The following is a 72,089-nucleotide window of genomic DNA, read 5'->3' as shown; positions in this document are numbered from 1 at the left end:
TTTAACCATGCACACACACATCACAGCAAATAAAGCAATAAATATAGAAAAATAATTTTTTAACTATTATGGTCTTTTCCATCACTGTCCTCCGTATTTTAACCATGCACACACACATCAATAGCTACTGCCATCTTTAGCCACCGCAATCGGGTCTAGTCGCCGCATCTATCTTGCTTCTTTTTCCGCTATGCCTCTGGTCCACAAATAGTACCACGCCTCGCAAGGACACGATCCGTGACAAAAATAGAATTTTACATATATCGATCCTATATTCCACAAAGGAATGTACATGTAATCTAGATCGAAACAAAAATGTAAAATCCTAAAACTAATACAGCTCCTATTGTATTTAATACATACAATCATGCATACAAATAAAATACCCTTGACATGTCCAAGGGTCCAATCACACACAATCTTTATAAGTCATGATAGTTGGAGCCTGCAACCACAGAGTTAGCATATCCTACTATTATCCTACCTAAATTATGTATGACATGTGCATAATTAAACTGAAAACCAAACACACAGAGGCAAACCCTAGCTCTGATACCAATTGTTGGTTGTTACTGGGAATATCGTACCGATTCCCCTGTGCAAAATTTTGTACAAGTCCTGAACCATTCCTAACAACCTATTGTGTTCTTTAAAAATTAAATTCGGAATCACAAATAGAACTTAACATTATTGATTCCAAATTCAACTTATCTATTCTTAGTGGTTTAGATTTGGATCGCAAACGATGCTTAACATTATTGATCCAAATCCACCCATGTTACAAATTCAATTAAATATTAATTTCAGAGATTGGCTTCCAGGTTAAAAATGGCGAGGCACTAGGCCTTCTTGGGTATGGGAGCATCCACCACTTCCTAGACAAAGCCTTTCAACGAAATTTAATATTTAATTTCCTTATAGTAACCCTAGGTTTAACCAAAAAAGAACAATCGAATCACAAATTCGAAAAATAAAAGAAACACAAAATTGAAAACATAAATTCAATAACCTAGATTCATTAGCCTCTTGTGTTTGGTATTTCAAGGTCTAAATAAAAGGATGAACTAATTATGATACGGAAACTAATAACTAGTTATACCTTTTATAGCTTATAGACCTCACGATCTTTTGTCGTATTCCTCTTCTTATCTCGGACATTGTGTGGGCGACGATCTACTGAGATGAGAATCCACCCAAGCTTCATTCTTCTCCAAGCAAGTTTCGGCCACCACAAGAACTCCAGGAGAAGATGAGGTTTGGCCACCACCACTAAGCTCCAAGGGATGCTAGAAATAAAGCCTCCTTTCTCTACTTCTTCTCCAATCAAAATCCGGCCACCAAGGACTCCCCAAGAGTTGATGCCGCCAGCCACCAAAGAAGAAGAAAAGGAGATGAAGAAGGATGAGGGCCGGCCACCACCAAGGAGGAGAGGAATAATAGAAGTCTTGTGTGTGGTGAGGCATTTTTACCCTTTCTTTTATATTCCTTGGTCTTGGCAAATAAGGAAAGTTTTAATAAAAACTTCCCTATTTTCCTTACCATTGAAAAGGAAAATTTAACTAATTAAAAATCTTTTTCTCTATTAAAGTGGTCGGCCATATCTAATCCTCCAAGGTAGGAAAGTTTTAAACACAAAATTAAAATTTTCTAATTTGTTTCCAGAAATTTTTAAATAAAAATTCCTCTTTTAAAAATTCTCTTCATGGTTGGTTATAAAAGGAAACTTTTATAAATTAAAATCTCTCTATTAAAACATGTGAATTATTTCAAAAAGGAAAGTTTTCTCAAAATTAAAATCTTCCTTTCAATCTACAAATAAGGAAAGATATCAAATCTTTTCTCTTAATCTTTTGTAGAAACTATAAAAGGAAATATTTGATTTTAAAACTCTCTTTTTTAAAAACATGAGGATGGTTACAAAAAAGGAAAGTTTTATCAAAAATTAAAATCTTCCTTTTAACTACAAATAAGGAAAGATATCAAACCTTTCTCTTAATCTTTTGTAGAAAACTATAAAAGGAAAGATTTAAATTTTAAACTCGCTTTTAAAACCATGGCTTCCGCATAAGAAAAGATTTAAAAATATATATAAAATCCTTTTATTTTAATGTGGACGGCCACACCAAGCTTGGGTTCAAGCTAGGGTCGGCCACCTCTTTAAACCATTTCACCTTGGTTTGGCCGGCCCTAGCTTGGGCTCCAAGCTAAGCTTGGTCGGCCACCTTAAGGTGGGTAAGAAGGTGGGTATGGGTGGGTATAATACTTTATAAATAAGAGGCTACGACAAGGACCGAGAGGAGGAATTGGTTTTGGTCTCCCGATGAACTTGAGCTTCCCATGTTCGCCCCGAACACCCAACTCGAGTTCATCAATAATATCGCATTCCACTAAAGAGTTATTATTGAACTACCGCACCAATCTCATATTACTATATGGGCTCCTCTTTATCATGAGTGTGTTAATCTCCCTATGTTAAGATATCGAATGTCCACTAATTAAATGAATTACTAACAACTCACTTAATTAATATCTAGCTCCAAGAGTAGTACTACTCAACCTTATCGTCATGTCTGACTAAGTCCACCTGCAAGGTTTACATGACATTCCTTATGAGCTCCTCTTGGGGACATTATCAACCTAAATTACTAGGACACAGTTTTCTTCTATAATCAACAACACACAATATAAATAATATCATTTCCCAACTTATCGGGCCTCTTGATTTATCGAACTAAATCTCACCCATTGATAAGTCAAAGAAATAAATACTAGATATATGTGTTTGTTATTATATCAGGATTAAGAGCACACACTTCCATAATAACAAAGGTCTTGTTCTTTTATTCAGTCAGTATAAAAAGAACTTATCTTAAATGGTCCTGCTCAATACACTCAGAGTATACTAGTGTAATTTTATTGTTAAGATAAACTAATACCAAATTACACTACGACTATTCCAATGGTTTGTTCCTTTCCATTTTAGTCGTGAGCTACTGTTTATAATTTATAAAGAATTGATAACATGATCTTCTGTGTGTGACACCACACACCATGTTATCTACAATATAAATTAATTGAACAACTACACTTAGCATACAAATGTAGACATTTGACCATTGTGATTCTTTATTTTAAAATAAATATTTATAAAAAGCTAGGCTTTTAGTATACACTCTAACACTTTCATCCTGATTCCCTCTTCATTGAAGCAGGCCACGGTCGCCAACATGGTGTTAATCTCACTGTTGCGTCAGATCACCCGCTAAACAGCTAGTAAGGTGAGCATCTCCATCTCCAGTCCTGTCTCCGTGTGATTGCCGACCATGGAACTCATATGAATTTCATTTGGTTTTGGATCTAATCAGGTTACAGATTGTGGTTTCCCTCAGTTTCGGCCACTCCATTGCTAATCGGATCTGTTGCCATCACAGTCGACTGAAGAAAAAGAAGAGGTAAGGGAATTAGTGGTATACAAGTGTTTGGAATTTTCTATGATAGTTAATGGAAAGGATTAGGGTTAATAGAGCTAGCCCTAGTTGACTGAGGGATTGAGAATTTAGGAAAGAAATTTTGGTCTTGTTACTGAATCAATTAAAGGTTGTTATACTGGGGTCCTTTTAATCGAATTTAGAATTAGGTTTCATTATCCTATCTACGATCGATTAGAGTTTTCCCTAGTTAGATTTGGGTGTTTTAATTAGCTATTTAATTCATTTTAAGTTAGATAAATAATATATATATATATATATATTGATCGACGTAAGACTTTGATATGAGACGAGCATCTTGACGTAGGATTTCTGGTCACGATCAACTGATAAAGGCGGGTACTTCTGACTTATCTCCTTGATATAGTCATTTTAGATATGCATAATAATATATAGCTAGTAGCAATGATTATGACTGCATTTGCTTTGGTATGTCACTATTTGGTTCTTATAGTCTGCCTATATTCCTATCTGTTATGCATTCGTACTTATATTCCCTTGTTTGTTACCATGTTTACTCCTGTTCTTAGAAATAGGGGCATACATTGACCTATGGTGTAGTGGACTTGGTATTTGTCATATCTGATTTGTGTACTTAGATCCATGATTCCTAGATCATAATAGGATTTATTTCCTTTTTGGTGCATTTTATATGGAGGTTATACTGTCAGTATCTACATGTTAGTGTCATGCACCATCTTGCATGATTGCATGTTGTGCGATTGTCGACTCCATTATTGTTGAGTGCATCGCCAGTTACATGATCTGCACACACAACCACTCATGGGTTAGTTGTACATCAGGCAGGGTGTGTGCAGTTTGCTCTGTCAAGGATCCGCTGGTCCGCTGGTCCACTCCTGGGTAGCGATGACTGCAGCGTGTAGTGAGCAGGGATCCCTCCCCTTGACTATGATACAGGGAGATGAGAGCATTGAGCTCCCCCACTCTGTTTGGGGTAGGAGGATAGGTGTACTCCGATAGCATCATGTCCACTCGATCACTCAGAAGAAATGATGGCAGAGTACACAGTTATCATAGCCCTACCCACTCGGTCTCACCATCGCTTGTGAGATGGCTGACTGGAGTCAGGGGTGACACATGTCATTTTTGCATCATATGCATAGATTGCATTTATTATTTGTGATTGCTGCATTTTGGATGTTTCATTTGTTTGGGGTGCATATGTTTGACATGCATATAAGTGACATTTTGTATCTGGTCTGACGACCCTTACATTCAGATAAGAGGTCCTAGTGAGTACAATTTTCTTCAATCCTTTTCAGTTTGCATTTCCTTTTATTGTTCAGAAAACTATACCGCATGATTATTACTATTAGTTTATATCTTATTATGCATGTCTATCTGGTATCTGTTGAGTTCTTGAACTCACTCCATTGCTGTATATTTTTATTTTAGGTTGATGTCGTCAGGAGGTTCCAGTTGCTAGTCCCCTTGTCGCAAGAACTTTCGATTTGGTCTTTTGGTTTCTAGTTATTTGCTTAGAGCCATATTTCAGACTTGTATTGGTTTTACACTCTGACTTTTATGTGGTTTGTCTTTAAGTATTGTACTGGTTGAGTTTTTGCTTGATTGGTGGATTTGTATTTGTTATGTTTTGCTACGCACCTGCCGATCGATAGAAGAGGTACGTTTAGATGTTGTTTTTACTTGTCTTTTGTATTGTGGTAACAGCCGGAGGCTGTTTTGATATAGACTATGTGGTTTGTTTAGTATTTTTATTGCTATTGTTCCAGCCATGTTGGCCGAGGTTAGTGTGGCCCGGAGGGCTTGTAGTAAGTCTCAATTTGTCACCAGTACTGGGGAGATCTGCCGAAATTTCTTCTAGTAGGGACTACTTGGGGCATGACACTGTATCTTAGGGATAGAGATAGGTCAAGATGGTTGCTTAGTCTTTCACAGTCTACATAGGTAGATAAAGTATTAAAATAGATTAGCGTGGATAAATTCAAGAAAGGTTTTCTTCCCATGAGGCATCGGATTTATCTTTCAAAGTCTATATGCCTGAGCACACAAGACGAGAGGATTCATATAAATCATATCCCATATACGTCGGCTATAGGATTAATTATGTATGTTATGTTATTATGTACTAAGCATGATCTATCACATGCTCTGAATGTCATGAGTAAATATCAGTCGAATTCAAGGATGGATCATTAGATAGTTGTCAAGAAAATCCTTAAGTACTTAAGAAGAATTAAGGACTTGTATTTTGTATATGGAGGAGGTGATATAGTTATATGCAAGTATACTGATATTAGCTTCTAGATGGACAAGGATGATTTCAAATCTCAATCTGGATATATATTTACCTTAAATGGAGACTCAATAAATTGGAAAAGTTTCAAACAAAAAATCATTGTTGATTCTATCACTGAGGTAGAATATATTGTGACTTTTGAAGAGGTCAAGAAAGTAGTTTAGATCAAAAAGTTCATCATTGAACTTAGAGGGGTTATGAGCATTATCAAAACATTACCATTTTTCTATGACAACAATGGGGCCATTGCATAAGTCAAGGAACTCAGGTCTCATCAACGAAACTAAACATGTGTTTTATCACTATCATTTGATCAAGGAGATCACAAGTAGGAAAGAAATATAAAATAAGAAAATTCTCACCAAAAGGAATCTAGCAAATCCTTTGACAAAACCTCTACTACAAAATAAGTTTGAGAGGCATATAGAGGTCTACGGTATTAGATACCAAGGTGATTGGCTTTAGGCCATTTGGCAGTATATAGTATTTAAGAGGTGTCTTAAAGGCAATCGTTTTAAACATTGTCTCAGTTATTTGATAAATAAAATTTACTATTTGGGTGTACATTCTATATGTATATGATTTGATCTTAAACTTAATTAATAAAGTCCAAAATACAAAACATACCATGAGAGAAATTATGATTGAATTACAATTCATGAGTATCTCATCATGTATAATTATGTACATATTAAAATCTTCCCTACTCAATGAATTGATGAAATTGAACATCGTTAATTTTGTAAGACTAATAGGTGTTATACTTCTTGGTTTATCCAAGCAACCGATCCTCACTGGCTGGAAATATAGGGATGTTGAGAGTTAACATATAGATGCTAGTAGGGTAACTAATTCATCGGATGTGACATGTTATGAGATTCATGTGGTTATTTACATGTTAATGAAAATCTCATTGCAGTTTGAGTGTAAGTTTCCTTAAACTTGAGATATTCAAGTCATCTTGGTCGTGGAGGCTTATACTTTGACATCTTAACTAAACATCTCTTAAGAGGTGTATTTCTAGGATAATTAGGTACAAGTTAATATGTCCAAAGGTGTTTGAATAGCCCATAGAAAATTCACCACTCCTTTTATAAGGAGACACATACTCTATGATCTCTTGTCAAGATTATTACTCATAAGCCTTTGGTCGAAGCAAACATGTCAAGATGATGATCTTTCTTTGACATGTGTTTTTCTTTTTGAGTAGTTTAGATCCGCAAGACAAAGAACTACAACTTGAGTTAGGTGTAACGTAGTCAGCTTAGTAGGGATTGACACATAGATAATATCATGAATCAAGTGGGTATAAGATACGTGAAAGGAATAGAAGCACTAATAATGGTAGCTATTGAATAGTTCAGAATATATTCTGAAGTTAACTTTGATTTTTCGATCAATTGAAGGTCATGATATACTACTAGGTATCACTTATGATTTATTCATAATTAATGGTTAATTATGAATGGTCAACATAACCGAAAACATATTGGGTCACACACACTGCGAATATTTTTTAATAACATAAAATAAGTTAGAGAATAAAATTCTAAAAGAGAGAGATTAAGTCTTGTTGGAAAGTATTTGTTATACCAGAAGTGTTTTTGGCCATGCCTCTTGCAGGCAAGTCGGATGTACTCATGCAACATCGGCTTGGGCTTTTAACCATGCCTCTTGCAGACGAGTCAGGCCTACACATGTGGTATGGGCTTGGGTTTATCCCTCAAGCCTTAATGAAGAAGTATAAAAGACCTCTCCATAAAATAAAATAAAGCGAGTTTTTTTTTCCTCTTGGAGTGCCACCGAACCATATTGTCGCCACCCCTTGTTTTCTTCCCTCTCTCGGATGGTCCACAAAGGGAAGATCTCTTGGTGTCGTTGGCCTCTATCTCCAATTGTGTCATCTCCTTCATTTGGTTAGTACCTAACAAAGATGTGACTTGTACCTTACAAAGTCGTCTTGAAGATATTTCAGCGTAGATACTAATAGAGGCAAGTCTTGTGAGATTTATTAGATGATTTTTTTTCATTTAAATATCATCGGAAAGATATAACTTTTAAACAAACCTTTGATCTATGTTTATGTCTTGAACATGTATGATCTTATTTATTTGGGATGTGTGAAAATATTTTTTAAATCATTTCACTTTCCCTATATGTTTTTGTCGAAACACATGTATTTTATCCCAAAAAACCCTACCACTTCCTATCCATGCGTAGTTTGTTTTCAAAAATTCATGTAGGTGATGATGATTTGATGAAATCAACACCAAGGTAAGGTGATTATGCTTTTAAGAAATCAATACCAAGGTGGTAATGTTTCGACAAAATCAGCACAAATGTGGTGTGTTTAAACAAAATCAGCATCAATATGGTGATGCCCTTAGACACCTCTAATGTAACCCAATCCAAGTCCTGTAGATTTCTTGTAAAATATGGCAACAAAATAATAATTAAAAATAGAGTTATTTGACAAATAATTTTATTGGAATTTTTAGAAATTTTTCTGGAATTAATCGGAGCACGTACAACGTATTTTAAGATGATGCATTTATGGGATCGAGAAAAAGTCTGTTTAGAGATCCCTAAAATAGGAGTTGATTGAGGAATAAACTTAGGTTTTAATTTACCTAACCCTAAGTTCAAAATTATATATATATATACCTAGTACTATTACCGTGCCCTAACCATATGAAAAATCTCGATTCCCTTCCTCCCTCTTCCTCTTTGTCGCTGAGACCTCACCGTCGCCCCTCCCTCTCCCAACTTCTCTTCATGCTACTGACCCCTCCTCACGGCCGCACCAGAGATGCCACGACGAGCACGACTGACGATCTCTCCCTCTCCGAGCCGTGCCCTAACTGATCCAGTAAGTAGTTCCTTGTATGTAGGTTTTATTTGGTAGGATAGTAGAGGATGGTCCGGATTTTGTGTCATTGCTCAACTTACTGCCCTGTTTAGAGAAGTTTAATCGGGTTTTCTTTGTGGATTGCATGGTTTCATTGTGATGTTGATTGGTTGAACGTGAGGTGTTTTGTTCATAATGGATGTGATTCGACTGTTTCCTTTTGGATGTTCTTGAGGGATTGTGGGTTTCCTCTCAGTTTCATCACGGAATTAGGACATTCATGGGATCAGGTTTGGCTTGGTTTTCGGTTGACTCCAAGAAGATTTGTTCTGCTATCTGCTTATGCTTCGTTTGGAAGGATTTGGAATTGATTTATTGGATTGAGAGGATTTCCGATTTTGATCTATGTTGCTCTAATCTTCAATTTGGTTGTGGATTGTCGGTTTTGGTATTGCTCTATTTTCTCGGATTGGATTGGGTTTTAGACAATAAGTTTAGTATACTAGCTTAAGTTGTTGATGGTTAGCCTTTGGTTTGTTCACTGTTGAGAGTTTTGGATCGGGTTCTTAGATGTGGATAGAATGAGGTTTGATCGAAATGTTGCTCTGTTCGTCATTAGGAATCAAGTTTTTTGGACGGAATCTCTTAACAGTACTGTTCTTTTCTGCTTATTGAATTTCAAAATTTTGGTCCAAGTTCTTAGTAGATACGGCTAGTTTAGATGATATCTTTCTTCTTCCTCCTGTTTTTGAAGGTTTGAACAGAGCGATGGGGTTTTAAGCTTTAACAAAGATGCTTTACTCTGTTGTCGTTATGTAATGGCTGAATTGAATTGATTAGTTGTGATTCCTCTTACTAGAAGTCTAGTTTCTCCATGATGATTTAGATTCAGATGGATGGATTCAGTATTGGTTTTCTAGGACACTGCTACGAGCCAAGTGTTCCGAAGTGGAGACAGTCTAGCACGATCGACAAGTAAAGGCAGGTACTTCTTGCTTTGTTTTCTTTTAGTACTTTGACCTTAGTGCATGAATTATTTTGGATAAGGACTGTTTTTACCTTGACTCCACTCTTATTTTCCTGCGCTTGATACTTCCACGCAATCTTTGAGAAATTCGTTTCCAGATCTATACAGTCTCTTTTGTTGTCCATGATCGTTAGCAGATACTCGATACCATGTTTGTATGCTTTGACTGTTGCTTATTTATGTACGATATTGAGCATGCTGACTTCATGTAGCATACCTGTTTCTGCTTATATATATATATATGATGACTGTTGCATTGTTCGCATCATGTCATTGCATGCATGCCGCATCCTCGGCCACTCGTGAGAGTGGTAGCTGGAGTTGATGCCGCTTGTCCTGTCATACCGCACTCGGCCACTCGTGTGAGTGGTAGCTGGAGTTACGAGCAGCAGGGACCCCATCGTAGATGTAGCTAGTTAGCTACTATGCAACTGTCCCCTCGACCACTCGTGTGAGTGGTAACTGGAGTGGTGTACAGTCTGTCACTGACCGGGCCTCTCGACCATACGGGGGTCAGGTGCAGAGTGGTGGGCGGGAGTGACCATCCGTGCATACGCTGTTGTTATTATATTTGTTTTGGCTGCTGCTGTCTATATATGCTGTTATTGCTTACTTACTGTTGTTGTTCCCATATGCTGATATGTTTATTTATGTTGAGATACATTCTCATTGTAGAGGTTTAGATACTGGTTTATTCATTAGAATGTGGTATATACCTTGCTTTAGCAGGTTAGTATCAGTTTGACCTATTATACCTAGCCTAGGATATGGTTTCAGGTATGAGCATTTATTTTGGTTTTATTGTAGTATCTGCTATTTCTCATATGAGACTGTATATTGTTGACACTCTCTACTTATATGTCATGTTCATGCACTATCTCTTTCCTTACCCGCTGAGTTCCAATACTCACCACCCCATAAAATGATTTTCTTTCGCCAGGTAACAGATAAATGAGTCGTGGATGCTTGGAGAGATGCTGGCTGCCAGTCCTGGGTCCTACGTCACACTCGAGGATAATTTTCGTTCTGGTTTTGTTATCGTTTGGGGTGATATATTGATTTTGTGTATTTTGTTTTCAATAAGTCGATGTGAATTTTGGGTCAAGTCTGTGATGACAAGTATTTTTTGTTAAGTGTCGTTGTTGGTTTTACGTTCGTATCATTTTATGCCTTCCGCTGCCATGTGTTTATTTTATTCCAGCCGAGTGGGCTGTTATTAACTGCGTGGTTGTGCTTATATCCAGCCGTGTGGGCTGTTATATTATATTATATGTTTTATTCATTTATGTCCAGTCGGGTAGGCTGTGTATATTAATTGCGTGGTTATATTATTTCTATTGTGTATATATTCCAGCCGAGTGTGGCTGATGTATATTTTATATGTAGTAATGTTTCATATTGTCACCCGTATAAGGGAGATGCTGCCGAAATTTCTTCGGAGAATGACTCCTTTGGGACGTGACATTTCTACATAGCTCCTCAGTCTCATCGAGCTCTAAAACCTCAAATTCAAGGGCTCCTAGTCATGCACAGTTTGTTTTCAAAAATTAATGTTGGTGATGATGATTTGATGAAATCATTGTAACAAAAAGTGATTACGCTCATCCCAAGTGCCCCTCACAACCCGTCTCCAAGTTATGTAAAGGGAAATAAATCAAAGGGTCAACTTATAGCAAACCATCAAGTAACTAAGGGGTCGAAAGAGTTCTTTCCCAAAGGACATGTATGTACCCGTCGGTAATTAATCCACGCCCTATTGTAACAAATATATCATCATTTAGCCAACTAAGTACCCCCATTGTAGGTGTTGTTTTAATGAAATAGGCACCAAGCTAAGGTGATGATTCTTTCAATAAATCAACATTCATGTGGTGATGTTTCGATGAAATCAACACTAATGTAAAGTTTTAACAAAATCAATACCAAGGTGGTGAGGCTTTAACCAAAAACAATACTAAAGTAATTTTTATTTTTAGTTATTTAATTTTTTATTTTTAGTTTGGTTTAATTTATTTCTTTTAAAAAAATTATTAACGTTCTTTTAATTTTAATTATTTTTATTTATACTTTAATATTTTAAATTTTTATTAAAATTATAAAACTTTTAAAAAATAGATAAATTTAGGAGATCATCATAAATAGGGTACAAACGAATCGAGATAACTTTTTCGAGCCGGTTTAAAAAATATTCGATTCGTATTTAAAATTATCGAATTTGAACCGAATTTGAACATGTTCAAATATTTTTTCAAGGAGACTCCGAACCTATACTATTTATTCGATAGTTCACAAGTTACTCGCGAGCCATACACGAATCGAATTCTAATTATTTTAATATAATTTAAATTTAAATATATTCAAATTAAGGTTCGAATAATTCAAACCGAATTCGAATTTAAGTTATTTTGAATTATAGTTCGAAAATGCTCGAATCAAGGTTTGAACAATTCGAATCGAACTTGAGCTCGAATTTTATTTTGAATTGAGTTCAAGCCAAAACTATTTATATTTTTTATATTCAAATCAAGTTTCAAATATCATATATATTTTTCAAGCTCAAACTCAAGTATTAATATCTTTATATTATTTAGCTCTATTCTATTCACACCCCTAGTCATAGTCATAGTCATAAGTTTAATGATATAATTTTAAAACAAAAACATAAGCTTTTAGACTCATCAATCATATTTTTTATGAAACTCTTTAATGAAATAATTAATTTTTTATTTTTATTTGGTTCAATTCTATTCAATTTGGCTCATAAAAACAAATAATTTAGGACCGAAAGGCAACAATTTTATCAAAAATAAGTGCGCCTTTGAGAAATTAAATTATGCTTTACACTTTTAGAATTACACAATTTTGAGGGTGTCCTTTGATAAATTCTCGTATAATATTAAAAATATATATAGTAATTTATAATCTTTTATAATCTTAAATTATTTCTAATAAATTTTATGTATTAAATCAACATTTAAACTAATTTATAAGAAGAAATGGTTAGATAAGCTCGATAAAAAGTTTGTGCTCAATACAATTTTTAAAAATAAAATAAGCTTGATAAGTAAATAAATAAGTAGAAATGCCAGCCCATGGACTGGCCGATCCATAAAAAACGAGCGGAGCGAGCCATCCCACCCTCCTGATTGCGAAATCGCTGATCCAATTCAATCCAAAACGGATTTGGCAGCCCAACCCACAAATCCAGCAAATATAATTTCAAGTTTAGCTTGGCGATGCGCAACGCATGTGAACACCTCTTTACATAGAGCCCGGATCCTCTAGACCACATTTTATAGTCCAGGAGATGACCCCTAAATATATATTAGTGGGGATGAATGGTCCCCACCTATTTTATAAGTGGAGACCATGTATTCCACTAATATATATTTATAGATCATCTTCTAGACCGTAAAAAGTGATCCAGAGAATCTATCCTCCTCTACCTAGGAGGTGCCTCAAACCCATATATATATATATATATATATATGGGATATTTCAAGTTTAGCTAGTAGATTAGGCAAGTTAACCACTAATTGATTAAATTTTCTATTTTAGTTTTGAGTGTTAGAATTTTTGTTTTCTTTTCGATCCAGGGGCGAGTTTGGCCATCCAATCTACAAAAATATATATATATATATATGGGAGGCAACTCAAACCCCTATATATATATATATATCTATATATATATATATATCTATATATATATATATATATATATATATATATATATATATATATATATATATATATATTTTTGTGGGAGGCCACTCAAACTCGAATATATATCTATATATATTAAAGATTAAAAATTTCAAGTTTAGCTTGGTGACATGCATGCGCAATGCATGTGGACGCCTCTCTATATGGGAGGCACCTCAAACACGTGTGTGTATGTATATATATATTTTCAAATTTAGCTGGTAGATTAGGCGAGGTAGACCATAAATTCAATGAATTTTCTACTTTAATTTTGAGTGTCTGAATTTTTTTTCTTCTCGATCAACGAATCAACTCGCTTGGACATGCAACTCACACAGGCTAACCCTTTTAAGTCTAATTTTATATGAGTTGATAAAATTTCAACATAATCTTTTTAAATTATTTAATCGAAGAGGTCAATCCAATGAACTCAATCTAAATTGACGACTTTATAAATAAATTTGAACACAGCTAAACTTGGCTCGATTCATTTACACTCCTATCAATAATTACCATTAAATTTTGCCCTCACGGATTTAGTAAAGTGGAAATACACTCACAACAAATATCTAATAGGACCATAACTCAAATTCCAAAGGGACGATATTTAGAAGTCGGCATTACACTAGTTGCTCTGATTTTACCCACTCGGCGAACTTGAAGGAAAAAAGCCATTTACCTAATATCAAAAAAAAAGTTTCTGGGGTTTACTTTCAATAGATCCATCATCATTACTGAAGCAGTTAACCTTCAAAAGTCTATCTCATTGGATGTGCTTACAAGAACTGGATTCAAATGGCTGGACATGCAAAGATGGATTATTGCAAAAGCAAATTCTTTCTAACGCTTGATGTTGCATTGGAGATGGACCCATCAATTTTTTAATTGTAGTGTTGTTCTGACGGGTTGGAATTACATCAGAAGCAAACTTAATCCTGCATACGATCCCTTCTCTATGGCAGCTTGTAGAAATTGGTGTCAGATAGCTTCACCACAAGCATCTAGGTGTGGAAATACCATGTTTTGAGCGTGGCTCTTTATTATCTGAAGAGCAAGATGTGGTAAAATTTTCACAGACGAAAGCTGGGATTCAGAAAAGCTCCTCACAGCCTCGAAGGGAACATTCTATTCCTTGAGTTGCAGAGCCAAACCTAATGATAAAATTCCTACCAGACATTCTCTCTTTTTGAATAATCTAGACATCTAACTCTTCGAACTAACTAATTCTGAATGTGACCGGTCTAACCCTATAAAAATTTTCCACTGGTTACCAGAATAAATCAGAAAACTCTCATGGAAGCTCATTTCGAACTGACTAATTCTGAAGATGACCGATCTAGCCCTATAAAAAATTTTCATTGATTATCAGAATAAATCAGAAAACTCTCATGAAGGCTCATTTCGAACTGACTAATTCTGAAGATGACCGGTCTAGCCCTATAAAAAATTTTCATTGATTATCAGAATAAATCAGAAAACTCTCATGAAGGCTCATTTCGAACTGACTAATTCTGAAGGTGACCGGTCTAGCCCTATAAAAAAATTTTCACCAATTATCAGAATAAATCAAAAAACCCTCGTGGAGACTCATCTAAACGGCCAACATTCTTAGGATTATCGTCCCACGGGAAGAAAATTTCTACGGTATGCCACAGCTAAGATTCGACCCTTAAATATCAGATTAACTATTGAAGAGTCTACTCGCAGCATCATTACCCTGGGTAGACATTTTCTATCTAGTTTGTAGATATATTTGTTGATAGGGCAGTACCCTATTCTTTGTAAATATTTTAATCCCTTATTTCTGATACTCTAGTCAGAGAATTTGCCTGCTGCTTTGTGGTATTCCTTTATGAATTGAGTTTGCATAAATGCACCGTGATTCACTCTATGCTTTCAATTTTCAAAAATGTATATCATGGCAATGTGTGTGATCCAAAACTGAAGAGATGGTGTGCTGGAAACAGTGATCTGGTTGTTGACTAAGAGAAGACTTTTTACTCTACAAAGAAACTTCCTTTTGATCCTGCGCACACGAAGACAAGCAAACACAACGTCAGTGCCCAGAAATCAGGAGGGAGTACCTGGCGAAGGTCCTCCAACATTCAAGTTAGTACAATTTCGGACGGGTAAATAAAGAACAATAAAGAACGTGAGCACGATAGCAAGCTTGAGATGTTCAGAGAATATACCTTGCCAACGGAGGAGACCTCCCTTGCTATACGACCTCTCATAACCTACATAATCATGAGGTGGCGAAGAATGTCAAAGATTTAGGTAAAGGAAAGTGTACAACCTGTGAAATAATTATCCAAGGAATTTTCCCTTACCCACATGTGTACCTCTTTTATTGTTTATACTTATGTCATTGATAAGGCGATTAAAGGAATATGCTGTTATAAGTAGTTGGCTATGGAGAACATGATAACCCCTTAAGAAGGTTCCAGAAGAACATTCTCTGACATGTGGTTGTTATTCTGACAGGTTGTTAGATTCTCTGCTCATTTTGTTGGCTGAGTATATTCTGATCGGCTTATAAGGTCGGCCGTCTTTATGTCTGTCCTCGCATTAAGCTACTCAGTTATGTACTGCATAGTATTAGCGATCCGTTCGGAAATAATATGATACATTGGGCATGCTGGAAATCCGTTCAAGAAGCCATATGATAAACTGTGCGTGCTAGAAATCCGTTTGGAAATTAATATGAAGTTAAGTGCTTTAGGCTCGCCCGACCTTTTGTCTGACCAAGCATACATAGAGAGATTTATGAGAATCGGGGAGACCGACTCTTATTCTGACCAGATTTATGGCTGGTCGATTGTGAGATGAGCCGGACATCCCTAAAGCTCAGTCAGCTATTGAATGACCGGGCATGCTACCTTCCTAGCTCAAGAGTAAAGCACTAAAGTCCCCATGTTCGACCGCCATAAGGGTCGATCGGCATAAGGGTCGATTGTCCCTATTCCGAACGACTTATAATCCAGTTGGGTTGGTCCTAAAAGCCTTAACGATGGACGAATATCAAAGCCAGGTGGAGGATGTTCTCTTCCATTGACTTTGATCGCCACATCAACTTGACTTTGACCGTCACGTCATCTTCTGAGTCTACTTATTACATCCCGTATCAGTGTACAATATTACTTGTTACTGAAGCATGAATACAACTGTAATCACCTTCATCAGAAAAAGAAGGTAGGAAGGCAGTCAAAAGAAACAGTTGAAAATAGAACTCCTTGAAGGCATCATTATCAAGACTGATTTGTGTATCAAATTTCAAGATGGAATTATTAAAAGAAATGATCTTGTAAGTAGAAGATAAATGTATGATCCATTAGCATTTGCAAACATGGATATCTTGCAACTCTAAGAATGGGGCTTACCTTCACCTTTGCTTCCTCTTCAGCTTCTGAAAGTTAGGTTTCAGTGGTTGACTTAAACCCGATTGAAGTGGAATCAGTGATTTTTTTATCAGCTCATTGAAGTTCTTTGTGTTGGAAGGGAAGTTTACTCTGAAAAATTGTTGCTTTGGAGCTTCCAGTCTCTCCAGGATTCTTGATGTTTTCTCATCTGAAAACTTATCCTGTGATCCTGGATTTGAGGATTTGATCTTTGGTTTGGAGCTACTAGGAGCTGAATAGCAACTGTCCAGATCATCAACAATGAGAAGTTTCTCCCATTCATCTGCTATGGTACAATTGTTCTCTGTGTTCTGGATGGCATGCATTTGTCCATCAGACATTTGGGTCAGTGGCCGCTGTTGCTGTTCATTGAGGCTATTGCGTTCAACGATGTTTGGAATAGAGTGCGAAGAAATTGACCTGGAAAACAAATTTTAATACTATCATAATATTGTGTTTGAACTGCTATTTTATTCAAGTCAAAATTTGCTTTAATTATACAAATTTGATAAATTTTATAAAATGCTTCTAGATTGACCAAATTATCAATTTGTTGCAAGACCATCAAAGCCTTCGTTTTACTTTTTCTCCTATTCCACAAGTTAATTTTTTCTATAACAACTAACACCGCATAACTACAAGGCAAGTAAATAAAGACATAAAAATTAGAAAAACGAATTTAAAAAGATTACAAAATTATAATCAAAATAAAAAGAAATATTTGTCCAACATACCATGTGAGAACCATTAGAAATGGCAACAAGGCCGCTTACAATCCGGCCGGGTTCAAGCCATGTCAGGCCTGATCTACGGGTCAAGCTAAGTGGAGGTGACTCAATCATCAATACATTTAAAATACGAGAAAAAAACTTATATATTATTTTAATGCTTCCCTTATTTTTTGATTTTTTTTATTTATTTGTTATTTTATTAAAAGAATCAAGCCTAAACTTGGGCCTACCTAGGCATGAACCAAGTGGGCCTGTGCTCAAGACACAAGTGTCATGGACCTTATCGTGCATGGCCAACGATGGTTCATGTCTATCGCGACCCAACATATGTAAACAACTTGACTAGACCTGAGTCGTGTGTGACCCAATTGTGTCATTTTGTCACCTGTAATAACCACAAGACAATCCTACTGTATTAACTATTATTGATTTTATGAAATTTGATTTGGGACCCAAAGGAATCCTCACAATTTGAAGAAAAAATTGGTGTTACTCACAGACTAAGGTTGCATTTGATAAGCATAAATAAAGTAAAATAAAATAAAAACAAAGTGAGATTAAGAATAGAATGGAATAAAAAAAGGAATAATTCATTTCAACTCTTTGTTTGGTTATAATAATAGAAATGGTACAACTAGTAAAATACTTCAATTTATGCCCAATCATTCAGTCAACGCTTTCGATCAATTAGACTTATATGGTTAATCTTGTCTATTTAGCATTGTCTAATTTACTTCATCCTTTCAACGCATCCGGTTTGGTCAATCCACACAATATGCTTCGGTTTGGTCAATCCACACAATATGCTTTGCTTGGTTGTATATTGAGACATCTAATTCATTCAATTCACCTAATCTATTTGACCCATTTAGCTTGATCTACTTGATTAGCATGTCCTATCTGTCTACTTGGCTAAGTTGGCCCCAACTAGTTCTCTTGGCCAACCCAACCTAGTGGGCTTGCCTAATCCACATAATTGGCTCAACTTGTAGGGAACTAGGGTGCTAAACACACGAAAATGCAGCGGAAAATATCTAGTTCCTCTCTAAAAGATCCATGTGAAAGGAAATCATATACTAAGTTTCTACATGAAGTAGGAAGTTATACCTTTGGTGCGTGCACACGATCTCCCGACAGCTAGGATCTCAACACGATCACACATCCCTGCCTCTAACGGTATCCACACGAACAAGCCTTCGTTTGTCTTATAAACTCACAAAGTGGAGAAGGCAACCACCTAAGGTTGTGCTAGCAACCAAGATAGGAGGTTTCGGCAAAGAGAGGGAAGAAGGTGAAAGAAGAAAACTAAAAGTTTTTCATCTAATAAAAATGTTATCCATAAATCATATTTATATCCATCTCATCTCATGAATACCAAATGATTTTACCCTTTGGTCTTCCAATCCAATAGTTCAAAATTAACCATTCAATCTAATGGTTCAAAATTGACCATTCATCTTCCTAGTTGAATTCAAGTTCATCCAATGAGTCTAACTCATTGAACCATCACCCAATGAGTCTAACTCATTGAACCATATCAATCCAAATTGGCTCCATGAATCTAATTCGAATTAGACTCAATCAAATAATTAGATCCAATTGAGTCTAACTCAATGAGTCTAATTCGGATTAGATTTAATCCAATAATCCATCATATGAACTCATCTCCAAATCAACTTGTTCTTTATGTGTGACCCAATAGGTTTTCGTAATGTTGGCAATGTATCCAAATCAACATTTAGATGCATCAGCAATGAGTGGCATCTAGCAAGGCATCATCGCTACCCAAGTGACGAGAATGTCGAGATCCGACTTAATCTTTCCGTGGCTATTATCTCGTATGACTTGGTCCTTCTATCCTTAATATCTAAATTGATCAATGAGGCATAGATTCTGTCATCCTCTTATCAATCTTTGTGTTTCTTGATCTCTAAGTAGACACACTAAAATAAATAAGCTTAATATCACATATTGACTCATTTGAGCATGGTCATGCATTTTTGTATCCTACTAATCAAGGGGCCCACAGATATCGCTTTCGTCATATGGAAGGGATAGATCTCATCTACATCACTCACATCCCTCCGCATAACTCATTGCATACCCAGTGATCAACTTTATAGTCCACCCTTTTACAGGTGATGTTTGTCGATATCAAAGTATACAACGCCTTATGTAGAGAACCGTAGTGATTTCAGGTCTAAGAACTATTCATACCAATAGTCACATGAGAATGTTTATAACACTCATATAACAATCCGTGAAACATTTTCATAGCAGGTCATTCAGTATATACTCTCTAATATGTACTCATATGTCAACCTAATATCTCATATTCATGATTTGTGAGATTAAGTCATCCGTTGACCTACATACTAGTCTCAACTCATTAATATTGTCCTTGCATATTAATGCTTGACTAGAAATAGTTAAGAGTAGTATTCTATGTATATCTATAATATCTCACTATCAATTCAACCAATTAATATGTTATAGATTAGAACCTCCTACTCTAGGACATTATTATATTTATTCTTTTGGCACTGAATTGAAGTAAATATAATAACCAATTTTGCCTTTATTAATAATGAAATATGATACAAAAGGAGTTCTTTACGATTATCTCATAATTGGTACTAGGGCTAATACTAACACAACTCACGTATCCCGATTGTCCTGTCAGATCCACTCAATTGGCCTAACTCACTTAGCTTAGTCGGCTTGCTCAATCTGCTTAGCTAGTCAAATTCATTTGATTTGCTCGACCCATATATCCTAACCAACCCGACTAGATCTTTTTGTGTTAGGTCAACTTGGCCTAATTACAATCCTACATCCTACCCTATTAACTCTTTTATTTGTCTTAATTTTAATTTCAGAATGATAATTTATCAATAATTATAATATATAATATAGAGGTGGAAATAAATCTTTCCCTTTAAAGTAGGGGGTAGATGGTGTGAAATGAGATATTCTTTGTAATGCTTAAATTGTCCTCCAAACATTAGAATGAAATTTTAGAGGGAATTGAACACATCAATTCCTCTCCACTCCATTCATTGTAAAAGGGGCATTATTTAAAAAAAAATGCCAAGACAAAGTGGAACTTCCCAATGTACGTAATATAATGGTAAATTGCCATTAGTAAAGGACTAAGGGAACAATTATATATATATGTCGAGTATATGGCAAAGTAAAACATCCCCAAGTAAATAATATCTAAAGATAAACACAATTACATCTCCTAGTGTTGGACATGTTTTGCTTGGAATCAAAAGTATGACTAGGAAATAAGGAATTTACCCAAATTGCAAGCTCTCGTTAACTAGCCAGTTAAGCTTAGCATGGAAACCTCTTTCATGTTGGAGAGGGTTGTACTCTCTTAGTTCAATCTGAAGAAGGAAACACATCCAAGATATTAACAAGAAAGAATATGATCCAAAAGAGGAAAACACATCCCTACAATTCATCATTGTCCCTCAAGATACATATATCATCTCTGTAAAGATTGTTATAGAAGAAGAAGAATGATTATCTTGGTAGAAGCAATTGTTTACCTTTTCCAAAGAGGTCCTAATAGAATTTACCAAGTCCTCTGGTATGGATACATCACTGGCTTGAGTTGTATTAGGAATGGGCAGAGCTTCCTCAGATGAAGCAAGCCTCTGTGGATTGCATGAACTTTTGACGCACTAGTATAAAAATTGTTGAGTAGTAAACATTGTAACAAGAATCACTTGATTGTTTAAGCTACTAAATCCTAGCACTATGAATTAATATTTGATTTTGTTTTTATCTGTTGTAGTGAAGAGAAAATACCAATAGTCTGCTTGCATATTATGTAGTATATATATGATTGAAGACGGTTTTAATTTCCAAGAACTTAAACATAACTTCCAAGATTATTTATTAACTCGTAATTTCTGATCACTTATATAATATTACTTTTCTTTTATAGGTATTGAAGTTAATTGGTTAATCACTCATCATGAAAGCCCAGTTTAGAAAAGAACCATTTAATATATCTATATTCATTGTCATTTTATGTGTGTGGATGGGTATATTTCTCTTGGTCAGCTCAAATCCAATTAATATATTTATATTCATTCTCCCTTTATGATTCCCCCTTTGTGTGTGGATGAGTATATTTCCCTTAGTTAGCTTAAGTTCAATATATGAATTGATAAGATAATTTCTCTTTTGACATGTGCATGATGTAAAACATGGAGCTCCTGATTTTAACATATGTTGAAGTTGATTGGCTAACTACTAAGCTCAACATGTTAAAAATTGACTAATTAATAAAATGAAATAGCATACAAGTTCATAATGAGCTTGGAGCATCCAAACTTCAACATTAGACATGTCAAGTTTTCTTACTATCTGTTGATCATCAGATAAGCCGATGAGCTAGCTAATTGCAAAAGAAAATGAGCAATTAGAGCTGAAATTTACCCTTAAAAGCATTGGACCTCCATCTGAAGGTTGAAGAATATAATAGCAAAGAAAGGTACCGTCTAGCATAGTCTCTGTATTGCAAGTTGAAGTGCAAACAAGGCCCTGGTCTAGAAGAAAAAGAGTTCTACAAAGCCCGTGGAAAACTGTAACATATACAGAGTTAAATGACAATTTGCTCACAAGCAAGAACAGTCAAAACAAGCACACTCACTCAAAGCGTTCAGATCTGCATTATCAGATTCATCTGAAGATTCAGTTTCATGACAAGATGGAGTTACGTAAAGGGAGTTACCCATCATCAGACCTGTTAAACAATAATGATAAAGATCCATCTAGGAAATTGAAGTAAGCTCAATGGAAAAATTATGGCTGACTAGAATATCTTATTCCTTATTTTTAAAAAGTTGCATATTGAAATACTTAATAAACATATAAGCAAAAGTTTCATTTCCACGTGCATTAAATAATTTAACAATTGAATCAAGAAGTGAAGTTTGACATTGTTTGAACGGGATAAGTGTATCGAAATACCATCTAGTTCATTGCATATCTTAATCGTAGATTACAACACCTTATATCCAGATTCCTAATCCTATTCATAGATCAGAAGCAAACTATTGCATTAAGCAGAGAGAAGTGAGACAGTGTTTGAATTATATAACAAATGCAATGTAAATGGACAATAGTTTGCTGCATGTTTAATCTAATTAACAATACCAATTGTCATTAGGCATGTCCAAATTTCATAGACTGGAGGGGTTACCTTCATTTAATGAGGCTAAGTTGGTGCGTTCAATAACCCTGAAAGTTAGCAGTGTAGAGACACTTTGTGGAACCGGACAGCCTTCAAAGGATGGCAGAAAAAGAACAGTTTGTTCACCAATTCTTGCAACATTGTCAATCAGATCAGACGCCCCTAACACCTGATGGTTCAGTGGACAAAAATAATTTGTCTTACTGTCAATGACAGTGTCAATAGGATAACCATGACACCTGCATGTCTGTCTCAACAAATTTGATGACAGAATGGTAAAGTTTGTAAGTGAAATATAAAATACTGAGAGTTCAGTAAAAAAATATTTTTATTTTATGGAACAAGTGGGCATATGAGCTTAAAAACAAAATATATAAAGATTCTAAATAGGATTGGAGTAACAAACAGTCAGTCAAGTGCTCTGGAGTATAAATTAACTATTTTATGGTTTTGTACTCGAGGAACCAAGTGTGTGATAAGATCATCTTCAAAGTACATATACCATTATATCGACCTAGAGTTGAGACAAAGGACTAAAAAGTAGGTTGTTGAATCAGAACAGAGTGAAAATATAAGCAATGATGAAAAACCATATCCATTTTCACAAGATAACTAAAACCAAACCCACATATCACTTAATAACTTCATTAGTATAAACACTGAATTGTAAAGAAATAGGTTATCAAACTAAGTTTGTGAAGATGTTAGTTTTTTTAGCAGAGAAATATAGTGATTATTAGTGCATATTGAATAAAATAGAAACTAACCTACATGCTTGGTAGTTGGTAGGTTCATCATCATCACAAGCCATATACGCCTAATAACTTGGGACTAACCACATGAATCTTATTGCTTCATTGAGCTCTATAAAAATCTACATGAATTAGTAATAGTCAAGTCAATTAAATTATTTTTCACTTCATTAACTATGTTTTCTTTAGTCTCCTTCTACCCCTTACACCTAGAGGAATAAATGGGTCATGCCCAAGTGAGGGAGTGGACTTGAAACAACCAGACACACACAGGTTAGTACCCCACTGACCCAGCATTGGCCTAGGTACGATCTCTATCGAGTCCATAAGCTAGTATCAAATTTAATAATAAAAAATATTTATATATAAAATAAGTACTTAATGAAAAATAAGAATATAAAAAATTAACATGGTAAAATGAATACTTACTAAATATTTTTGAAAATAAAATTGTGTTGAGAATGACCAATAGGCTAAGAAACCCATGCTTAGCAACCATAAACTTTTGGTTTAGGCCATTCATGATCAAGTCTCTAGTTAGACCTTTCCTTCTAATAAATCCAACCCTTCTAATTATAAAATCCATTTGTTGTCTTTGAGCAAGTCACCATGTCTATATATCATTTATTCAAATTGCACCTAACTATTTTGGTATAGTAGTATTTTTTTTTCATTTTTTCTTTTCTAATAGTTTCATACGTTAATGTTAGTATTTCATGTCTGTTATATAAACATTTTGCATTGCTTTATAACAATCCAACATGTAGGATCATGAATAGCCCGCCAAAGGGGATGAATAGGCGAGCAAAAGTATAAACAATAAATGCATTGCTAACAAGACTATTTTACATTGTTCTGAGATCCTCTCCTACTCTAAAGCCTATGACATATTCAGTATGTCACCAAAAAGAATTGTACTAATCCATCCCTTACCATAAGGAAATAATGTACACCTCTACAAATCATGGTTTATAACCTCTAACACCTTAGCCTAGGTGATAATTTTACAAGTGGTCCTCCAGCTTGACCCTTATTGGGATTTCTGTCAACAAATAAACCTCACCTCTCGGAGATGAGAACAAAAGCAAGAAATTCATAAATTTTCAAAAGCTTGAAATGTTAAAGCCTTCAACCTTGGTCCAAGCTTTTGGATTTCTTAGGCCATTTATTGTTTGATAAAAACAAAAAAAAATTAGATGCTATAATATGTTTTTAAAGTGTCAAAAAGCTCTCCAAGAGCCTATATATCTTTGGTAATGTTTACTTTCGATCGAAAATATTATTAGTCAATTGGCCCTACATAATTTGAGCATTGAAGATTGACAATACCATAACCAGTTGATAGAATAATGTTCACGATTAATTTAACATCATCTAGTCAATTGACAAGGTCATTCAATTAACTAACCAAGGTCGTCTAGTTGAATGCCCTTGAACAAAAATAGTTTATTCATCAAAACCCATATTTCAATTAACCAAAATTTTCTGGTCAACTAAACATAATATTGAGGCGACCAAACATATTTGTTTGGTCCACCCGGCTTTAATCTAGTTTAAGGGTAAATTGAGGTTTTATCTCAGTTTGTTTAATACTGATACCATGGTTTAAAATCTCAAGTCGTGCCGAGGTATCAGTCCGGACTAGAATGATATGGTTTCGGTATCGTATCGTGCCAACATAGTTTAGGTATTTTTTAAATATAAAATATATTAACTAAAAATAATAATCTAAATATTTAAAGATAAAATAATAATAATATAATATAATATTTTAAAAAATATATAAATATATATATTAAATTAATGGGATAATTTTATTAGGATTTAATTAAGTTTATTTAAATTATCTCAATCATAGCTAGGAGTTAATTAAAACTATTAACATAAGTCATTTAATTAAATTAAAACCTTCCCAGTCCCCACCCGGAGGAGTGCCCAATGACGTTTCTCCCACCATGATGTTCCTGCTCGTAAGGCGCATCCGAGCGCGTCGTCGGGCCCACGTGACTCCTTCGAATGCGTCACCAAGTCGAAGTGACGCCTCCTGTGTCGGTCCATGAAAGGAACAAAATTTTTCACCCGTAGGCCGTATCAGACAAAACAAAATGAAATTTTAATCCATAACTCAAACACCTAAAAACTAATGTCAATTAAGGTATACTCCTAAAAAAAAAACTAAGGTTCTCCTTAGTTATTCCACCAACAATGGTTTCAACATTTCTATCAATTAGGAAAATCTAATTTTGGATTCATAAGGTCTAAAATCCAACCTTGAATTTTAGCCTCCCTTCAATGTCTTTATTTTCTATCTTCAACACTTCTACCCTTAGTTTGCATTGACAAACTGTTAGAGTGTATACTAAAAGTCTAGCTTTTGTAAACATCTATTTTTGAAATAAAAAAATCACATTGGTCAAATGTCTATATTTATTTGTTGAATATAGTTGTTCAATTAATTTATAAAGTAGATAACATGGTATGTGGTGTCACACACAGAAGATCATGTTATCAGCTCTTTATAAATTATAAACAGTTGCTCACGACTAAGATGGAAAGGAACAAACTATTGGTATAGTCGTAATGTAATTAGGTATTAGTTTATCTTGACTAATAAATTACACTAGTACACTCTAAGTGTATTGAGTAGGATCATTTTAGGTAAGTTCTTTTTATACTGACTTAACAAAAGAACTAGACCTTAGTTATTATGGAAGTGTGTACTCTTAATCCTAATATAATAACAAGCATATATATTTAGTATCTATTTCTTTAACTTATCAAAGGGTGAGATTTATCTTGATAAATCAATAGGCCCGATAAGTTGAGAAATGATATTACTTATAGTGTGTGTTGTTGATTATAGAAGGAAACTGTGTCCTAGTTATCTAAGTTGAGAATGTCCCCAAAAGGAGCTCATAAGGATTTCCATGTTAAACCCTGCAGGTGGACTTAGTTCGACATGACAATGAAGTTTAGTGGTACTACTCTTGGAGCTAGATATTAATTAAGTGAGTTGTCAGTAACTTACTTAATTAGTGGACATTCGTTATCTTAAACACAGGGATACTAACACACTCATAATAAGAAGGAGCCCATAATGTAATTTGGGATTGGTGCAGTAGTGCGATAATAACTCTATAGTGGAATGAGTTATTATCGATGAACTTGAGTTGTGTGTTTGGGGCGAACACGGGATACTCAAGCTCATCGGAAGGTCAAAACCAATTTCTCCTATAGGTCCCTGTTGTAACCTCATTAAAGCCTTAAGTTCATCCAAAGAAAGGTCCATCTTGGTGTCCAAGAAGGGGCCGGTACATTGCTTAGTGACCAAGCAATGGCCGGCCACATCTCCTCTTAAAGGGTCAGCCCTTTGCTTGGTGCCCAAGCATGTAGGGGGCCGGCCACAATAATTCAAACAAGGAGGGGTGTTTTGAATTTTTAAAATCTTCCCTTTGTAGAAAACTACAAGTTTTAAAAGAGAGATTTTAAATTTAAAAACCTTCCTTATTTGAATTAGGCCACACGTTTTAAAAGAAAGTTTAAAAGTTTTAAAACTTTCCTTTTTTTAACCATCCTCATGGTTTAAGAAAAAAAAGGAAGAGAAGTTTTAAAATTTAAATTTTCTATCACCATGTTAAAAAAGAAAATTTTATAAGAGAAGTTTTAAATTTTAAAACATGGTTTTAATTTTTAAAACTTTCCTTTTTTAACTCCTATTTTAGGAAATTAGAAGAGAGCTTGTAAAATTTTATAAGGGTTTATAAAATTTTATAAAAAAAATATTTTTCCTTTTCCTTGATGAGGTGCCCAAGCAAGGGGCCGGCCAATCAAAATTAAAATCAATCCATGATTTGGTGATTGATTCAATCAAGAGGAAAGAAAAGGAAAAATTAAAAGGGAAAAGGAAAACCATGAGGAAGATTTTAATTTTTGTAAAAAGTTTTTCCTTATTTGCCTTTGGCAAGTAATATAAAAGAAGGGGGAGGGGAGGCCTCATGAGAGAACAATTCTTATTCTCATGCTTGGAGATCTTGGTGTGGCCGACCCCTCTCTCCCTCTCCTTTCCCTTGCTCTCTTTTCCTTGGTGGTGGTGGTGGTCGAATATTAGAGGAGGAAGAAGAAAGTTCTTTGGGTGGTGTTCATCTTGGAGGATCGTCGCCCACACGACGTCCAAGGCGAGGCGAGGAATACGGCAGAAGATCTCGAGGTCATTAACATACAAAGAGAAGGTATAACTAGTAATTTTCTTCCGCATCATACTAGTTATTTTTCTTTGTATGAATTCCAAACACAAGAGGCATTAGATCTAGTTTTTCGAATTTATTTTTCGTGTTTGTGTTTTCTTTGTTTTTCAAATTTGTGATTCGATTGTTCTTTTTGGTTAAACCTAGAGTTATTTAAGGAAATTAAATATTAGCTTTCCTTAAAAGGCTTTGTCTTGGCGGTGGTGGTTGCTCCCATATCCAAGAAGGTCATGTGCCTCGTCATGCAGTCCTGGAAGCCAATTTTGGAAATTAACATTTAATGGAATTAATAACATAGGTGGATTTGGATCAATAGTGTTAAGTTCCGCTTGCGATCCAAATCTAAACCATCAAGAACAGATAAGTTAAATTTGGAATCAATGATGTTAAATTCCGTCTGCGATTCCTAATTTAACTTCTAAAGAACACAATAGGTTGTTTAGGAAAGGTTCGACACTTAGTACAAAATTTTTGTACAGTGGAACCGGTACAATCTTCCTAGGACCAACCAACAATTGGTATCAGAGCTAGGGTTTGCCTCTATGTGTTTTGGTTTTCAAATTAATTATGCACATGTCATACATAATTTAGCGTGATAATAAGAGATGCTAACTTTGGGTCAGACTCCAACTATTATGGCATTTAGATATCAGTGTTTGATTGACCTCGATACGCCAAGGCATTATTTTCATCAGATGATAAAATATAGCAGGAGCTGTATTATTTTTAGAATTTTATTTTCGATCTAGATTACATGTACATTCCTTCGTGGAATATAGGATCGATATATGTAAAATTCTATTTTTGTCGCAGATCGGATACTTGCGAGGCGTGGTACTTTTGGAACACCAGAGGCGACGACTAGACCCGATGGCGGTGGCTAAAGATGGCAGCAGCTAGGGTTGGAACACATGGAGGACAGTGATGGAAAAAGGTCATAATAGTTGGAAAATAAATTTCCATGTTTATTGCTTTTATTTACTGTGATGTGTGTGTATGCATGTGATGTATGCTAGGATAGTTTAAAATTCCTCACTTTAAATAACTAAGTGGGAGAGGGATTTATTTTAATAAATTCCACGGTCTCTATTACTGGTTTGTAAGTGATGTAAACAAACTTGCGCGTTGGCTCTGAGTGTCTTCCTCCATATCGGATGAGTTTGTTTGCGGATCACTAGATCAAACTTCCATTTTGGATGACTATAGAAAATTAATTAAGAGCGTGTGATCTTCCCCATCGGAAGGGGCACAATCTTATTAATGGACTAAGTGTCAAGTAATGGTATACACTTAGGCACGTCTAATAGTATCCTCCCCATCAAAGTCACTACTATTATTTGTGTGACCGAAGGAAAACCAACTATTAATTTTATTTGTCATAAAGTTAGGTTGACAAGAATAAAATTAATGGGTAAAACCTCCTCTTACAAATATTTGATTAGATACATCCATACTATCGCGGTAATGTAAAATTCACGGTGATTTGAGGTGTTGGTTAATTTAAAATAGTATTGTTTGAGGAATCAATATTATTCTAAATTTGGAGTCTTGACCAAAGTTTATTTTGTGATTCTTAGGATGACTTTCAACCCACCGCCATTATTCGAAAGAGAATAGACTTCATCGTCCCAACTACATAGATCGCAAAGAAACCCGGATATTATCTTAACTGAAAGCTATAAGTTCAGATCGCGAGGTATGCCCAGATATAACTAACGGTGACTCTACCCCAGAGGAGATTGAGTATCATAAGAAATGGGTAAAAGCAGATGAGATGGCGCGATGTTACATTTTGGCTTCAATGTCAAATGTATTGCAACATCAGCATCAAGATTTACCAACGGCTTATGATATAATGAACAATCTCAAAGAACTCTTTGGGCACCAGAGTCGGACTGCTAGGCAAGAGGCAATGAGAAAGTTAATGACAGTCACCATGTCTGAGGGGATACCCGTAAGGGATCATATCCTCAAAATGATGATTTATCTGAACGAAATACAAGTCCTTGGAGGAGAAATCGAGGGGAAACCCAAGTCGATATAATTCTCCAAACGCTACCCAGAAGTTTTGAGCAGTTCCGCCTGAACTATAACATGAACAAAAGGGAGTATACGTTGGCGGAACTTCTAACAGAACTACAGGCAGCAGAAGGTATATTTCGTCACAGTTCTCAGATTCACTATGCTGAAAATGCTTCTACTTCTAAGTCGAAAGGCAAGAAGAAGAAGAAGAAATAGGTTTTTTCAGCAAAGAAGGTGAATAAACCTTAGGGTACAGGACAAAAAGCTGGAATGAAGAAGCCGAAGGGCAAGTGCTTAATCTGCAAGCAGTCAGTACATTGGAAGGCGGACTGCCCTCGTAGAAATCATAACAATAAAGGTATATCTCATACTCTAGTAGTTGAAATATGTTTAGCGGTGTTATCTACCAGCACCTGATGTGTAGATACGGGATCATGTCTGTAATTCTTTGCAGGGGTCCAAGAAACCCGACGACTATTTAAAGGAGAGATAACCGTATACATGGGCAATGCTACTAAGGTGGCGGTTGTTGCAGTGGGAGACGTCTACTTACCTTTTAGGAATAGAAATTTGATTTTAAGAAATTGTCTTTATGTACCCAGTTTTAGAAAGAATTTAATTTCAGTTTATAAACTGTATTTGGATGGATATTCTGTTTCTTTCAGTAACAATGTAGTTATAAAGAGAAATAGAGTTATTAGCTGTTCTGGTGCATTGGTTAGCAATTTATATACATTAAATCTAATTTCTCCCATAAAGCAACAAATGGAAATTAATAACACATCTTCTAACTCTAATAAGAGAAAAGAACCTTCGTAGATGAACCAAACATATCTTTGGCATCTAAGGCTTGGTCATATTAACTTAAATAGGATTCAAAGGCTTATAGCCGATGGACTTTTGGGTACATTAGAGTTGGAAAATTATCCAACCTGTGAATCTTGCTTGGAAGGTAAAATGACCAAGAGACCTTTTAAGGTCAAGTGGTATAGAGCCAAAGATGTGTTAGAACTGGTTCATTCTGATTTGTGTGGTCCTATGTCTATCCAGGCAAGAGGTGGTTTCGAATACTTTGTCTCTTTTATAGATGATTATTCGAGATATGGATACATTTACTTAATGCACCACAAGTCTAAGTGCTTTGATAAGTTCAAAGAGTACAAAACTGATGTGGAGAAACGTCTTAGTAAAAGTATCAAAACACTACGGTCTGATCGTGATGGCGAATACCTCTTGGGAGAGTTTAGGAATTACTTATCGAGGTCGATTCAACTCACTGTCGCAGACTGTACACCCCAATGTAACGGTGTAGAACGGAATAGGACTCTTATGGAGATGGTTGATCGATGATGAGTTATTCGAATTACCAAATTGTTTGGGGATACGGTCCGAAACAAGAATGTACATTCTAACTTAAGACTTCTAAATCAAGACTTCTACTCCCACGTAATCGTGGAATGGGTGAAAGCCCACCCAAGACATATTCGGATTGGGTAGTCCAACATACGCTACAAAGTAGACGCCGATAAATTAGAATCTCGCATGTGTTCGTGTTCATGGGTTATCCAGAGGAACGAAAGGTGGTTTATTTTATGCACCTAAGACTGTAAGGCCAACAAGACCAATGCCCGTGATTTTGTAAGAAGACTATATAATGGGCCACAAGCCCAAAAGTAAAATTATTCTAGAAGAAATGAGAGAGGATACTTCGTACCAACAAAGACAAGATGAAGTACCACAAGAGACCGCAACACGTGATACACAACCACGACAGTGCCTCGTCAGTGGGAGGGTTGTGAGGCAACCTGAGAGATTCATGTTTTAGAGAGTCTTCGACTCGATTCCGTAAATACGAACCCGATCCCCGCATATACGATGAAGCACTCCAAGATATGACGCAGATTCGACAAAAGGCAATAAATTCAACAGAGTCTATGTATTCTAATAAGGTCCGAGTCAGAACCACCGACGGTGTAAAAGCCATTGATGCAAGTGGATCTACAAAAGGAAAAGAGGGACTGACGGAAGGTAGAAACCTTCAAGGCAAGGCTTGTTGCGTATACTCGGAAAGAGGGAATCGATTATGAGGAGACTTTTCACGGTAGCTATGCTTAAAGTCTATTCGATACTCTTATCCATCACGCTCATACGGATTATGAGATTCGCAAATGGATGTCAAGATGCCTTTCCTTAACGAAGTCTCAAGAAAACATCCATACGAAGCAACCAGAAGAGTTCATTGAAAACTAGTGTGCAAGCTCAATCGGTCCATTTATGGATCAAGCAAGCTTCAAGATTCGAACATCCGTTTAATGAAGTAATCCATCATATGGATTTATTCAGGTCCGGATTGTGTATACAAGAAGTATAACGGAAATGTGGTGATATTTCTCACTATACGAAACGATATTTTGTTAATCGGCAACAATGCCAAGTATTATCGACGTAAGGGTTCGTCGTCCAAACAATTTGATATAAGGACTTAGAGAACGCACACATTCTTGGGATCAAAATTATAAGGGATCGTAAGAGAATGTTGTGTCTATCTCAAGCTTCATATATAGATACAATCTTGCTCGTTTTAGCATGCAGAACTCCAAGAAAGGTTTCTTACCTTTAGGAATGGAGTAGCCTTTATCTAAAGAGATGTCTCCAAGACATTAAAGGAGATAGAGGATGGCGCTTTACGCTTACCGTAGGAAGTCTTACGATGCAACGCAGACACGATATCTGTTTTGCGGTACGGTTAGGATATCGAGTAACTCGACAAGGACATTGATCAGAAGCATATATCAAGTACACGAAGGACTAGAGATTATACGCTAGTTTACCACGCATTTGCTTCCCCGCAGTTACACTGATTCGATTTCCAATCGATAGGGACAACAAGAAGTCTACATCAAAGCATGTGGTTTACTTTAGAGGTGGAGCCATCAGACGGAGGAGTGTTAAGCGAATGCATTTCAAACTCAACCATGAAGTCGAGTATACGACCTCCGAGGCACCCAAAAGGTCGATGGCTCAGAACTTTCTAATGGACTTAGATGTGATTCTGGTTTCCCAAAATCATCACAATTTATTGTGATAATAGTGTAGCAAACTCGAAGGAACCACGAGCCCATAAAGCGAGTAAACATATAGAGCGCAGTACCACCGATACGAGACATCGTCAAGCGAGGAGAAGTTGTCGCCAGATCAGATCGAGATAACCCGCGATCCTTTCACCAAGGCCCTTCCGCAAAGATTTTGATCGGCATATGGAGGGATGGGAATCGATGACGGCAAGATATGGCACTAGTCTTTTAATATAAGTGGAAGATTGTTAGAGTGTATACTAAAAGCCTAGCTTTGAACATCTATTTTTTGAAAAAAAATTTATCATATCAAACTTTATTTGTTGAATATAGTTGTTCAATTAATTTATAAAGTAGATAACATGGTGTGTGGTGTCACACAAGAAGATCATGTTATCGGCTCTTTATAAATTATAAACAATTGCTCACGACTAAGATGGAAAAACAAACCATTGGTATAGTCGTAGTGTAATTAGGTATTAGTTTATCTTGACTAATAAATTACACTAGTACACTCTAAGTGTATTGAGTAGGACCATTTTAGGTAAGTTCTTTTATATTGACTTAATAAAGAACTAGACCTTAGTTATTATGAAAGTGTGTACTCTTAATCCTAATATAATAACAAGCATATATATTTAGTATCTATTTCTTTAACTTATCAAAGGGTGAGATTTATCTTGATAAATCAATAGCCCGATAAGTTGGAAATGATATTACTTATAGTGTGTGTTATTGAAGAAACTGTGTCCTAGTTATCTAGGTTGAGAATGTCCCCAAGAGGAGCTCATAAGGATTGCCGTAAAGCCCACTGGACTTAGTTCGATACGACAACGAAGTTTAGTGGTACTACTGAGCTAGATATTAATTAAGTGAGTTGTCGTAACTTACTTAATTAATGGACATTCGATTAAACACATGGATACTAACACACTCATAATAAGAAGGAGCCCATAATGTAATTGGGATTGGTGAGTGCGATAATAACTCTATAGTGGAATGAGTTATTATCGATGAACTTGAGTTGTGTGTTTGGGGCGAACACGGGATACTCAAGCTCATCGGAAGGTCAAAACCAATTTCTCCTATAGGTCCCTGTTGTAACCTCATTAAAGCCTTAAGTTCATCCAAAGAAAGGTCCATCTTGGTGTCCAAGAAGGGGCCGGTACATTGCTTAGTGACCAAGCAATGGCCGGCCACATCTCCTCTTAAAGGGTCAGCCCTTTGCTTGGTGCCCAAGCATGTAGGGGGCCGGCCACAATAATTCAAACAAGGAGGGGTGTTTTGAATTTTTAAAATCTTCCCTTTGTAGAAAACTACAAGTTTTAAAAGAGATATTTTAAATTTAAAAACCTTCCTTATTTGAATTAGGCCACACGTTTTAAAAGAAAGTTTAAAAGTTTTAAAACTTTCCTTTTTTTAACCATCCTCTTGGTTTAAGAAAAAAAAGGAAGAGAAGTTTTAAAATTTAAATTTTCTATCACCATGTTAAAAAAGAAAATTTTATAAGAGAAGTTTTAAATTTTAAAATATGGTTTTAATTTTTAAAACTTTCCTTGTTTAACTCCTACTTTAGGAAATTAGAAGAGAGCTTGTAAAATTTTATAAGGGTTTATAAAATTTTATAAAAAAATTATTTTTCCTTTTCCTTGATGAGGTGGCCGGCCACCTTGCTTGGTGCCCAAGCAAGGGACCGGCCAATCAAAATTAAAACCAATCCATGATTTGGTGATTGATTCAATCAAGAGGAAAGAAAAGGAAAAATTAAAAGGGAAAAGGAAAACCATGAGGAAGATTTTAATTTTTGTAAAAAGTTTTTCCTTATTTGTCTTGGGCAAGTAATATAAAAGAAGGGGGAGGGGAGGCCTCATGAGAGAACAATTCTTATTCTCATGCTTGGAGATCTTAGTGTGGCTGACCCCTCTCTCCCTCTCCTTTCCCTTGCTCTCTTTTCCTTGGTGGTGGTGGTGGTCGAATATTAGAGGAGGAAGAAGAAAGCTCTTTGGGTGGTGTTCATCTTGGAGGATCGTCGCCCACACGACGTCCAAGGCCAGGCGAGGAATACGGCAGAAGATCATGTGCCTCGCCATGCAGTCTTGGAAGCCAATTTTGGAAATTAACATTTAATGGAATTAATAACATAGGTGGATTTGGATCAATAGTGTTAAGTTCCGCTTGCGATCCAAATCTAGACCATCAAGAACAGATAAGTTAAATTTGGAATCAATGATGTTAAGTTCCGTCTGCGATTCCTAATTTAATTTCTAAAGAACACAATAGGTTGTTTAGGAAAGGTTCGACACTTGTACAAAATTTTTGTATAGTGGAACCGGTACGATCTTCCTAGGACCAACCAACACAAACTCCTTTTGAATACTTAAGTATGAGGGAAATAAGATGAGGGTAAACAACATAAACAAACAAGTTTCAATTGAGTCTAAAATTTTATACTGCTTCTGTACTGTGCTTGGCAATTGATCCAATTCTAATTGACTACCCCTAGCTGAGTCAATTGAATAGCTTTGATTCAATCGATTGTTGCCTTAAACTAAAATAATTTTCTATGAAAATACACTTTATTTTCACGGAATAGCACAGAGTTAGAAACCTAGCTTTCAATGTTTCAAGCTCAAGCTTTATATCAAGGTCATCAATGGTAACTTCTATGAACAAATAGACACTACCATAGTTTTTTAAAAACTATTTTAAAATGGTGTTTTAAACCAATTTCTAGTCATTATCCTTGGACTATATACACATCACTTGTACATAAGTTTTCCCCATGACTGGTCAATATATGATTAAGTGTATTGATGTGGTTAGTTCATCTAAATACATGACGTTCTTTGAACTTAACTCATCATCTTAATATCTAACTTATATACGTGTGTCTCAATACACAATACAAGGTAACCTAGGCTTCTTGTGAGAGGTTATCAAGGTTCTTCCTTAAACTAGTGTGATCGTGCATCTCTACCTATGGCCATCCCAATTGACACTCCAACCAATGATATCAATTGATATCATCATCCTTAAGAGCAAGAACAAAATAATACATTTAACTTATAAATAATCATGGATGATAATCATAGAAGTCAAAGCATAGAATAATCTTACCATGTGTCAATTTCACTATAATATGAATTAAAAACAAATTTGCAAAAACAAAAACAAGCTTAATCCTACTATACATCAATTTCTATTAATGTGTCAAATACCAAATTTTACAAAGCATTGATTCCTACACATGATCTAAAACTTCAAATTTTGGTACAATTTATTTAATTCAAAAATTAAAGATTTTCTTCCAACATTTCGGGCATAAGCTAACTTTCTAGCTTCTTATCCATCCAAATGCATGAAACTATCCCTAAGGCTAAATGTCCCAATTCATTTCTTCACTAAGTAGACTCTTGCCATATCCAATTGATTGTTATCCAAGTTTAGTCGACTATTCTCCAAAGACAATTAATTTTGTGTGAACTTTAATCCTAAAGTCCTAGTTTTGTTTTGCTTTCATTGTGTTTTCCAAGTCCAAACTGAGATGTATCCACATTCTATACAATTTGAATCTATTTCAATGATTTTAAGCATACTTAAATGTTCCTTACATGAAACTTATCCCCTATTGTACCAATTTCATTAGATAAGCTCCCTACTCATCCTCACGTGCCAATTTTCTCAAATTGTGATATCAAAACATATTGGTACACTCTAAAATCTTCTAGAATATGATGAGGATATTTATTTTTGTGATATCCTAATAACCTCAAGACTCAAGAGTACCCCAAAATGCCAATTTTATCATTGTTAACTCTTCCAATTGATAGTTGATACATCATGTACTCATTTACGGTAATGGAATCACACTCTTATGAATTCAATACTTAATAGAGCTGATAGGGTTTACTAGGTATTCACTAGAGATAGCCTACTTGTTACCTTCCTAATTACCCTCTTAGCCTTAACCTTTAAAGGTGAACCCTAAGGATGACTTGGTTACCTTATTACCTTGCTACCACTCCTAGAGTTAAAGGGTTGACATGGTTCCATAATTAAAGGGAACTGATGTGCATAGATTATGCATATTTTTAAGTATTGTTTATCATACATCCATTTGCATTTCATGAGCATGATCTATGTTTATTGCACCCTTGATGTGCGTAGATTATATACTCTTTTATGCATGTTTTTACGCACATTTACATACTTTGAGCATGCTTGATCTATGCATTTTTATACTTCCAGCTTTCCTTTTAGCATATTTACTCTTTTGTCTGAGATCTGCCAGGCATTTTGTCGCATACGTGAGTCGATTTGGTGAAGAATCTACATCTGGGCACGTTCGAGGAGACGGGGAGAAAGATCGGGCCAGACTCACACGGCCCTCGTACGGAGCTCGGTCCGTGTGGAGTTTGCACCAACAGAGAGAAAGATGACATGGCCGTGTGAACCTCGCACTACCGTGTCAAGATTGCCAACTGCAGCAGGCTTCATACGGCCGTGTGGATCTACACGGCCGTGAGACTCTGCAGACCAGCAGGCCGTGTGCACCACACTGCAGTAGCATTTCCAAAGAGCGTAGGTTCTCGTGTGGAGTCACACTGCAGTTCGCGCAGAGGAATCGATACGGGCACATTGAATCTCACACTAGTGTCACGAGGCCGCGCCCGATTCCTCCTCTATTTAAACCCTTCTTCATGAATTGGGGATCTCTCCCCTTTGGGAGAAGGCAAGATTGGTGGTTTCCTCTATTCTTGGAGGATTTCGCGATTCAAGGGAGTTCTTGGCGATTCCGCCCGAGCGAGGATGGATCCAAGACAAGGCTTCTTCAGATAAGTTTTCTTTTCCCTCTTCTTGTTTTCGGATTTCATTCTTGTAATTGCTTGCTATTCTTCGGTTTTCCCGATTCATGGAGTAGATCTTGTATTCTAGGATTAAGGGAGTATTTGTATGATGGATTGATGTAATCTCTTATGGATTTGTCATTTTCTTGTTTCAATGACATTATCTTGCTTGTATCAATTAGATCTTGAATGATTGATGGTGGTTTGTGCTTAATTCTCATTCTTGATTGATTGTTTGGATTTCTTATGGACTCGGTAAGGATAAACTCTCACTCGATCATCCGAGGGATCCACGTGACAGGTGCAAGCCCGTGTAAGGACGTTTGAGAGATAATCTTGAAGAGGAAATAGGAATATTCAAGAGAGTAGGATGGATTCTATGATTAGCTTCTTGTATCTTTATAGATTAATAAGTTGTAGGCTTCTATGTTGATATCCGAGGAAGGCATAGTAATAGGTGCGCTTCTGTGTAAGGACAACGTAGGTTCATGTCTAATTAATCCTATTTAGATACATTTCTCAGTCCTTAGCCGGTTGTCTATTGCAAGAGGGAACCGGCAACTTTCTACATGTTTGGCAATTGAGGAATAAGAATTGGTGAGTCATTTACATTCAAGAAATCTTACAAAGAAATCGAAACTCCTAGAATCTTCCTTTATCATAACCCAAAACACTAAACTCTTGTTTGTTGATCTCTATTACTAGATTTGTTTACCTTTACTTTGCTTTTGAAACGATTGGATAGTTGTTTAGCTAATTCGCATTGAGACATTTCTATTGCTTATTCCAGTCCCTGTGGATATGATAATCTTTTATATTACTTGCGACATTTCCGTACACTTGCGGAGCGTAACAAGTTTTTGGCGCCGTTGCCGGGGACTGCGCTATAACATTAGGAATTATCAATTGAGTTAGACTAAACATAACATTTGTTTTCCTTTCATATTGCATAGTTGTAACTAATCATTAGATTTCTGTTTTTTTTACTTTCTTGTATAACTTTCACTTCTTGTTAATTCTTTTTGTACAAACTCAATTCTGCATTTTTGATTCTTCTATTTTCTTTTTGTGTCGAATTGCTATCTGCTATCTTGTTCTTGTGTATGCGAAAATCTAACTTTGCAGGGGAATTCTTTCCTTTTGACCCTGAGATTGATAGAACTTTCCATAAAAGAAGAATTCTGCAAAGGCAAATCGAAGAACAAGAATATCTAAACATGGTGTGCAAGTCACTAGGAGATTATGGAGCTCCGAAGTCTGCAAAACAAATGGGAGCAATTGTTTACCCTAACATACAAGCAAGAAATTTTATACTCAAACCATCTTTTGTTTCCATGGTTCAGAAAACTCAGTTTGGAGGATTAGAGATTGAAAATCCTTATTCCCATTTGATGGAGTTTTATAGATATTGTTGTACCTTGAAATATGAAGAAGTTTCATCTGATATTATTCAGCTGCTTGCTTTTCCTTTTAGTCTGAAGGGTGCTGCAAAAAGATGGTACAATTCTCTAAAGTCTCAAAGTATCAGAACATGGGATGAGTTAGAGCAAAAATTCCTTGACCAATATTTCCCTCCAAGGAAGACTACTTATTTGAGAAGTCAAATTTTAAATTTTAAGCAATTGGATGGAGAAAAATTGTACCAAGCCTGGGAAAGATATTCTTCTCTTCTGCAGTTATGTCCACATCATGGAATTGAGAAATGGTTAATTATGCATTTGTTCTATGTTGGGCTTTCTTCTCAAATAAGAATCAATGGATTTAGCATCTGAGGATCATTTTTGAAAAAGAGTCTAGAAGAAACTTTTGAGATAGTTGGCAGAATCACGCAAAATTCCAATGATTGGGCAGAGCAAGATAGTTCATTCTTGACAATGGATATCATTAAAGGAAAGGATGATGTTGAAAAAGGGCTTATCTTGAATCAAAGTGATTTCCAAACATTATTTCCTTGGTGTTGTGCATCATTATTAAAAACATTTGGTGAAAAAGCATTTTCAACAGAAAAGGGGGTATGTCTTGGTGATCATAAGGAGGAAGATATGTCTTTAGACAATGAAGAGTTGTTAGAAGAAAGCTTGGCTGAGGAGGAGACTATGTTGATAGAACAAGAGCCAGTTTTTCCAGAAATAGTACCACTTCAACTTGAACTTAAACCATTACCCCCAAATCTTAAGTATGAATTTCTTGGGCCGAATTCTACTTATCCAGTTATAATTAGTGCTCAGTTAAATGAGTTTGAAACAAAGAGACTGTTGGATGAGTTAAGGTTGCATAGAAAGGCCATTGGATATACAATCGATGATATAAAAGGGATTAGTCCATCTCTCTGTATGCATAGAATTTTACTTGAAGAGGGGTACAAGAACTCAATTGAGCATCAAAGGAGACTAAATCCGAATTTAAAAGAGGTAGTAAAGAAGGAAGTGATTAAACTACTTGATGCGGGGATTATTTACCCAATTTCGGATAGTGCATGGGTGAGTCCAGTCCACGTGGTTCAAAAAAAAGGAAGAATGACTGTTATCAAGAATGAAGGAGATAAGCTAATTTCAACACGAACAGTGACGGGGTGGCGAATGTGCATTGATTATCGGAAGTTGAATAGAGAAACAAGGAAGGATCATTTCCCTTTACCATTTATTGATGAAATGCTTGAAAGATTGGCTAAACATTCTTATTTTTGTTACTTGGACGGATATTCTGGTTTTTTTCAAATTCCGATTCATCCTCAAGACCAGGAGAAGACTACTTTTACTTGTCCTTATGGTACCTTTGCCTATCGTCGGATGTCATTTGGGCTTTGTAATGCTCCAGCCACTTTTCAGAGGTGCATGATGGCAGTTTTTTCAGATTTAATAGAGAAAATTATGGAGGTTTTCATGGATGACTTCTCAGTTTATGGGAATGACTTTGATTCTTGTTTGTCAAATCTTTCTACTATTCTAAAAAGGTGTGAAGATACAAACCTAGTGTTGAACTGGGAAAAATGTCATTTTATGGTTAGGGAAGGGATAGTTTTGGGGCATAAAATTTCAGAGCGTAGTATTGAGGTAGATCCAGCAAAAGTGGAAGTAATAGACAAATTACTCCCACCCATCAATATAAAAGGAGTTAGGAGTTTTTTAGGACATGCTGGCTTCTATAGACGCTTTATTAAGGACTTTTCAAAGATTTCCAAGCCATTAACTAATCTGTTGATTAAAGATGTTGAGTTTTGTTTTGATAGCGAATGTATTGAAGCCTTCAATAAAATTAAGAGTGCTCTTACAACAGCTCCAGTCATTCAAGCACCTGATTGGGATCTTCCTTTTGAAATAATGTGTGATGCTAGTGATTTTGCTGTAGGAGCAGTTTTGGGACAGCGAAGAAATAAGATTTTGCATGCGATCCATTATGCAAGTAAAACACTTGATGCAGCCCAAGTAAACTATTCTACTACAGAAAAAGAATTATTGGCAGTGGTATTTGCTATTGATAAATTTAGATCTTATCTAGTGGGATCAAGAGTAATAGTATATACTGATCATGCAGCTATCCGGTATCTACTTGGAAAGAAGGACGCTAAACCTAGGTTAATCAGGTGGATTTTACTTTTGCAAGAGTTCAACCTTGAGATTAGGGATAAGAAAGGAGCTGAAAATGTAGTAGTTGATCATTTGTCTAGAATATCTCAAAAGTCAGAAAATGAGGTGGATGTTGATTTGCCTATTGATGACATATTCCCGGATGAACACTTACTAGCCTTATCAAGTGTGAAAACTCCTTGGTATGCAGATTTTGTGAATTTCCTTGCTAGTGGAGTGTTACCTCCGGATTTTTCTCATCAACAAAGGAAAAAGTTTTTTTCAGAAGTTAAGAATTATGTTTGGGATGAACCTCTCCTGTACAAGAAATGCAATGATGTGATTTATCGAAGATGTATACCTGAAGAAGAGGTTAGAGATATCTTGTTTCATTGCCATTCTTCGTCCTATGGAGGACATCTGGGTAGTTCAAAAACGATTACGAAGATTCTTCAAGCAGGATTTTATTGGCCAACCTTATTCAAGGATGCTAAGTTGTTTGTTCAATCCTGTGACCAATGTCAGAGAACTGGGAATATAACTAGAAGAAATGAAACGATGTTAAATTACATTCTTGAGGTTGAGTTATTTGATGTTTGGGGAATTGATTTCATGGGACCTTTCCCTCTTTCATATGGGAATAGGTATATTCTTGTGGCAGTAGATTATGTGTCCAAATGGGTAGAAGCTGTGGCATCTCCTACGTGCGATGCGAGAACAGTTATCAAATTATTTAGGAGTATTATCTTTCCAAGATTTGGGGTGCCAAAGGCAGTCATTAGTGATGGAGGATCACATTTTATAGAGAAACAGTTTGAAAACTTACTTAGAAGATATGGAGTGAAGCATAAAGTGGCAACACCTTGTCATCCTCGGACTAAGGGGCAAGCTGAGATATCTAACCGAGAAATTAAGTCCATATTAGAAAAGACAGTATCTACTTGAAGGAAGGATTGGGCGTTGAAACTAGATGATGCTTTATGGGCTTATCGAACTGCTTATAAAACTCCTATAGGGATGACCCCATTTCGATTAGTTTATGGTAAGCCTTGCCATCTTCCAGTTGAACTAGAACATAAGGCTTATTGGGCAATTGCAAATTTGAATATGGATTTAAAAGGAGCAGGGGAGAAAAGGAAGCTTCAGTTGAACGAACTTGATGAATTAAGGATGGATGCATATGAGCATGCTAAATCTTACAAAGAAAGGACAAAGAAATGGCACGATCAACACATTCTTCGTAAAGACTTTAATGTGGGAGATTTGGTTTTGTTGTTCAATTCAAAATTAAAACTTTTTCCTAGGAAGCTTAAGTCAAGGTGGACGGGTCCATATGAGGTAAAGAAGGTTTATCCTTTTGGAGCTGTAGATATTTGGAACAAAGATTTTGGGATAATTAAGGTAAATGGTCAACGACTGAAAAAATATATTCATGGCACGAAGATAGAAGAGGTACAAAGGTTGTATTTTTCTGAACCTCGCCCTCCGGATTGAATTCTTTTAGCTAGTATAAATTCATTTTGTTGGTTTTTACTTGTTTTTGATTTTTGTTTTCAGGATTAGATGCAAAACAAAGCCCGGCCGTGTTCTACACACGGCCTGGCAAAGGTTGCAGAGAAGGGAAGTGCTGGGGCAGTGCCACCCAAACACGGCCGTGTAAAGAATCCCGAGGAGAAAGATGAATAGGCCGTGTCCCAGACACGGCCGTGCGAAGAAACCCGTGAAAGAAGATGTTTAGGCCATGTCGCAGACACGTCCCGTGTCTGGAATCCAGAGAAGAAAGGGAAGGGGGCCGTGTCACAGACACGGCCGTGCGATGAGAAATGATCATGGTCGTGTGATATCACACGGCCTGATCCACATCTTCTTAAGGAATTAGGGCACGGGGTGGGGGCGGCACACGGCCGTGTACCGCCGTTTGCTCCTTTTACCTATCTCCCCATTTCTAAAGGATTGAATTACTTCTTCCAATTTTTCCTTCTCATTCTTCTTTAGGAGATTAGATTTTCTTCCATGGAAAACGTGATTGAGGAGACTTCGGCCACAAGAAAAGGGAAGGAGAAGGTGGTTGCAAGAAAGGAGAGGAATGTTTGCTTTAAAGGTATTTCTAATGACTTTGGTATTGTTTTCTCTAGTGATGAGCAACGGTATAGATATTCGTCTTTATGTAAACGACCTCTTTTAGGCACTAGGTTTCTTGATGTTGAAACTTTAGAAACTTTGGGGTTTAAGGATGATTTAGTTTGGCTATTTGAAAGGATAGGATGGAGTGGTTTAGTGAACATGAGATATCCTACTTATCCTAGAATTGTTCTTGAATTTTTAAGCTCAATAGAAGTTGATAATGTTCAAGGAGGGGGGAAGTGTAAATTCTGGTTGTTTAATGAAAATTATGAATGGACGTTGGGAGATTTTAATACTTGTTATGAGTTGCCAAAGAATGATGTGTGTGTGATTTTGCCCCAATTTGAGAATTCACATTTTTGGCAACAAATTTCTGAACAACCGTTATTTGATCCTCATAATTCGAGTTTGCCAAATTATCAATCCTATTTTTAAATATGCTTATTTGGTCATGAAAAACACTATATTTGGAAGGGAGGACAAAGAGGGATCGGTAAGACTTGTAGACTTGTATTGTTTGTGGGCAATGGTCGAAAATGTTCCAATTAATTCTGGTTATTTCTTTCTTAGACATTTGGCAAAATTAGGGAAATCAAATTCTACCACACCTATTATTTTGGGGGGATTACTTACTCAATTGGCCTTAGTATTAGGATGTGATTTGAGTGAATTAGAGGTGGTGGAGAGTTTTTGTACGTTGGATTTCAATTCATGTTTAGCAATGAAAATGATTAAGCGTGAAGAGCATGGATTTAGTTTAGTCATTAAAAATGGTTTCCCTTTAAAATTGCCCAATCATGATTTTACTACAATTCATAATAAAGGGAATTGGTGTTTAAAGTTAGCTAGGCAACAATCTAGAGCCTTGTCAACTTTTACTCAAAAAAATATTTCTAAGGGTAACCAAGAGATTCATAGTTTTATGTTTCAAGAACTTAATTCTGCCTTAAAGAATATTCATAGTGATTTAGATTCAACTAATGAATTTCTTGAAGATAAGAAGCTTATGGAGGAGGAACTATTTAAAAAGCTACAAGATTGTTTCAAGAGCGAAAGAGAATTGTGTGATAAGATTTCTAAAATGATGAATGCTTATAGGGCTAAAATGAAATTTCATGAAGATCTTAGAGGTTATATGAGATTTGTGCAGGATGATATTGATAAATTGTTTGAATATCATAATTTTTTCAGAAACGAAGTTAAATGGTTTGTTAAGGATTTTGCATCTTCCTTCCCTGATTTTCCTGATCTTCCACCTCCTCCACCATACTGATTTCATCGGGACGATGAAAAGTTTAAGTCTGGGGGGGTGTCATGTATTGTTTAGTTTGGTTTTCAGTTTTTAGTTTTTGAGTAGTTTTTCATGTTGGTTCTTATTTTCTTTGCTTGTTGCTTTATTTTGCTTGTTTTTGAAATAATCATGGCAAAAAAAAAAATTTTTTTTAGAACATCAAATCTTCACTTATATGCTTTCTTGGATTCAAGTGAAATGTTAGCACGATTATTGTCTCGATTCATGATGTTCGCATGATGCTACTAGTAAACTTTGTGTAGTTCTTTTTTCTATCTTGGGAAGCATTAATAAGCTAAGAATCTTATGGTGATGAGTTTTAGTTTTGGTTCAACCTTAAGGATTTTATCTTCACTACACTTGTGCTTGATGCTTGAATAGTTGATGTCATTGAAATAGTCATGATTCATCTTGTTTGCTTAGTACTTGGTTTCCATGGTGATTTCTCAACTTTCATTTTGGTTACTGGATGAGGCTCAAATCATTAAAGCTCATTTGGAAAAATCAAAATATCCCAACATGTGTGCTAAAAGTACATTTGTGAATAAGTTTTGCACAATGCAAACACTTATAAAAAAAAAAACAATAAGGGATATAAAAAACAGTTGTCATGAGTGGAATCTAGCAAGTCACCCTTTGAGACCGAGTTAGGTTCTGGGGAAATGGTTGCTAGCTTCTCTTGAGATTAGCACACCTTTGAGACCTTGGGTTAGTTGAGAAATATGAACCAAGTGAATGGTAAGTAAGTGTCTATCATCGGTACTGTCTTTCACTCGAAACATTAGGAATTCAAATTGATGACGACTGACTAGACATGGATTGAAACTTGAAGGGTGTTGAGTTACTTTTACATCACAAGACAAGATTCTTATGCTGAACCATACTTTACTTGTACTACGATCATGCTCGTAATGAAATTTTTGATAGAGTTAGGAAAGTGCACCGGGTTTTATGAATGTGTCAGGACATATGAATTTAGATCAGATTTTGCCGAGGACAAGCAAAGGTTTAAGTCCGGGGGTGTGATGTATACTCTTTTATGCATGTTTTACGCACGTTTACATACTTTGAGCATGCTTGATCTACGATTTTATACTCCAACTTTCCTTTTAGATATTTACTCTTTTGGTCTGAGATCCGCCAGGCATTTTCCGTACAGTGAGTCGATTTGTGAAGAATCTACATCTGGGCATGTTGGAGGAGACGGGAGAAAGACTGGTCAGATTTCTCACATACCCTCGACCGGTACGGAGCTCGGGCCGTGTGAGTTTGCACCAACAGAAGAGAAGACGACATGGCCGTGAACCGCACTACCGTGTCAAGATTGGGTTAACTGCAGCAGAGCCTTATACGGCCGTGTGGATCTACACTACGTGTGAGACTTCCGAGACCAAGAAGCCGCGGCCGTGCACCACACCCGCCAGCAGCATTTCCAGAGAGCGAGGTTCGCCGTGCTGAGTCACACTACCGCAGTTCGCGCAGAGGGAACTGATACGTCAGAATCTCACACGACTGTCACGGCCGTGTCACGGGCCAGAATGCCCGATTCCTCCTCTATTTAAACCCTTCTTCATGAATTGAAGGGATCTCTCCTTTGGGAGAAGGCAAGATTTGGTGGTTTCCTCCCATTCTTGGGAGGATTTCTGGGCGATTCGAGGGAGTTCTTGGCGATTCCTTTGAATCAGAATTCGATCGAAGCAAAGATGTTTTCTTTTCCTCTTCTTGTTTTTGGATTGGGGATTCAAGGAATGCTTGTAATCTCTATTCTTTCGGGTTTTCTTCCTCGATTCATGGAGTAGATCTTGTATTCTAGGATTAAGGGAGTATTTGTATGATGGATTGATGTAATCTCTTATGGATTTGCCATTTTCTTGTTTCAATGACATTATCTTGCTTGTATCAATTAGATCTTGAATGATTGATGGTGGTTTGTGCTTAATTTCCATTCTTGATTGATTGTTTGGATTTCTTATGGACTCTGTAAGGATAAACTCTCACTCGATCATCCGAGGGATCCACGTGACAGGTGCAAGTCCGTGTAAGGACGTTTGAGAGATAATCTTGAAGAGGAAATAGGAATATTCAAGAGAGTAGGATGGATTCTATGATTAGCTTCTTGTATCTTTATAGATTAATAAGTTGTGGGCTTCTATGTTGATATCCGAGGAAGGCATAGTAATAGGTGCGCTTCTGTGTAAGGACAACGTAGGTTCATGTCTAATTAATCCTATTTAGATACATTTCTCAGTCCTTAGCCGGTTGTCTATTGCAAGAGGGAACCGGCAACTTTCTACATGTTTGGCAATTGAGGAATAAGAATTGGTGAACCATTTACATTCAAGAAATCTTACAAAGAAACCGAAACTCCTAGAATCTCCCTTTATCATAACCCAAAACACTAAACTCTTGTTTGTTGATCTCTAATACTAGATTTGTTTACCTTTACTTTGCTTTTGAAACGATTGGATAGTTGTTTAGCTAATTCGCATTGAGACATTTCTAGTGCTTATTCCAGTCCCTGTGGATACGATAATCTTTTATATTACTTGCGACATTTCCGTACACTTGCGGAGCGTAACAACCCTATTTCATTATTATGTCATACTTTCACTCTTTTGGTTCAGATATTTGCTCTCGTTGTATTTTTATTGACAGGACACTTTTTAAAGCGAAGATGGAGCAAATAGGACGTTGGCACAGAGTTCAACAGCACACACGGTCGTACTTCACAGGCACACTGTCATGTCCTTTAAGCCATACACCAGCAAACTTCATGCCACAGTCGTGCCCAAGGGCATGGTTGTGTCTTTCTTGCATCTACATTTATGCCCGTGCCATGCCTTTAGGCACGGTCGTGCTCACAAGCACTACCATGTCCTTTAGCAGTCGAATCATCTATGTCACGGACGTGCCTTTTTGGCACAGCTGTGCTTTGCCACTAGCACGATTTATGCCGCGGTTGTGCCTCTTAGCACAGCCTTATGGCGATGAAGCAAGGGCCGTGTGCCCGTGGTATAAAAGGGAACATAGATCCTCATTTGAAGAGAAGGGTTTTCCCCTTTAGGGGGAAACCCACGAGGTCCAGATCCACAGTAGATTCCGGTGATTCATCGACGATCCAAGGCCGATTTCAGCTAACTACCCATCTTCCTAGCAAGGATCTCCTTCTCAAAGACTCTGATTCATCCGGCTAAACTTTCTCTTCTCTTTTCTCTTAGATTTGAATTGTAGATTGTTTCATTTAATGTCTTTGAGTTCTATTTCCCTTGCTATGGAGTAGTCCTCCAAATTCTAAGATGTAAGGAGTAATTATAATGTAATGATATATACACTATGGATTTGTCAATTTCCTATTTCCATGACATGTTTATACTTTATTCTTGTTTGATTGAATGTGTGTGCGAAGTATGATTGATAGATTGTGTGTGTGATTGAATGAATGTAAAGGATTGGTCACCATGCAAGGGAGATGCTATAGATCGTATCATCGAGGCCGACCTTCTAGAATATTGCTTTGAAGTGGAGATCAATTCTTATAAGGGATTATCTAATTAGAACTTAATGGGTTTATCACAATTCCATGTTATGAAGTAATTTGTGTAATTTAGACTATAAGACCGGGGGCCCTTATGTGATATAGGTATCCATTTAACCGGACTTTCTACCTTATCTCTTCTACTTAATAGCATTGAAATCTAATGGGATAAACACTCTAGTGCAACCAACGCAAAGTTATCGGTATTTAATTAGAATCCCTATAAGAGTATAAACATAGAGGGTAGGAGACGAACAATTCATAGTACATCAACTAGTATTATGATGAAATCGAAATCCTAGAATTATCTCCCAAGCAACTTTTCAATCTCACTTGCATCATCTAGACCTCTTGCTCTCTTACTCTCTCTTTCTCTTCCTCATTCTCTCTCTCTCTCTCGAATTCTGATTCTCAAACGTTCAAATCTCGATAGTCTAGATACTTGCTTCGCAGACTGAACCCTACTTGGGGCAACCAAGCTCTTTGGCCAACTAAATAAGCCTATTTAGTTGATCCAAGCCTAGAAACCAACTTGGATGAAGGTCAACCCCAAACCTCCAAACAACCTATCGACCACAATAGCTAAGCACAAGTAGCTCACCAATTATTTAGGCAATTACATGCCCAAAAATAAATCCAATAATGCATCCATATAATATTCATAGTCTTCGAGTCTTCAACTCCTCAATTAAGGTTGCTTGTCCTCAAGTTGTCCAAGCATCTCCTCAATCTATGCTCCTTACCCTTGAGATTTCAAGCTTTTCCTTGATCTGAGTTGCTTGCCCTTTAGTATACTAACCATTTTTTAGACTCCAACAAGCTCTCAAGTCTAACAAGACCTTTCTCGATTTAAACCACCAAACCATGAGTAAGTATCCAGAGCATCTCCTCAATCAAAGACACCTACTCTAGAATCCACCAAACTCTTCCTCATATTCAAGCCTCATGCCTTTGAGAACCTTGAGAATATCCTCAATCTAAGCCACAATCCTTAAGCTCCACAATCTATTAATTTGAACTAACTACTACTAAACTCTAAATCACTTGATCTGAGTCACTAACTTACATACTTAATGCACCAACATCAAAGGCATACCTAACTTAAGTCATATTGTTAAAAATATCATAATATAACCAAACCATAAAGAAAGAATCATTTCCCCAATAATGCTCTTATCCAAAGTATGTTGGGTGGTACTATAGTCACTTTTTTTTAAATATAAAGAGCACACAAGAAGCACCTCCTGTTTTAACCACTAATTAATTATTCTATTAAAGATATCTTCATCATTATTTAATGATAGGTCCAAAATATCTTAAACTCTTGAAAGATATTCATGTCAATAGATCTTAATTATTCCAATGAATTCACTTAAAATTTTAATTTCTAAACTTTTTCTTCACCATTCAAACATCAAATTTCATCTATTTACACTTTTATCAATTAGCAATATTTTAAGCAAATAATTTATATAATAAGGTGATTTATCTTTTGATTCAAACTAATATAAAAACAATGGGGTTAAGAGTTGGCATGCGATATAAAATTATAGCTATTGAAAAATCATTTGTCACACTCTGTGCAACTCTAACACTAGTAAGTATATTATCATGCATATCTTTAATTATGCCAGTATAAAATATCACTATATCTTTCTCTTTTCTCTTAAGCACATTAGAATTGTTGTCTAGGAATTTTATCATAAGCTTTTTTAAATTAATAAAAATCATATGCAAATTCAACTTTTTTGCCCTATATTTTTTATTAGTTGCTTTAATATTTTGCCAATTTTTTGAATGTGAAATCAAATTAATTTTAGGATATATCTCCTCTTCTATTCTCACCTTGTAACTCTTTCTCATAGCTCATGGAATCACTTATCAATCAATTCTTCTATAAATAGTTACTAAAAATATTTTCCCTAAATAGTTACTAAAAATATTTTCTCTATTCCTCTAGCATCTTATGAATTTCCAAAATTTTATTGAATAGCTTCCTAACCAAATTATACCTTGATCCTAAAACACTTACAACTTTGATGAGAATACCATTCGAACCATACACTTTTACCTACTTCCATTTCTTTTAAGGAATTACACTGTAAAGACCTACACTCCCTTGACCCTCTTTCCAACCAAGAATAAGAATCAAGGAAGCTGCCTTCTCTCTATTGGCAAGCTCAACGCTTCTAGCTGAACACTCTACTTCCCATGTGAGCTCAATGCACTAACAGCTACAAAAAGCCCATTCATTAGCTGCCATAAGCCTCCCCCACACCCTTCTGATAGTCATTGCAAGCCCTACAAATGTTGCTCACCTTCCCTTCTTGATTGCAGTCAACCCTAGGATACATCATTGGTCATCACCATCCTCACTATTGTATACCTCATTTGCTTTGCCCCTCTGCACATGCACATGATCCTTACCCATATATCTATTTGTTGAAGACAAGTGATTTGTTCCTACCTTCATGAAAGAAACCAATACCATTGCATGATCCCCATGTTACAATGAACAAATTATCAATAGCAAAGGTTGTGGGCCGTCAATTGCCAAGATTATGGCAAAAATTATGGTTGAGATTTCAGGATCTAATTTACCATAATTTCTGTATTAGCAGTATATATTCTTACCTAAAAGAGATTAGCAATAATTACATTATATATTCTTACCTAAGTAGATTAGCAATAGTTAGTGTACTTGTTGTAAATATTTTCTTGTCTAAAATAGGTTGTACAACAATTTTTATTTGAAAGAAAGATCATCAAAGAAAGAGGATTCAGCCATATTATCAAATCTTGTCATGGTATCAAAGCTAGACTCTAAAATTTATAACTGAATCTTTGAATCTCTGTCAGTTTCTTTTTGCTTCTATCTTACAAGGTTTTCTGATTTGCTTTCATTTTTTTTGGTTGATTAATTTTTGATTAACAACTTTAGCTTTGAGATTGCATTTTGTTTGGAAGAATGTTTGCTGAGAATTTTCTTAGAAGAATATCTAGAGACTTTGGCTATCAAATTTACAAAAAGGAATTATACAGCATGGGAATTTTAGTTCAGAATGTTTCTAAAGTGAAAGGAGCTTTGGAATCACATTGGCGGGTATGCTCCTGCTCCTAAAGAATGTATAAAACTTAGTCAATAGGAGGCAAAGGATGCTTGAATCATCTCTTGGGTTTTAGATTCTATTTGTTCAAAGCAAAACCTAAAATCTCGTGTTATAGGAACCCCACGAGTTAGGCTCTTTATATAGAAAAGAAGATATACACCACTCAAATACCCTTTTACTTATTCTAACACTCCCCCTCAAGCTTGAGAATATAGATTATATACACCAAGTTTGTTACATATGTAGTCAATCCGGGGACCTCTAAGTGATTTAGTGAATATATCTGCTAGCTGATCATTTGAGTTGACAAAGCTAGTAGATATTTCTCCAGATATGACTTTCTCTCTGACAAAGTGGCAGTCAACTTCAATAGGCTTTGTTCTCTCATGGAAGACTGGATTTGAGACAATATGCATAGCGGCTTGGTTGTCACATATGAGTGTCATTTGTGCAACCTCTCCAAATCTTAGTTCCTGAAGCAACTGTTTTAACCATATAAGTTCTTGACTAGCAATAGTCATAGCTCGATATTCTGCCTCTGCACTGGATCTTGTCACAACATTCTGTTTTTTGCTTTTCCAAGAAATAAGGTTACCTCCGACAAATATACAAAATTCAGAAGTGAACCTTCTATCAGAGGGAGATCCTGCCCAATCTGCATCAGAATACCCTACGACTTGAGTATGTCCTTTGTCTTCATATAAAAGACCCTTTCCTGGTGCACCTCTGATATATCGAACAACGCGAAGCATCGCATCCCAATGTTCTTCGTACGGAGAGCTAAGAAACCGACTTACTATACTTATCGCAAATGAGATATCCGAACGAGTAAGGTAGCTTAGTTTCCTACCAATCGCCTATACCGTTCAGGATCTGAAAGAGGCCCCGATTTGGTAGGAGCTTGACATTAGATCCATGGGATTGTCGATCGCCTTGAGTTTAACATTCTCGCTTCTTCCAAAATATCCATCAGATACTTCCTTCGGGATATAATGATCCCATCTTTAGACTGTCACTTCTATCCCTAGAAAATATTTAAGTTTACGAGATCTTTCAGATGGAAATGTTTGAAAATACGTTGTTTTACTCAGAAATTCCAAGATGATCATTATGTTATGACAATATCATCAACATAAACCACTAAATAGATGCAACCAGTAGATGAGTGGCGATAAAAGACAGAATGATCAACCTCGCTTCGAGTCATGCCAAACTGTTGAATTACGGTACTAAATTTATTGAACCAAGCTCTGGGTGACTGCTTGAGACATATAAAGATTTCCGCAAGCGACATATAAGACCAGAAGACTCCCCCTGAGCAACACCCTGAGCAACAAAACACAGAGGTTGCTCCATGTAGACTTCCTTGAGTAGGTCACTATGTAAGAATGCATTTTTAATGTCCAATTGATGAAGGAGCCAATGACGAATTGCAGCAATAGACAGGAAAAGACGCACGGAAGACATCTTGCAATAGGGGAAAAGGTGTCTCCATAATTCAATCCAAATACCTGAGTATAGCCTTTAGCGACGAGACGAGCCTTAAGCCGATCAATCGTGCCGTCTACACCAACTTTCACCGTAAACACCCATCGACAACCAATCACTGACTTCCCAGGAGGTAGAGGAACGAGGTTCCAAGTCTCACTGCTATGTAAGGCACTTATTTCATCAAGCATAGCCTGTTTCCATCCTGGATGGACAAAGGCATCACCTGCCGTCTTTGGAAGAGAAACAAACAACAAGGAAGACAGACAATAATAATAGGATGGAGAAAGACGATAATAGCTCAAAGAAACATAGTGGGGAGAAGGATTACTAGTGGAACGCATACCCTTTCGAAGTGCAATCGGAACATCAGAGTCAGGAGATGGGACCGGAGGAAACGGCGAAGGACTTGGCTCCAAAGATGTGCCCACGGCAGTGTGTTGGTCGGCAGCAAAGCAGAACAAGGACGATGTTGATAAACCTGCAAAGGAGGAGACGAGGCTGAAGATGATAGAGGCGCCTCCGGAGGACAAAAGATAGTTACTAGTGCAGGTGGAGAGGGAGAAACCTCGGCCTGTGAAGCGGAAGAACCAAAAAAAGAAACCGACTCAAAGAATGTGACATCAGCAGAGATGAAGTACCGACGAAGAGTAGGGGAATAACACTTGTACCCTTTCTGAGACCGTCGGTACCCAAGGAAGACACACTTATGAGACCGAGGAGATAGTTTGTCAATGCCGGGATCAAAAGCATGAGCAAAACAAATAGAACCAAAAACCCGAGGTGGCAGAGGATGAAGGGACTGATGTGGAAAAAGTACCTGATGAGGTATTTTACCTTGGAGAGTGGATGAAGACATGCGATTGATGAGATAACACGCAGTAAGTACGGCATCACCCCAAAACTGACGAGGGACATGAGAATGGAGAAGAAGAGTCCGAGTGGTCTCAAGGAGATGACGATTCTTGCGTTCTGCAACCCCATTCTGTTGAGGGGTATGAGGGCAAGACGTGCGATGCAACACACCATGAGATGTCAAGAAGGTACGAAACTGAGTAGACAAATACTCGCGTGCATTATCACTTTGTAAAGTTCGAAAGGAGGTACCAAATTGAGTTTTTATTTCAAGGAAAAAGGATTAAAAAATAGAAAACAATTCTGAACGATCCTTCATTAAATATAACCATGTACAACGGGAAAAATCGTCTATAAAAGTAACAAAATACCTTGACCCCATTGTAGAAGAAACACGACTCGGACTCCAAACATCAGAATGAACCAAAGCAAAAGGAGACATAGCCCGACTCTCAATACGAGGAGAAAAAGAACTACGAACATGCTTACCTAATTGACACGACACACAAGATAAAGACTCTAAGTGAGAAAGACTAGGATGTAACTATTTCAACTTATTAAGACCTGGATGTCCCAACTGAGCATGAATAAGAAGTGGAGATGCCGCCGCCGAACCAACAAAAGAGGGTTGTTGAAGCCGATATAGGCCATGAGATTCACATCCGAAGCCAATCATTCTCCCCGTACTCCGGTCCTGTAAGGAAACAGACGTCCTAGTAAAAGAAATGACACAATCAAGAGATCGAGTAAGTTGACTTATCGACAATAAATTAAAAGGAGCGTCGGGAACATAAAGAACATTATGAATTGAAAGAGATGAAGAAGGATGAACAATACCAATACCTTGGAATTGAGTTTGGGAACCATTGGCCATGGTGACCATTGGTAAATTATCAGAAGTAGTGAGAGAGGAAAAAAGGGATTTATTACCAGTGATATGATCGGTGGCCCCCGAATCAAGAACCCAAGGACCCAAAGAACGAGATATGCCAGCAAAGGAAGTACCAGCGTGAAAGTCATTATAGGAAGGTGTTGAAGTCAGATCTAGTGTTAAGTGAAGTGGAAGCTGAAGAAGCAACAGAACTCCGAACAATCTGAGCAGCGCGAGGAGGACGACCATGCAGACTCCAGCACTTATCAATTGTGTGGCCCGAGCGGTGGCAATGATCACACCAAGGATGCCCTTTACCACCCTTGAGAGGCGGAGGTTTGGTGTTGTGTCGAAAGACCAAAGTTGACGAGTCAATAGGAATGGAAGGAGGCATCGTCAAGATCTTGGCCGAGACACGGAGGAGAGTCACCAAGGTATTGTCCATGGTAGCTTCTATGGGGGGGCTGCCCAGGATCCGATCACGGACATGAGAATAATCGTGGGCAGACTATATAAAGCCAAAGACATAAAAATTCTTCCGATTTTCAAGCTCTTCAACAGGATCAGCCGCAGGTGGGAGCAGTTCATTGAAGTCACAAAGAAGGCTAGAAACTGAACCCAGATAAGTTAACATTGAATCCTTAATCTGGTTGGCGTTGAGGATAGTCATGAGATCTTCACAAACTTGATAGAGTCGCCGAGAGGTGTTTGTAAAGAGTTGTTGGGCTTGTGTCCAAACAGCTTTGCAGGTTTTGTGAGTACGGAAGATATTCTTAAGAGATGAATGGATGGTGGCTCGGATAATACAACACAACTGAGCGTCAACCTTCTTCCACAGAGGACGATCGGCGTCTTGAACATCTTCTTCAGTTTGCGTGAGATGTGTCTCATACCCCTGTCCAACAAGCCAAAGTTCAATGTGAGATGCCCAGGAGATATAATTTTTACCATCCAACTGCTCGGAAGAGAGGGGTGCAGTAATATGGTTGGTAAAGATTGAGGTATCTGGCTTTGGAGCGCCAGATGTAGCCATGAATAGAACTATGAACCGGATCTTGGCTGCTGATGACTGATGACAGAGCAGAGCAGAAGGTTTTGTGCAATAGAAAACGGCAAGGTTCTTGGCTGCTGATGACAGAGACGTCGCTGGAGAAAGGCCGTGGCAGAAAGAGACGGCGCCGCTGGAGTTAACCAAAGCTAGGGCACTACCCAGCAGAGCTTGCAGCAATGAAGTCGGCAGAGACGCGCTAGGAAGAGGTCTGGCACTAGACCGGGACGTCGGGATCACTTCGCAAGTGGCTCGAGTTGGCAGAGGAGAATGAGGTAGAGTGGAAATCGACACAAGATCGGCAGCGACGTCAACGTGCGGTGGAATCGTGAGGGCTCAGCACTGAGAGGTACAGAGAACACCGCTCGGCTGTCGGCGATGGCGGATCGAGAGCCTGATGTGCCTGGTGGCTTCGATTGAAGCGACTCCGGCAAAGAGCGGCGATGAATCTGTGCCTGCGACGAAGTGGACACGGGGAGAGGAAGAGTGACGGCTAGGGCACGGTGAAGAGGTAGCTCATGTGCCTGGCTTTCGGCGAGTATTCGCGACCAGGGATGAAAGAACAACGTCCGGATTGAAGCTTGGCCAGTCGGCGCCGGTGAGAACTCGCGCGGCGCTCGCTGCTGGAGGAGGCCTGTCGCGCGGCAGAAAGGCCGTCGCCGCTGGAGAACTCGCATGGCGCTCGCTGCTGGAGAACTCGCGCGGCAGAAAAAGAAAGGAACGAGGAAGGAGGCGGCGCGAGGAAGGAGGCGGCGCGGGGAAGAGAAAAAGAAATTAGGGTTTTGGCTCTGATACCATGTTCAAAGCAAAACCTAAAATCTCGTGTTATAGGAACCCCACGAGTTAGCCCCTTTATATAGAAAAGAAGATATACATCAAAAGACTCAAATACCCTTTTACTTATTCTAACACTATTGAACCTCATAAGGAGATGTGGGATTATCTGCAATGCATATATCATCAAGATAACACTGCAAGAAATTTCAACTAGAATTTGAGATTGGTAACTTTAGTCAAGGTAATCTCCCTCTTGAGGAGTATTATTCTGGATTTATTAATCTATGGAGCGAATATTCTAGTCTTATGTATTCAAAGGTACCTAAAGATGCCTTAGCTAGCCTTCAAGCAATTCATGAAGATAGTAGACGCGATCAGGTTTAGATAAAACTAAGGCCAGAATTTGAAGTTGCATAGGTTAGATTACTAAATAGAAATCATGTCCCCTTCCCTGGATATATGTCTTGGAGAATTGTTGCGTGGAGAACAAAGAATGGCTCTAGCTTCGTCCAAGGAGATATCTGAGATTGTTAATGTTGCTTATGCTGCTTAAGGGAAGAACCAAGGAAAGGGACAAATGCAGTGCTATAGTTGCAAAGAGTTCGAGCAAATTGCCCGCAATTGTGGTAGGAAATTCTGTAATTATTTTAAACAGAATGGACACATTATCTAGCAATGTCCTACATGCCCAGGAAATCGACGAGGCCAAGCTTTTCAGGCTATTATCTCAGACCATACCACTATCAGTTCGACAACCACAATTGCGGGCACAAATCAGTCTTTTGCTACTCCGTAAATGGTCCAACAGATGATCATCACAGCATTTTCTATTCTTGTACTTCATGGTCAAGGTAAGATTGTTTCTTCTCCTTGGTTTGTTGATTTTGGGGCATCAAATCATATGACTGGATCACCTGATTGGCTGCATAATTTTCAAAAGTATACTGGTAAACAAAATATTCAGCTTGCTAATGGTAGTAATTTTCCAATTACAACCATTGGTGATATTGGACCTTCCTTTCATCATATTTTTGTCTCTCCTAGGTTGTCTACTAGTTTAATTTCTATTGCAGTTGGTGGATAATAATTGTAATGTAAATTTCTCTCATCGTGGTTGTCTTGTGCAGGATCAGAGGTTAGGGAAGGTGACTGCGAGGGGGCCTAAAGTGGGCAAATTATTTCCATTGTAATTTACTATTCCTAGAACTTTATCTTTGGCTTCTATATTATTGAAAATAAGGTTGACGTTTGGCAAAAATGATTGGGTCATCCAAATAATGTGATATTGTCTCATTTGATGAAGCATGGTTTTCTTGGCAACAAAAATCAAAGTTCTTCTAATAGTTTATCTCTTGATTGCTCTGTTTGTAAACTAGATAAGTGTTACCTTTTCCTACTTATGGTGCTCGTGCTAATACATGTTTTGAGATTATACATAGTGATATTTGGGGTGTTACTCCTATCATTTCACATGTGCAGTATAAATATTTCGTGACATTGATGACTATAGTCGTTTCAATGGATATATTTTCTACATACCAAAGCTGAAGTGTAACTATTTTCAAAATTTTTATGGCTTATAGTGAGACTCAATTTTCCACCTCCGTTAAGGTTTTACGGTCTGATAATAGTGGTAAGTATATGTTACATGATTTCCAAACTTTCGTACAATAGAAAGGCATAATATCTCAATGATCATGCCCTTATACCCCTCAACGGAATGGGATGGTTGAATGGAAGAACCGTTATTTGCTGGATATGGTTTCTACTTTACTCTTAGAGATATCAGTTCCACCAAGATTTTGGGTGGAAGCTCTGTCAACTGCAGTTTATCTGATTAATCGGCTACCTTCTCAACAATTGAATTTTGATTCTCCTTACTTCTGTTTTTTTGGTATGCAACCTGATTATCGTATGCTACACACTTTTGGATGTGTTTGCTTTGTTCACTTACATTCACATGAACGCCACAAGCTTACAGCTCAATCAGTAAGGTGTGCATTTATGGGATATAGCACTACTCAAAGGATTTCTATGTTATGATGCAGCCACTAATCAACTGTGTTTCTAGAAATGTGGTTTTTTTTAACATGAGCACTATTTTCAATGGCAAGATCTCCCTTCAAATGGTGTTCTTCTTCCTAGCTTTAATGATATATCTCCCTCCATTGAGCGTTTTAAACCTGGTTTTGTCTATCAATAACGACAACCCCCATCATCGCAAATCCTTCCTGACCCTGATCCATTACCCACTTCAGTGACTCCTCGAAGATCTAATCGTATCAGTCGTCCTCCTGATAGGTATGGTTTTATGCTATTTAGCTGATATTACAGCTCTTACCTCTTATTCTCATGCCACTAAATATGTATGTTGGGAGAAAGCTATGCAAGAGGAACTTCAAGCTCTTCAAGAGAACTATACTTGGGATATTGTTCCCTGCACACTAATATCAAACCCATTGGTTGTAAATGGGTATATTGTATTAAGCTGAGATCTGATGGCTCACTTGATTGATACAAAGCAAGGTTGGTGGCACTCAAAAATCGACAAGAGTTTGGAGTTGATCATGAGGAAACATTTACACCAGTAGCAAAAATAACGACAGTGCGACTTGCTCTAGCAAATGCTGCTTATAAGGGTTGTTCATTATGACAGATGGATGTTAAGAATGTCTTTCTACATGGGGATCTTAAGGAAACAATTTATATGACTCCACCACCAGGATTATTTTCTACACCCTCTTCTGATGTTTATAAACTAAAAAAGTCACTCTATGATTTAAAACAATCTCCGCGTTGCTTGGTTTGATAAGTTTCGATACACGCTTATTCGCTTCTCTTTTATCCAAAGTCAATATGATTCCTCTTTGTTTATTTGCGAGACTGCTAAAGGAATTGTTTTGCTCCTAGTACATGTTGATGATATCATTATTACAGAACTAAAATTGATTTCTCAAAGCTCTTTGCATATGAAGGACCTGGGTCATTTATGCTATTTTTTAGGCCTTGAAGTGAACTCTATAACGACTGGTATTTTCTTAAATCAGCATAAATACATTCGGGAGATAATTGCATTGGTTGGTCTTCGAGATGGTCAATCTGTTAATACTCCCTTAAAAGTGAATGTTAAATATCGTCGTGATGAGGATGATTTTCTTCCTGATCCCTCCTTATATAGACATTTAGTGGGGAGCTTGAATTATCTAAGTATTACTTGGCCTAACATTTCTTTTGCTGTCCAACAAATTAGTCAATTTATGTAGACCCCTCGGCACCTTCACTTGGCTGTTGTTCACCGCATTATTCCTTATTTGCAAGGCACTTTTACCAGAGGTCTTTTCTTTCCTATGGATTCTCCTATTCACTTGGTTGCATATAGTGATGCTGACTGGGTTGGTTGTTCTTATACTCGACGTTCCATTACTAGTTGGTGCATGTTCATTGGCAACTCTCTTGTCTCTTGGAAAAGCAAGATCGGGTGTCGAAATCCTCTACTGAGTCTGAATATCGTGCTATGTCCTTTGCATGTTCTGACATTGTTTGGCTTCGAGGACTGTTGGGTGAGCTTGGGTTTCCTACTCCACTTCATGAAGATAATACTAGTGCTATCCAAATTATAGTGCACCAAGCACACAGAAGTGAATTGTCACTCTATTCGTGAAGCATATGATGCTCATGTCATTTTTCTACCTCATATCACCACTGTTCAAGACTGCTGATGTATTTACTAAGGCTCTCTCATGACAATGATATCATTTTCTGGTTACCAAATTGATAATCTCATCAGCATCAATTTGAGGGGGGATATCAATGGCAGAGGTTATGGGCTGTCAATTGTTAAGATTATTGCAAAAATTATGGCTAAGATTTCAAGATCTAATTTACCATAATTTGTATGTTAGCTATATATATTCATACTTAAAGTAGATTAGTAGTAATTACAATATATATTCTTCCCTAAAGTAGATTAGCAGTAATTAGTGTAATTGCTATAACTATGTTCTTGTCTAAAATAGGTTGTCCAGCAATTCTTATTTAAAGGAAAGATCATCAAAGAAAGAGGATTCAGCCATTTTATCGAATCTGATCACAAATGATTCACCACGAGAGATCTCCCTCTCTACTCAATCTACCTCTACTCATGTTGTGTATCTTCCCTTTGCGCATGTTGTGCCATCAATCTTAGGTTGTCAATCCACCACCATGAAGAAGAAAGTGAGAACTTTTTCCTCATTGACTACCGACCCTTAATATTAATTTTGTAGGCCAACATATTAAAAAAATAAAATCAACTTATTAAATAAAAAATTATTATTAATTATGAACCTGAATTTTATTAAAGAGAAGAATTTGCTAGAATTTGTCAAAAGCAGTACTCAGATTCAATTAAATATGTATTTCAAAAGCAAACAAAGTAATAGAATCTACAACAATTAATTTAGATTTGTTGCATCTAGCTAGCTGATATACTAGTCTAGTTGACTGGAGCACGTAAATATGATCATTGCACTTTAATGGCTATATTTTAATTGATTTCTCATCTATTAAGTTGACTAAATAGCATTCATTAACTAAGAGCTCAAATAGAAATATTTGTTTGCCCAAACCCAAGGTCTAGTTGATTGGCATGTCCATCAATTAGAGTACCTTGTTTCAATCAACTGGAATGGTAGGGCAATCCCCTTACTGGTTTACAACACACCGTAAGCCTTGAGTTGGTCAATAAATATGAATCCAAAGTTAACAACTACACCTTAAGTACCTTACTACCAAAAAATTACACATCAATATATATTACATGGTCAAAAACAAACCCAAGATTACATCCACATAATTACAATATAGGGTTCGCAGTCTTTGGGTCTTTAGCTCATCTTCGATCTAGGCTCACCACCCTCAAGTTATCCAAGTGCCTCCTCCTTGAATCATCCACGTTCCCTCCTTGATCAAGGTTGTAGGCTCTCAAGTCAGCCAAACTCTTTCTTGATGTGGGTTCCCCACCCTCAAGTACTTCAAGCCATTCCTCCATTCAGCCTCTAACCTCGAGCTCCAAATCACTCCCCAAAACCATCCAAGCACAACTACTCTTCGCACTCAATTTAACAACATTAAATTCGTAGCTAATTTAAGTTATATTGACACATTATCAACCCATTGTGGTCTAACCCAACCGTAAGACAGGGATTATTTAACCCAACAAACTCGACATGTATGATATGGATATACTTGCTAAAATTTGATTCTAAAGTTCTTTACTATTCATACTTTTCATTATGAAATAAACATAACTTTTATATTTATACTAATCTTTACTAACTAAGGATGCGCTAGAATGCATTCGCAATGCTTTTTTCTTGTTTTATATTTCATAAAATTTCATTCACTAAACCACATATTACTATACTTTTCAGAAAAATGGTATTATCAAATTCATGTGTTATCATCTACTTGATATGCATGTATTATGATGTATCATGTGCATGTACACAAGTAAAATTTGGGACATATAGTTTCCACCTCATGCTATCTATTAATTCATGTACCTTTTTCTCTACTAAGTGGTAGAATACTTTATTTTCATGTCTTTAGTATCATTTATGGATCAACTTCTTTACATGCATTGGCCCACAACAACGCAAGAACCTCTACTTATTTTGTATCATACCCGGGCATAGATGTGATGGATTTCTTCTAGGCATTCTCCTTGCCCATCCTTTGTATATTGAGGAACCCAAATGGCAAAGCTCCCCTGAATCATTTATGGATGATGTCCTAGTCTCGTAAAAAATAAAGCTAAGATTTATGTTCAAAGGTTAGAAAATTTATATTTATATCTAATGGAACCCTTTAACCATTTACATCTGGCTTGAGACCAACAATAACAGTTTTAGTTGGTAGGATCAAGAAAACAAAATTTTTGGTAATACAGTAGTCACTTTATTGTTTCAATATATACCCTTTGGCCTGGGTTAGGTGACTCCATAGTCATCCATAATAGATTTAACCCACATCATCTTATATGATGATCTCAAACACTGGATCAGCATTCAAAGAACCCTTTGCATTCAATTCCTAGCTCTACTAGTAACAAGTTCTAGTCCAATTATAAAGAAGCAGAACTGCTATTATTTGGAAGGAAAAATTAGCATTTAAAAATCTTATAAATTCTCTTAGTTATGCAGATAGTTCAAGAAACCATATTAATCTTAATATACAAGTTTTCCTATGGATACTTATTGCACTTGTTTGGTTAGTACTTCTATGAAATATAAGAAAAAAAAAAATCTGATGTTAAATCACTGAAGCTGGAACAAGTGGCAAATAATGCTATGAGCTGGTATGAATCATATAAATGGGATTACCTGACAAGAGATGAAACCATCACTAATATGAGTCGAGGAAGGAAACAAATTGCAACAGATTCGATCTGCAGAATTGGCAAGGGCATTTCCTAACACAAACACAGCTTGTAGTGGTTCCTCTGCATCATTCTTAATCTCTTGGAACCATGTTTTCACCAGACCATTTAAGAGCCAAGTATCTGCAATTTATACATTTTATTTTTAAGTTTACTAAGACTTCACAGAAAGTTTTTTTTTTCCTATTGTTGTTAACTTCTGAGTATGAATAAGTGTTTTAGCTGCTACTGGAAACAGAAATCACAAAAAATATGTAATTGATATAACTGCTAATCATTTTGGGTTGCACAAATAAATTCTGGCCAGTCAAATATATAATCTTAAAGGTTGATATTAATCATATCCTAAATAATAACAAACAATCTTTTAGGATCTTTTCTAACTGTTAAGCTAAAAGCAATTAGCATGTTCAAGCATGATGAAGACAGATGATTTTCTAATTTTACTAAGCTGCAAGAATTTACCCATTATGTAACTCCTGATAACACAACTCTCAAGGTCACAAACACTGTTGGTAAATTGCATGAGTTTCTCAGCATCATCATGATAGATATTTGTCTCTCCCTCTACCAGTACTACAAACTCCACTGCAATGCATCTATCTGCTGCATCCTGGAAATGATAAAAGCAAAGAACCACATAGAAGAATTTTTCACCACAAAAGTAATCCTATTTGTTTAAACTGTATACCATAAGTGATTTCCGAAGAGATCCAGTGCTTGCAGAAATGGTTGAACAAATGACAATTACTTTCTTTGGGAGATTGTCACTGCCCCATTTGTACAGAGCATTGTTGTTCAAAAGGTCTGCAAGTGTCATCTCTGCAAAGCCTAAAAGTAAACAAACTATATAACTAAGTGTGTGTGGTATTGCATATTAGTCAACTTCCTTTCTTCTAGGCTACAATCTGACTGTAGGGAGACAACAACGAGATCTTCAGTGCAACATCAAATTCTTCTTTATTTGAGAAGAAAACAAAGAAAGCTATAATCTTTAGTTATTAGTATTACCTTCAGTGCTACCTGCTGTTGGCACACAGATCTTAACATCTGGGAAAAGATTGTCTAGGGAAATGTTGTTCACAGCATGATGAAAGTCTCGGACACTAAATCTTTCCCCGGGTCTGTATGCAACCTTCAACTATTGAAATTCATGGTTACTATGATGAAATTTAATCAGTTTTAACTTTCATACAGAGTAAAAAATAAGACGATAGTTCAGTGCCTACAATCCAAGTGCTTTACAATCACATTCGACCATTTTAGTTTCCCACAGTGAGTACATATTAAGAGTTCTCTTAATTTTATATTACTTATTGGCAATCTTCGAGGCCTATTGGGAGACACAATGCTAGAAGAGATATAGGATGCTCCAAATCAAATTCCATTACCCATTACTGACCTCCGTTGAAGTGGGCGAAGAGGGTTTGCTTGGCTGGAGGTAGCACAGCGCGATATTGTCTCGGAGAAATGGGATCTCCTTCTTCGACTTCCTCCCCGATCTAACCGGCGACGATATGTAGAGATTGGCGAGCTGCAACAAACCCTATCCACCCCAATATAATATGTCACCACATAATTACCATGAAAAGGAATCTGACATAAGGAACAGATAAAGAGCCAAATCGATGACAGAAAGCAAAGATGGTGGGCTTTCACCTGCTTCAACTGGCGGAGCAACGGCGGAGAGATGGTGCGGAGATCGAGCAAGAAGCAGAGCAGCACCATTCTCCTTCACTCGCAGCTCCTCCTGGTGTCGCTCGAGGCCACAAGAATTCAAATTTTCAAACGTCTGCTCGCCAACTTATTCTACAATCGGGCGGGGGAGTTTGACTAAACTTTGACTATTGTCTTGCTCCTGCGATGAGTACACGCCTAGATCAGCCCATCCTAGGGCATGCTACCTTTCTATAAGAGCATCTCGGATATTTGGAGATATTTGGAGGGGATATTTTTTCAAATATCCTCCCTCTCAAATATCTCTCATTGTAGGTGATATTTAAGGGATGGATGGAAATCACCGGGCACACATATATGTCCGATGATTTTCTTTCGTGGAACCCATCACAATACTGGACTTTCACTATTCTGAATTTTTATTTTAATTAAATGTAGTAGGCCCACCAAAATGGTGGGTTGCGTGACTTTTAATTTTTTTTTAATTTAATTAAATTCATAACATTAAAAAATTAAAAATAAGAGTGCGTTGGAAAAATTAAACGTTCAAAAAATCAAACGTTCAGAAAATTAAATGTTCGAAAACGTTCGAAAAATTAAACGTTGGGTAATGTTCAATTTCTCCTTATATATATACATCCTTTCTTTCATCTATTTTTATCATTTCTATACTCATTGCCTACCAAAAATTTAGAGAGAAATGGATAAAAATTCTGGTCATTATTTTAGGAATTTATTCAACTCTCCAAATATCGACGAAAATTCTAGTGAAGAAAGTTCTCGAGTCCGTCCTAATTTCTTCAATCCTCAATTTCCATTTCCCACTCAACATCCACCAAATTTCCAACTTTTTCTATACCCACCACCATATTACAACCGAGACCAACCGATGTTAGGATCTTCAGATGGCTAGAGAGGGGGGGTGTGAATAGCCTCCTCTAAAACTTGAACAATCTTCTCACAAAAGTTTGTTAGCACAGCGGAAATATGCAAAAGAAAAACTAATACAAGGAAAAGAAACAACCCACAGCTAACACAAGTATGTACGAGGTTCGGGGATAACTTGACCCTACTCTTCGGCGTGTCCGTAAGGTGGACGATCCCTTGATCTTTCGGTAGATCACACCCCGGATAGATTCCGGCTAAGAATTTCTCCTTCTCGGTGGAGTAACCTCTCCACAAAGTCTCAGAAAATATTTAAATGAAGCCCAAGACTTACAGGGATTAGTGGCTAAAGGGAATGAAAAATAAGCTTACAGCCACGATGAAAGCAGAGCGCAAAACAGAAGAAGTTCCTTAGCCAAGAGCTCAAAAACACACAGCACTCTTGCTTGATCGACTGAGAGTTTTCCTTTTACTTTTTTTTTTTGGTTGTTCTTTCGAACATCTCATACTCCTTCTTCTTATGCCTCTGCCTTTTCCATTGTGTTTGCCTGTATCGAATCACTGCAACCTGCACCGAATCGCTGCTGCCAACTCAGGCGTTGCCAATCACTTTTCCTCCTCATCTGGTTCTCTGAACTCACACCAATATCATTCATGGTCTTCACTGGTGTCTCTGAGCTCGAACCAATAGCCAGGAGTCAAGCTGATTGCGACCATAACACAGCCAGATCGCCAGTAACCGTTGATGCTCCAATTGCACCATTTGCAGCCAAACACAGTAGAAAAACCACTTTGTCTTATTCCTCTGATAGACCTTAATTTGAACTTAAGCACTGGCATGATACCTGTAACCTGCAACGTAAAAATCTCACACCAGATGGTTAAATCAGACGAATCAGAAGTTGCAGAGAAATAGACAGTGTTATGGATCGGTCAGCAGACCGATCCATAGCCATATCCTGATCGGTCTGGGAGGCTTCTGATCGGTCTGTGGACCGATCAGCCTATAGGTGGATCTGTCCACAGACCGATCCCCTATTGTCCTCTGAATCCCATCACTTCCTGATCGGTCTACAGACCGATCAGATAACTTACAGTGAACTACTGTTTGGTTACTAATCGGTCACCAGACCGATCAGATAACCCACAGAAAGCTACTGTTTGGTTACTGATCGGTCACCAGACCGATCAGATAACCATAGTATCACTGGATCGGTCTATTGACCGATCAGATATCCATAGTATCACTGGATCGGTCAACAGACTGATCCAATGCCTATGTAAGGTAGGTTTGGCGCTTCTTAGCCCTAAACCCTAAAGCCTTTCTAGTCTAGATAATGAGCTACCGAGCCCTCTCTGACCTAGTCCGGAGAACGAGCTACCGAGCCCTCTCCGACTTCATCCGGTCCAGAGAACGAGCTACCGAGCCCTCTCTGACCTAGTCCGGAGAACGAGCTACCGAGCCCTCTCCGACTTCGTCCGGTCCAGAGAACGAGCTATCGAGCCCTCTCTGACCTAGTCCGGGGAAACGAACTACCGAGCCCTCTCCGACTTCGCGTGCCAAGTTTCCATACTTGGACTTTTCCCTTCCACCTGATCAACATTGATCAGTAATCAATCTGAGTTTAATTAATATCTGATACAAACTTAAATCAGTGTCAACATCAAAACAGCAGCCAGGTCAGACCGTATCAACAATCTCCCCCTTTTTGTTGTTTGATAACACGATTTAAGTTTAGATCAGAAATACTCATATTTCCCTAATTTTAGGGGAATCAAGATCCTCCCCCTAAGACGAATACAACACTAAGGAAGTCAATAATCCTCAAGGTTATCCTCTCCCCTAAAATTAAAACTTCATTCATCTCTAATCTTAGTCATCTTCTCCCCCTTTGTCAAACACCGAAAAGGTACGAATTAGGTAATAAGACTCAAAGGACTCCCCCTTAACCCATACTGTCTCTTTCTTAACCCACACAGAATCCCCTCTAAGTGTAATATCGGACAGTAAATAATAGATAATCAAGATATGGCATATGAAAAGCATATAAATAGTCAATAAGAACGGAAAAAGAAAAAAAATAAATAGAAGCAAGTAATAAAAAAACGAGTAGCATAAACAGCTAATATCCAGGTCAGACACAGTATCTATCAACCAGTATCTGAAACATAGGCAGTCAAAATGACCAACATAAAACAAAGTGTATCAATCAACATCCTCAATATGAGGAGCATCATCATCATCTGCTGGAGGAATGAATCCCTGAGGCGGCATGCACGAGGGTGGATAGCCCGAGTAATACTGCGGAGGTGGGTAGCTGGCCATCCATCCCAGAAGCACCTGCTGCATCGCTAACTGCTGACTGTGTAGATCATCGTAACGCTGGTTAATCCGAACGCGCAGCCCATGGAGCTCAGCAGCCAGTAGCTCATTGTTGGTGTGGTTAGCATTAACGATTTAACCTAGGTTTTGATGAATGACAAATCAGGTTAAGTTAGGTTGTCGTTGTTTGACACTTTGATCAAGTGTGCAGGAGAAGTCCAGACAGGTCGACGGGCTGACCGGATGTCTGGCACGAAGCCCAGCTAGGTCGACGGGCTGACCGAATAGCTGGCGAGAAGTCCAAGCGGGTCGACGGGCTGACCGGACGCTTGGCGAGAAGTCCAGCTAGGTCAATGGGCTGACCGGATAGCTGGCGAGAAGTCCAGACGGGTCGAAGGGCTGACCGGACGTCTGGCAGGTGAGTAAAGGTAAGTCACTGGAGGGGAGTGACTGCGAGGACGCGTTCCCAGGAAGGGAACATTAGGCGTCGATCTGGCTTAGATCCATTTCGGATATCTAAGTCGAGATCGTGACTAGATTCCGGTCTCGGAAAGACGGAATCTAAGTCATACTTTTTCTGTTAATTCATTGTGCTAACAATCTGTGTTGCAGGGTATATTTTGCCTCGGACTAACCTTGTTTTGCAGGAGAAGGAATCTCTGGAAAAAGGTGGTCTGGGAGCCCGGAGGGGATCCGGGCGCCCGGAGGCAAGTTTTATCCTCTGCGTTGCCTCGCCACGTGGAGCATCCTGACTGGACTTGCCACGTCGCACCAGGGCGCCCGGAAGGGATCCAGGCGCCCGGAGCAGCATATAAAAGAAGCCCCAGGGGTGGAGCTTCCTAGAAACACATCTCTCAGAATTCCCAGATTGCTTTGCTGCTCTGTGCTCCAGCGACGCTAACAAAGCTCCGACAACGCGCCCTTGCTCCTTAAGTTTTCTTTTCTGTCGGTACAGCTTTGTGCTTTGTTTCATTAGCATTTCTTGTACTCTTTTTGTAATCACATTCGAATTGCTAGTGATTGCCCAACGAAAGTGGTCAAGGACCACGGGCCTTCGAGTAGGAGTCGTCACAGGCTCCGAACGAAGTAAAATCAATTGTGTTCATTTACTTTTCCGCTGCATATTTTTACACTCGAGTTTTCGAATCGATATTCACCCCCCCCTCTATCGAACGATCACGGTCCTACAAGTGGTATCAGAGCAGGTACCGCTCTGATTTGGTGCAACCACCAATCAAGCAAAGGGGGGTCGTTTTAAAGAAAAAAAATAGATATTGTTTATCTTTTAAATAAAACCTTACGTCTTTCGTTTTTTCCCTCCAAAACCGTTTTTGAAAAACACATCGTCATCTTTTCACCATTGCTTAGTATTGATAAAATATTACATTTTCAAAATTTTGGAATAATATTTTTTTATTAATATTTTATTATTTTTCGAAATTAGTGCAATATTATATTCTTTCTCCAGCACTGCTAATCCAAGACCAAGTCTTGGGAGTTTTTTTCTGTTTCTCTGTGTGCAAGAATAATGACTCTTCAAGAAGGACGAAACCCCCACGAACCACCACCATACGATCATGAAGACTTCAACTACTGGAAGCGATTAATGGAATGCTTCTTAGGAAGCGTAGACATTGATTATATGTTAATTTTGAGGAAACCTTCTCAAAACTCGGAACTGAACAAAAAGGTAAGTAACATTATTTGTAATGTTGTACCTAACAATATTTTATGCAGATTAGAAAAGTACAAGAATGCACATGAGCTGTGGACCCAGTTGATCAAGCTTCATGAGACGCCGATGGAGCTAGAAGATCAAGTTAAAGTCAAATATGGACTCGAATCAAATCTAATGGAGAAGCCTACTGAATTAGGGGTTGTGCTCAAGGTTAGTAATTTTTACCAAAATACCCCTGCTAATAGTAGTTTAAATAATCAACATGATGATAAGTATGAAATTAGTCCAAGTATGGTGCATGATAATCTAGATTTAAATGATTTAAATTCAAAATCACAAAATAATCTAGACTCTGATCAAGTCAATCAAGACTCTGATCAATTTGGCATCAACCTTAACTTGGTTAATCAGAACAATGACCAAATCAATTCAAATAATTTAATTAATTCAGAAAATTTAAAATTAGGTGAGCATTTAGACATAAATAAGTCAAACATTAAAATAAATTTGAATTTAAATGCTAAAAATGAGAAAATGGATAAAATCAATAAATACCTTGATAAAATATTTAATAATCAAGATAAAATCAGTCTAGAAAATGCTATCCAAAACCAAGATAATTTAATTAATAAAAAATTAAACTTTAAAGATAAAACTAATCTAATAAATTCAATTAACCATATCAATTTAAAAGACAAAGAAAATATAAGGATAAAATCAAACACTTTGATAAAATCAAAACGGAATTTAACAAACTTAAAATTAAATGTTAAAGATAACATATTAAACAAAAATAATCTAGAAATTTCAAAATTAATAATTAATAAAAAGTTAAAAGATAAACCGTTAAGAAAATATAATTCAAACAGTTTAGTTAATTCAAATTTAAAAATAAATAAAAACTTAAACTTTAAAAATAAGCTATTAAAGAAAGATAATTCAATTAACCCAATAAAAGTGAAATTGAATGAAAATTCAAATATTAAATACACTCTCTTAAAGAAAGATAATTTGACCAATTTAATTAATTCAAAATTAAAAACTTAAATTTAAATTATAAATTTTAACCAAAACTTAACTATAATAAACCCAGAACTAAAAATTAAATTAATGGCCAATAATTCAGGGGGAGGCTCCAGAATAGCTAGCGCCTCCAAAACTAACCTACCAGACAGGGTAACCTTAACCAACCTACCCGAAAAGGGTAACCCAAACCAACCTATCCGACAGGATAATTAGAACTAGTTAAAAAGAGTTCAAGTTAAACTTGAAAAATGGTACTGGTGAAGTTTTGAATGATAGTACGTTAGGGAAGCTTAGTCTATGCATGTCTAGGAAGATATGACTTCGACCTGGTGCATCTGGCTAAGTGGAACTGACCGAAGCTACCCTTAATAAATCCTAACCAGTTAGACCAAGGTTTAGTACTAAACTCCGTGGATAGGACTATTCGGAAAACCTCGAAGGGTTGGTTACTTTTAATGATGTCCAGGTGACTCACCAAGCTTAGAAGTTTATCCGAAGAATGTCTATTTGTTGAGACCAAAGCTAAACCTGAATCTAACACAAGTTAAACCAAACTCTATAATTAAATCTAATTCATCTCACAAAATTATAGGATTCCCTGATTGATAATCTAGATCGGGTGAGATGAATAAGAATTTAATTAATTAATTTTCAAATTAAATTCAAATTAATTAAAATTAAATTTCGATTTTCAAATTGAATTTCAATTAAAATTAAATTTCGAATTAAAACTAAATTATTTTTTTTTAAAATTAAATTAACTTTAAAAATTATTTTAAAAATTAAATTAACTTTAAAAAAAAATTATTTTAAAAATTAAATTAACTTCAAAAATTATTTTAAAAATGAAATTAACTTTAAAAATTATTTTAAAATTTAACTTTAAAAATTATTTTAAACTTAAAAATTATTTTAAACTTAAAAATTATTTTAAAATTAAAAAAAATTATTTTTTTTTTAAAAAAAATTATTTTTTTAAAAAAAAAATCTTTTAAAAATTATTTTAAAACATTTTAAAAATCATTTTAAAAAACTCTTAAAATTCTTTTAAAAAAAATTAGTTTAAAATCTTTTAAAAATTATTTCAAAACTTTTAAAAATCAATTTTAAATTATTAAAAAAAAAAAATCTAGTTAAAAATTATTTTAATACTAAGGCACTTAAATTACTTAACTTTAAAACTTAAAATTAAGACTTAATGTAACTTAGAATTAAAACTTTAAATTCATACCTAAGATAAAACTTAAAACTAAAAATTTTGACTTTAAACTTATTTTTAATCTTAAACATCATTTTAACCTTAAAATTATTTTTTTAATTTAACTTAACTGAAAATTAAATCTTAAATTAAAACTTAATATTGAAATTACAATTAAAATAAAAAATTTTAACTTAAACTTAAAATTAAACTTAAACTTAAATTAACCACTAATATTAATTTAAATCTAAAATCAAAACTGAATCAAACGTATGTTAATTGACATAAAACATATTATAAAAATCATTTTAAATTCCTTTTAAATGCTGGTTTAGAAATACCTTTAAAAATTTTAATAGTAATTATAACTAACACTTTCATTGATCAACTCAATCAAGTAATATGAAATTTAAATTATTTCATTAAGTATTAAATTATTAAATCTAGTAAAAACTAATCAATAAATTATTGATAATGCTTAACTGTTATTGAATTAATAAAATCTTATCTTATTTAACTTTAAACTATAGTTAAGTGTCTGAATCTAAAATTAATTAATAATTGATTAATCAAATTCAAATAAACAGTTATAC

General features: G+C 36.6%; 1 protein-coding gene across 4 annotated transcripts; it reads right to left on the bottom strand.

The window, feature by feature from the left end:
- Positions 1 to 15,178: 15,178 nt before the first annotated feature.
- Positions 15,179 to 64,621, bottom strand: LOC122045574. 4 transcript variants are annotated; one of them, XM_042605853.1, is made up of 14 exons: positions 64,369 to 64,621; positions 64,112 to 64,255; positions 63,721 to 63,850; positions 63,401 to 63,540; positions 63,175 to 63,322; positions 62,654 to 62,832; positions 22,697 to 22,934; positions 22,145 to 22,237; positions 21,931 to 22,076; positions 21,033 to 21,167; positions 20,779 to 20,867; positions 16,727 to 17,164; positions 15,539 to 15,583; positions 15,179 to 15,372 (listed from the first exon to the last, which is right to left on the bottom strand). In XM_042605853.1, the coding sequence occupies exons 1-12, from the start codon at positions 64,435 to 64,437 to the stop codon at positions 16,729 to 16,731; spliced, it is 1,947 nt and encodes a 648-aa protein (XP_042461787.1). In that variant the 5' UTR covers positions 64,438 to 64,621; the 3' UTR covers positions 15,179 to 15,372; positions 15,539 to 15,583; positions 16,727 to 16,728. The 4 variants fall into 4 exon arrangements, with proteins under 4 accessions (XP_042461787.1, XP_042461786.1, XP_042461789.1 ...); XM_042605852.1 differs by lacking the exons at positions 15,179 to 15,372; positions 15,539 to 15,583 and having other exon boundaries at positions 16,605 to 17,164; XM_042605855.1 differs by lacking the exons at positions 15,179 to 15,372; positions 15,539 to 15,583 and having other exon boundaries at positions 16,605 to 17,164; positions 22,697 to 22,856.
- Between the last annotated feature and the right edge of the window lie 7,468 nt (positions 64,622 to 72,089).

This window comes from Zingiber officinale, chromosome 2B, assembly GCF_018446385.1.
Source record: "Zingiber officinale cultivar Zhangliang chromosome 2B, Zo_v1.1, whole genome shotgun sequence".
Lineage (NCBI taxonomy): Eukaryota > Viridiplantae > Streptophyta > Magnoliopsida > Zingiberales > Zingiberaceae > Zingiber > Zingiber officinale.
This window is presented reverse-complemented; position numbering and strand designations above follow the sequence as displayed.

Excerpts from the sequence above, each read along its gene's own strand:
- LOC122045574 (XM_042605853.1), bottom strand. The coding sequence starts at position 64,437 with ATGGTGCTGCTCTGCTTCTTGCTCGATCTCCGCACCATCTCTCCGCCG. Across the intron at positions 20,868-21,032 it reads TTAGGACCTCTTTGGAAAAG|ATTGAACTAAGAGAGTACAA; the intron begins GTAAACAATTGC and ends TTCCTTCTTCAG. Across the intron at positions 17,165-20,778 it reads AACGAGAGCTTGCAATTTGG|GTCAATTTCTTCGCACTCTA; the intron begins GTAAATTCCTTA and ends TTTGTTTTCCAG.